General features: G+C 42.2%; 1 protein-coding gene across 1 annotated transcript; it reads left to right on the top strand.

Moving 5' to 3' along the window:
* Positions 1-36,577: 36,577 nt before the first annotated feature.
* Positions 36,578-62,223, top strand: BPNT2 (3'(2'), 5'-bisphosphate nucleotidase 2). Its single transcript, XM_086608662.1, has 5 exons — positions 36,578-36,949; positions 49,813-49,972; positions 50,871-50,966; positions 52,820-52,981; positions 56,350-62,223. Exons 1-5 carry the CDS (start codon positions 36,578-36,580, stop codon positions 56,619-56,621), a joined length of 1,062 nt encoding a protein of 353 aa, XP_086464788.1. The 3' UTR covers positions 56,622-62,223.
* The last annotated feature ends 9,866 nt before the right edge of the window (positions 62,224-72,089 follow it).

Raw genomic sequence — 72,089 nt, 5'->3', positions numbered from 1 at the left:
AGCAATTCAGCAAGCTAAACTGAACACAGAGTAAGACTTAGGACCCGAAACAGGAGGGTATTTTTAACCTCACTGGGTTGGAAATCCTGGCCTTTTATTTCTTTTAGGTAGGCACACAAGCCACAGTAAGAAAGTAATACCCCATCTTTCTAGCTGCTATCTAACTATGCATAGAGGGCTCTGCTTCAAAGAGATAACAATGGAAACAGGAGATAAATGGTGGATCACAGAAAACACATCAATGAACTTCAGCTGACTCAAATTTTCCACATAGCACTTTTTCACTGATTTGGAATACTTTTATTTTTAATTTATCAGATTGGCTCAACCTTCCAAGAATAGAAACAGAACTTCAAAACAAGTTAAAATGCTTCAGTTTGACATTTTAAATTTTATTCACTTTTTTCAATCTGAAATATTTTGCATAGATATTTTTTTTCTTAGAATTGGGTAGATGTCAAGATAATTTCAGGAAACACAAGCCCCTATTATTCTCGTCCTCCTAAAATGACCTGAAAAGCCTTTTTCAGACAGAAATGGAATTTTTCTTTGCTTTAGTTAAAACACTTTAAAAGCTTTGGTTTCAGTTAACTTCACTTTTTTTGTTTTTTTAAAGTTAAGCCATAGAACTGAAAACTCAATTGCTTACAGAGTTACACACTAAGATGACCGTGCTTTAGTAGCCCACAAATCAGCAGTAGCAGCCCATCAACGTTGATTGCTTTGCAGGCATCACAGAAGAAATTAGCTTTCAGGAGAGCTTAGAAGGAGAGCAATGCAGTGACTACTGGGATTTTGGCATGGGAAAACACGAGAGGACTGGATGGGAGTTCTGATGGAGCGTGAGATCATCAGGAAAGCAGAGAAAAGGCTGATGATTTTTACTCTGGAGAATGGGATTGCATCAAGCTGATCAGCCATGGACTTGCCAGCGTGGCCACTGGGCAGGTGCCCCACAGTGTCCTCTTCTGTTCCAGCTCAGACATGCATGAATGAAATCTACTAGAAAGAGCAGCGGGCCATGGGCACTTCTGCTCTCCTCGCCTCACCTTGCCTCCACCAAGAAGATATCGGGGCCACATTATGCCCCTGGTAGCCCAGGAGTCACAGCTCAGCCACCTACCGGTAGAAATAAATCAGCACTCACTGAGATAAGTAAGTGCATACGCATTTTATCTTAGCATATGTATCTGTCAAGGGTTTCTGGGCACCACTGAAACTGGCTTTTTCAATTCCTCCTTCCTGTCAATCCCTTGGCATATTTTGTGCCTCAAAACAAAACCTCAACGTGTTATGTTGCAAGAAGAAGGCACCATCATGGTCAGGATCCAGACACAAATGTGGACCTTGTCATGTGACAGCTGAGCACAGCGAAGGTACAGGAGATGAATGGATTACCAAGGCCTGTCTCTATACAGTATCTCTGTACCCTAATAGCCTGTGTGTGCTGTCACTGATACCTGCCCTTCTGAAGAAGATAAAACCTTGCAAGAACTTGAAATTAATAAATCCACAGATACCATTTAAGAATTTGAATATACTTTTGGTAACTCTTATAAAAATTTGATGCAGCTATACACAAGAAAATACATAGTTTAAGTACAACCACGGCTTCTGCAGCTGTGTGATCAAGTGTGGTTACTCACAGCGAGAAAGCAGCCAAGTACTGTTGTGTGACACCAGCGAAAGTCAAGCTTCATTCTTTGCACACAGGCTACTTCATAGGGTGATGGCTGAATATCCTAGTGAATTTGGCTTCTCCAGCTTCTCTGGAGATCTTCTTGTTGAGGTTGTAAGGGCTGCTCTAGCTTGTAAAAATTGTTTTTTATGCTGCCTGGCAGTTTATTTTAGAGCCTTTCCTAAGGACAGCTGGGTCCATCATGAATAGCAGGTGTGGCAGAAGAGGACAGACTTAGCTCCTCTTGCTGCTGTGCTTACTGCTGCCCCAAGCGCAGTGGCTGATCTGGCTGCAGCCAGTGGGGTTATCTTCTCTTGAGAAGGAACAAACTATGAGGCAGAAATCAGAGAAAGTGAAAGCAATGACTGAGCAATTTTCTGTGTTAGAATAACCTAGAGCTGAGCTCCATCACCACTGATGCCTTCACTAATTGCCCTTGGATCCTCCAACTGAAAATGCATAAACACAGATCTTGTGAAACCTGGCCTTTTTACAATTCTTCAGGAGGAGATGGTGTGGAAATTAAGAAAGATGAATTAGTGAAGGAAGGATAATTTAATCTGCCCATCATCTGAAAACACCACATCAGTTAAATATTACTAGTATTTTAGATCGTTCTCTCGGTTGAAATGCTATTGTTTCGGGGTTATCATTTGCACACTAAAACACTATGCTGAAAAAAATATGGTAAGATAGTAAGGAGGAAGACTGGTCTTACAGGCTATATCCTTACCTAATAGTGTTTAGGTCTGGGAAATACTGAAATTAGTGTTAAAAAAAACCAACTGGATCCCACACCTCTTTCTGAATTCTGTGTTCTGTGATCCTGGATTCTTAGGTGATGCAAAGGACACCACAGAACTGGACACAGGTGTTCCTAGGATGCAGTAAGGTATTAAAATCCTGTTTGTGCTGCCTGAAATCAATGTTTCCAGAGACAGGGAGGCTGTACAGCATCACACCTTTGCTCTGCTTCAGGTAGGATCAAAATCACTTTTGTTATGGATACTTTGTCCCTGAGAAAGACAGGTAGTAGAGCATGAAATACCACCTGGGACAAATATGCTGCCCTGGACGGTGACAGTAAGCAGATAGACTCTGTTTCTTAACTGACTGAAAGACTTTGAAGAACGGCCTCAGGACAGCAATCTTGGTGAAGCTGTCCAGGGACTTCAGTGGACATCAGCGCACACACTGGTAGATGTAATCATGTGCTGTGCATTCTCCTGAACACCTAAAATAGAGGCTACATTCTATAATGGATGTCTTCCTGAATAAACCTCCAGTTTCTAACACAATGACCTGATCAGCTTGGAAAGAGCCCAGTGCAGAAATCAAATTCATGGTCTTAATGATCATTTTTGTGAAGAGAGGTGCTGAGTCTATAAGCATAGTCTGGTTAGAGTCACTAGGTATATCTACTTCTATTTTCTTTTGTGAGGCTGGATTTTTGTTAAAGGTGTTTTAGACCAGGGCCATGTGATACACGCTGACTCTGGTCGAGACCATGACATGGTTCTCTCTATATGTTGCTGCTCACTTTTTGCTGGGAGAGGGGAGCCTGAAAGTTCTTGGTTTATCATATGGTGGAATTTTTGTTGATACCCTGAAATATTATTATGATCCTCTCCAAATAGAAAAATTACTTACAGAAAGCATTTCGTCTTTAGCTGAGACCACTTTAATAGCCTTCTCAATCCTCTCCTGTAGGAGTGTATTAGAGGTACAAGTACATGGCAGGAAAAAAGCAGTTCCTGGGATGGGGACACAGATTACACAGAGAATGGTGTGCATGAGTGTGTGTGGGAAGAAGTGGGCAAAAGAACTGCACTGCAGCTTGAGGACATGTGTACTGAAGTTAAATTCAGCTAGTAACTCAACGGTTTGTTTGACAAGGCAACTCTGGACCTGTTCCTCACTTCAGGGCTAATCACTGTAGAGAGTTTAGGAATGTTTGCAGCCATATCCAATAAGACATCTATTTACAAAACTTTACAAGTAGAAGATTTATAGGGTAGGGTTACAGGCACCATCACTCCTTCATTAGCACTAATGCAAAGCGTGCTCCCCATCCATTCGGGAAGGAATGGCTGCGACCCTCTATGGCCTTGTTCATCCCCATTTTGTGGCCATGCGCCCAGTCCTGATCCCCTGGCAGAGCTTCAGGGCAAATGGTCTCACAAAGCAACTGCAGGAAGAGAAAATCCAGAACTAACACCATAACCTGAACTTGGACTAGATCCTGGTTTAGTGACGACTATGCAGTTATCTCAGACTTACTCCTGAAGGAGGAGAATTTCCTGGAGGTGTGCAGTTGTACTGTAGCCGAAAACTGGACAACCCATATAGCAATCTCTTGGACAGAAACATCTCACATAAACATGTGGGATACTAGAAGGGCAGTACGAAGGGTAGAGTGGGGAGGAAAAGAGACTGAGGAAGTGGCAATGAATACTGATTTATTAACAGCTGACTTATTAACCTCACTGTGCTTTTCAGTTTGTCAAGCAGGAACATGTTTCTATCTTTATGCTTTAATTTGCAAACCTATTATTGAACAACTAATATTGTAACAGAGTGCTGTATTAAAAATGCTACATTTGTATAAAGTCTTTAAGATAAGTCTGTTGTGTTTTGGATGTCAGAGTATGGTAGGCAGCAACTGCAACTGCTGTAGCTACAAATGTATGCAATTGAAACAATTACTGGTTTTTGTTACAGTAACAGAAGCTTAGACTTATTTTAGCAGGCATACTTTTGTTTTTAATTTTCATTAGTCTGGAAAAATTATCATTAGCGTAGTAGGATTTCATGCTGTTTATTAAATGTAAACAAATTATCATGTATACAGAAAGAACCTTTTCCTCCTCACAAAAAATGCTGAAATGATGAGCAAATCTGAAATGCAAGGTAAATAAGGCCCTAATGCACAAAAGCCTAGTCTTCAAAGTTCTGCTTCTCAGAGAATTATTAACAGCGTTTTCTCCTTGTTCCCACGTGCAATTTTGTATTTCTATTGTTTTTAACCAGTGAGTCGGATTATTGAAGCCTTTCAATGTGCAAGCAAATGTTTACACTCATTGCTAATCAAAAAAGCATTTCAACATGTTCCAAGAGCCCACAGAATATATGGGGTCCATATGTCTACAGAGTTCAATGCATTGGAAATAAATCCTACATCAGTTGGGTAAATAAATAATAAATAAATAATATAAATAATAATAATAAATAAAAATAATAATAAATAATAAATCCTACATCCCCTGAAATAGCTGTATGTATTTATCTTAAAGAAAAACCTTTGATTGACAAAATTACGAGGTAGGTAGTAGTGACTAATTCAGAAAAACTACCAAATATATCAGCCTTTTTGATGACCTGGTCAAGAAATGCTGTTTCAACTCTTTCAAAAGCTACAGAATCAACAATACCACGACTAGAATCAATTCTGAAATGGAAAATATGTCCGGGTCATAACCACTTTAGTCTTTGCTTCGAAGGAGGCTAACAAATAATTTTTAGAATGTGATCCAGTGCTGAAGAACTGAGATCCCCAGTGCTTTCCATGGGTCATGGAGCCACCTCTGAGCTCTGCCAGCTGCTAAGCATGTGCTCGTGAGGCTGAAGAAACAGACAGCAAAGCCAGGGTGAGCGTCTCTTGCACCCAGTCCTTGCTCAGTACACAGCAGAGGACCAGCAGCACAGGACTCAGCACTGCCCTTGCACCTGAGGTGTCCTCTGAGAGACTTTTTCCCTTTCGCAGAAGGTCGGTCTGAGGGTGGTGCAAGGGTGCCCTAGAGGGATGGGAGCAGCAGCAGTGCTCGGCCCTGGCACCTGCGGTGCCCTTTTTTGATCCATCTCAGCCCTGTTTGAATGTAATCCACCGGCAAGAGCAGCAGGGCATGGGCTCCACTTCTCTCCTCCCCTCGCCTCCCCTTACCTCCACCATGAAGGCACTGGGGCCACATGGCAGCCCCAGTAGCCCGGGAGTCACAGTCAGCCACTCCCTGGTAAAAATAAATCTGCACCTACAACGACAGAGTCAGAAAGGAGTGACAGGTCCACACAGGCAGGAACTGGCGTGATTTTGTTCTCTTTTCTTTGGGAAATACAATGTTAAAGGAATTGTTCATAGCACAGAAGAGAGAACTCTTGCTGGCAGTGACTGCAGGATTGCTTAGGCCCCTTGGAAACACGTGTGGCAACCTCAGCGAACCGCAGGTTTATGCAGATTCAGAGGGCCCCGTGCAGGGCTCCACAGCAGCCCTGGGGCAGCTATCACGTAGTCAGTTCCAAAACCTGAGCAGCAGCATCCCCCACTGTCCCTTTCTGGCAACCCAGGTTCGGAGGCAAAACACGGCCCCTCGGGCAGAGCTGCTGAGCCGGCCGGGACTGTGCTACTGCCAGGATTTGCATCCCTATTTCTGCAAAACTCCAGGCTGAGCGGTCTGATCTGATGCCTTTGCACTGAGCCAGCCTGGGCTGCTTTGCTCTCTAGTGGGCAGCGCAGGGAAAAAATACGACAGCACCCCTCTGCACAGGGCCTAGGCGGTTTTGCCTTTTTTTTTTTTTTTTTTCTTTTCTGTCTCTAAATTATCTCGGGGAAATACAGCCTTTTTTGGGAAGTGCCGATATCTTTGCGTCTAAAGCTACCTGGAAGAAATCCTTGCTGTGTGTTTGGGATTCAGATAATGCAAGCCAGCATTAGAATTGCCAACAGACATGAATAAAAAAGGGGAGCTTTGCCTCTTTATTAAGGGACCAGGTCAAAGAGCTACAAATTGTGATTCTTGTGACCGTGCCAGGGTGTCTGCTTACCTTTGCACAAGCAGAGCTTCAACAAGTTCAAAGTTAAGATTGCAAAATTTGGAGTAGTATTTTTCTCCAGACACATATTTTCTCCCAAACACAGGTGCATGTTTCCTATGTGGGGCCATCCTCATGCATCATGGAAACATTTCACATAGTTGGAGTAGTGTTCAAAGTGTTGAAAGGTGAACAGAAGAGTCTGTTACACACCTGGGCTGCTGCTCCTTCTCAGCCTTCTTGGATCTTTTCAATTGCCAAGCCCTGAAATCTCTTTTTCTCTCTTTCTTCTTTTTTTGTCTGGTTGGCTTTCACCTCTCCGTTCACAGGTCTGTTTTCTCTTTCTGTTTTTTTATTTTTTGTTTCCCTGAGAAGGACCTGAAAACCTTTCCACGCAATAGTACTATTCGTTAGGTAAAGCCATGATAAACTTGGATCAATTATTCTTTTAATCAAAGCTAACTCATTCTACCTTCTTTCCTCTGACAAGGTCTCCAGTTGTTCAAAGCATAGGAGCAAATGTACCATGCTTTGTGAAGCGACTGCAGACAAAGCTATGGGCACCTACAATGAAAATTTGGAAGTTAACAGGTGGCAAGGGACTACTCAGAGTAATAAGCTACTGTTTGCCAAATTTCTACCTTGCTCTTAAAAGCAGAGCACTTGCACTTGGATTTGTTTGCATTATCCACATTTCACACAGTCACCCACCCCAAAATAGACTCCGTGAAGCTCTGATGAATTAGGATCTCAGTTAAACTTTTCTGAAGGTGACAGCTACTGACAGGACAGCTCAGCTGAGCAATTTCTAAGGGGATCGTTGCACAAAGCGCAACGGCAAACATGCACCAATCTTACTCCAAAGTTTTGGAGAGCTGCAGACTGATGGGTGACCTTGCTTGCCCTCTCAGAGGATTTTCGCCCTCAGACAGAATGAAGTCCTTTCCTAAACGACCTTCTCGGAAGAGGATCACCTGTTTCTCACTTTTGAACACAATTTTCACAATGGGGTGTGACACTGAATTAATTGAAGGAGTCTATTCAGCCTGGAGCATGAGCTCTGAGAGATGCTGAGAAAGGAGAGCAAGGAAAGGCTTGTCAACTTCTTTCTGCCAAGATTTCTTCTGCTCTCCTGAGAAATATTTCTGTGGATATCCCTTTGGCAGTAGTACCACTTTCCGGGGTGAGAGGCTTTTCTTTTGAAATCTGTCTCTTCCTGTGTGATGTCTTGTAGGTATTTCATTTGATTCAGCACATGCCTAATGCACCTGACAAATAATCTTTCCATTTTTCCTTTTGATGTCTCATTCTGGGGAAAAAAAAAAACCAAACACATAAAAAGCCTAATGCCAGGAAAAGGCACTATTTGAACTCTGTTTCTGCTGGATCCTGTGTCCACACTGGAGAGAGTTATGTCTCAACATAATTTCTAGCTGAGAAAATGAAAGCCATTGCTTATGCAGAAGCAAGCACTGGCCTGCTTTTTGCAGACACAGTAGACACTGGGGCAGATTTCTTTTCTGTTCCTGGTGAGGAGAAGACCCTATACATTTCAGCCTCAGCTTTATATCAGAAACTACCCTCATGCATGAGACAGGTTGTTACAGTGTTTGTGGACCTGATATACCTCTGTTGTTCCATTTTCCACCACCGTATCTCCCCCTGCCCCTTGGAGAAGAGAGGGTGGTACAACCTGAAGTGCTTCAGCTTGACGCTCCCTGTCTGCTTCTCCTGCATGGCTGCTTTGCTCTTCCAAATGCATCTCTAGTTAGCAAAGCAGGTGCAGCAAAGTGACTTCTTGGAACTGAAAAACAACTAAAGCAAAACACATCTGAAGCCCTAAACCAGTTTTCTTCTTAGCCCTCAGATGCCTTGTTTTCTGCTAAGTCTGCTGTGCTGAATGGAGAGGATCTGGAAAAGGATATCTCAGTCATCAGGCTTCAGAAGTCAGAGTCGAGGCCCTCAGGCTTCAGCTCATCTTGAGGAGTAAACCATTCCTTCTCTGAGAGGCAGTGGCCAAACAGAGATCACGGGACAAGCAGGGCTGAGGGAGCAACACTTTATGTCAGTCCCATAGGAGACGACGGTAAGAGCACTGCTTTCAAAGCATCTGCTCGATGAGCAAGTGAAGGACAGATGCAGAACAGAGGCCATGACCTTTGTTTTGTGTATCTTGTCACTATGAATGTGTGGGAAGCCTTCCAGAGCAAAACCCCTCTGACAAGTCTCAAGTCCTCAGCAGCTTGCTCTATTTGTGTCCACCAGGAACACACTAAGAAATAAGACCAGAAGCCCCAGCCTGCGACACTCTTCAGTCCATCCTCATACCTGTGGAGCTGCCAACAGGCGCTGGTGACTCCTTGGCTGAGGGACTCAGAGGGCCAGTTATCTTCTCCCCAAAGATTTCCTTGCAGTTCTCCACGAAAAACTCCACCATCCCCTTCACCTGCACACATCAAACCATTGTTTTCAACTCAGGTGATTGAAAAGAGACCAAACAGGCTTTCCCATTCCTGACCCTTGCGTTTGTGCAGAAAGCTGCAGCTGTGGGACTGCTCTTCCAGGAAGCTACTCCACAAGCATTTTGTCAAGAGAGGAGACAGTAAAGTATCTCCAAACAGCAAAGCTCTGATGAGCCTGGCAGGCTGTATTTGGCTGGTAAATACAGTGTACCTTCTCAGGCACCTCCACCAGCACTTCCAGTGAGAGCAGGTGGTCTTTGGCTGGGCTCAGCAGATTCAGCCCAATGCAGATGGCAAGATTGCTGGCAGTCATCCTGATGGTTGCAGAATTTTGACTGATGTTGTGGAACAGGGAGAGCAACTGCTTGAGGAGAATTAGGAGGTTGGCTGCAGGCAACCTGTTGTCTACCCTGAGGGAACAGGAACATAATGTTAATAAATTAGATGTTGTCAACACACGTTGCCCAGGCTTTCCTAAGGCAGTGTTGTGTAGCTTTCCAGGTGTCCTCAGGCGGCTTTTGATGCTTCCGCACTTCAGGAAGGCAGCACAGCATTATTTCCCGGCTCCTGATTTCACCCAAGCCCACCTCAAGGGAAGGCTCCCTGACCACACCTGGTCTACAGCAAAGGGACGACTTTCACTGAGGTACTGCCATCTCTGCCCTCTTCTGATAAAAGCTGCCTTGTGGAGCAATCTCCAGTGCCTTCAGGAAGTGCTTCAACTAAAGAAATGCTTCTCTGTGCCACTCTCCCCAGAAATTCATGTTCAGGATGACAATCAGCAAGTGCAAAGGTTGGCTTCCCAAGTAGACATCCCCATCACAAGCGTGAGTAGCCCCTTGGTGAGGTGGTCCGTACTCCAGCAGGATAGCCAGCAGGTCCTGCAGGGGACACAGGAGGACAGTTGCTTGGCTGAAGACAGGCCCTGGGGAAAGTGAACCTTCCACTGAGGCAGAAGCACATGTGGATGGCTCTGCTTTCACTGAGGTGGGATCGAGGGGTGGCTGCAGCTAGGTGAGGGTGGGATGTGAAGAGGAGCCAGCTTTAGCCCTGACTGCTGTTGGACTGATGAACTCAGGGTCTGTCTGCTGGGGACACTGCCTCTCGAGAGAATCCAGAGGGATGGGATCCCCTCATCAGGCTCGTTTATCTGGAGGGGCTGGGGCAGCGTGCTCTTCTTCCTGAAGAGGGCTGCCAGGGGCTGATCAAAGAGAGCCCCTCTGCAGCCAGAGCCCGGTTCCCTGGCAACCTCTGGGGCAGCCGAGGTCCTCCACAGCGCAAAGCACCAGGGCAATTGTCTCCTCCTCCTCCCAGTCCCACCTGCTGCAAAGGAAAACAGAGCAAAAACCCATGGATGACAACCACCAGATGAGCCCTCTCAGACCTTCTCAGTGCTGTCCCCCTGCAGCAGCCCCAGTGCAGCAGAAGTGCCCGTCTGCAAGAGGGGGAATGGCCCTTCTTATCCGTCTTCTCAAAATTTACCTGCTGAGTGGCCAACTCCACCATCATTGCCAGACGGGAACAGAGGAGGCCACTGCTGGAACCAGCCTGCAAGAAACACGCTGTGCTTATGGAGCCGCCCCGCAGCAGAAAGGAACACCATAGAGCTGCATCAGCCACCTGGCAATTTGTGAGAGGTAGGCACAACCGAGACTGGTGTCATGGTTTGATGTGGAGGGGGGGTGGTTCTGGTGGCAGGAGAGGGGTTTTGCTCCCTGCGACCTCCCTGGTTTTGGAACCGGGTTAGGCTTAATTCTGGCCACCAGATCAGACTGCCATCCCCCTCGGGGCTGAGCCAATAGGGCGCCTCTGCGAATTGCCCTATTTAAGTCAGGACAAAGGAACCGGAAAAGGTGCTTTTGCCCAGGATCGAGCAGAGAAGGGAGGAGGGCACTGCCCCCGCTCCCTGGCTCCCGGCCGGGCAGCTGCCGGCGTCAGGCTGGCGCCGCCCACAGAGAATGACGGCGGCGGAGCCAGCTGGGGAACTCGGGGGCACCCCACTCCCGGGGTGCCCACTGGGCTGAGTTCACCTGGAGAGGACTGAGACCTGAGAGAAACAGCCGCATCGACAGCAGGTCAGTGAGGATGGAGCGGGAGGAGGTGTGCTGGAGCCGAGTTTCCCCTGCAGCTGATGGTGAGATAGCAGGAGGCCCCCCTGCAACCAGGACGGCCTCGGTGGAGCAGAGACCCACTCGCAGCCCGTGGGGAGAAGATGCCTGAGCCTGAGGACGGTCATGTTGGGACGCATGACAAGGCAGAGAGGCATCTGGAGTCTGCGTGACGACCCACGCCGGAGCGAGTGGCTACAGCTCCCTAAGTACCCGAGACTGTGGTAAAGCCCACACCGGAGCAATCTGTGGGGAAGGATTTTTTCCAGTGGGCTGGACTCACGCTGGAGAAGTTTGTGGATTTTTCCTCGTGGGTAGGGGATCCATTGGAGCAGGGGAAAAGGGTGTAAGGACTCCTCCTCCTTTGAGAGAGAAGCAGCAGTAACAGCACGGAATGAACTGACCTGCACTCCCCCAGTCCCTGCCCCCTGTGCTGCTGGGGGGAGGAGGTAGAGCCGGGAGGAAAAGGAAAGGGGCGGGGGAAGGTGTCGGTTTTAAGATCTGGTTTTGTTTCTTTCTGTCCTCTCGAGTAATCAGTTTTGTTTCCCTTTGTCCTTCTAAGTAATCATTAATAAACTGTTTTGCTTTGAGAAAGCCCTGTCTGTTTTGCCTGGGACCATGGTTGGTGGGTGCTCCCTCTGTTCTTGTCTCAACCCTCAGTCCCTTTGGTTTTTTTCCTCTCCTCTCTACTTTACTGGAGAAGGAGAGACTGTGTGAGTTTTAGTTGCTGGATCAGCCTAAAACCACGACAACTGGCAACAGGGATGTGCCCAGCAGGCCACGATGTCTCAGTATGTCCGTGTCTCTGTTGTACTAAGGCTTAACTATTGCCTAGTCTTATTCTGTTGTACCTGATCTAACCTGATCCTCTATCACTAAGGGTACATCTTCTTTGCTCCAGGCTTTCCTCCTGGTCTCCAGGGTGTAGAACTTCTGAAGGCTGGTCTTGCCAGGACCATCATTCCCCAGGATGACTGACAGCATCAAGGTCAGCCAGAAGTACTGGCACAGCCTTGTGAAGGCCAAGAGAGTCTTAAGTCGGAGCCAAATAAGTTCACAAATGTATGATGAGTTCTTGTAGCAACAGGGAACTGGGCATGGCAACAGTTTGTGTTGCCTTGCCCTATGGTCGGTCCTGTCTTCCAATGTAGGGAAGTGTCTCCCAGTAGGGAGGGTCTTTCACAAACTACTGGAAAGCAAACTAGCAACATAATGAGTTCTAATGTCATGTTTTGTCGACTTTCATATGTCAACAGATTTAGCTGGATGTTCACACGGGCAATACTTGGACATAAAGGCCAAAACTTCTACATGACATTGCCTGGCATGGGAGTTTTAGAAATGTAGGGGTAAAATCCATATTTTTTTATTAGATATACTACACTTTCCTACGAGTTATTAAAAGGCATTCAAATAGACTCATTTTTGATTTGAATGTCACATCTCTTCATACTGCTGATGTTATGTGTAATATCAGATTAGGTTTTACTCTCATAGATTATTAGACAGTAGATAGCATAGATTATCAGAAGTAGACAGCAGATTATCTGCATTAATTACACTAATATTAGTGAAAGGAGTTTGCATTTAACACCTCAGCCAAAGGATAAAGATCAAATCTATCTACTGAACTCAGAGGGTTATTGATCAGCAGATTTAATTCACCATGTTAAAAAAAAAAAATATATATGAGAAAGGCATATTCTATTTTGTCTACTACAATGCATATTTTAGGTGAAAAGATAAATTCACCACCCCCCAAAAAAATAATTCTAGAAAAAAAGATTCAACTTTTATAGCAATGAGGCTTTCAGTTGCCAAGCAAATTTCCCTATATTATTCCCATTCAATAAGCCAATATGGGACTCTCCCAGGAAAAAATCAAACAAATCAAAAACTTCTTGTGCAGTCGGTTTCCCGTGCTATACTACGGAAGATGTAAAAACTCTCCCTAATCCAGAATTTTTCACTTACATCCAAAAACATACACTATATTTTAACTTGACAATCTGCAGGAGACATCTCATGCACAGAAAAACCTGTGACAACAGAGTGGTTGGCAACTCTGCTTCAAAGTCAAGAAAGGCTGTGATGAAGATTCCCTGTGCAGCCTTCATGAAGCCTCTTTCTGTGCACTTCTTATGACACTGTCTCTCATTACATGCTCATATACAGCTCTTTTCACAGGGCACAAGTGCACTCTGTGCCTTGGATGAGCAGTGATCGCTGACAGAGGAATTACTTCATGTTTTGCGCTTTCGGCGTTGCTCAGCGTGCATTGCACATTTACTGCATCGCGCCAAATCACAGAGCATCTCTTCACTGTCCATTCCAGCCTGTTTTCCTCTGCACCAGATTTCTTATCTCATCCATCGCTGGCCCCGTCTTCTAGTCTTCTCTTCTTAGCCTCAATTTTCTCAGCCAGGCTCAGCCTTATCTAGTCTCCAGCTCCCATACGCCCGTTCCAGGTGGATCGACATTGCAGTTGCATCTGCAGATGGAGCCTTTGTTAACGTAGCCAAGCTAGCTTTAACCTAATTAACACAGATAGCATTAAGAGTGAAACCAGGACTGAAAATCTGCTAAGGAACTAAGTAAACACTTAGTAGCCACCTTGGGCTGAACCACATGTCACCACAGTGTTCAGTGCTGATATGGCACTGCAAGGTCTGCAGGCTGCCTCTCCCGTTTCCAGCGCCAACTGCACCCAGCTTCCCTCTCCATGTCTATTTTCTCTGTCAATGATCAAATCAGCTTCTGTCTCCTCTGCATAGAACTGGGAATTTCTTTTTCCTCAGTGCTGCCTGGAAGTGATCATGGGAGGTCCTGAGACATCCTTTACTAGACAGCAGCAGAAACGGCAGTAATATTGCTATTCACCTCTGTGTCTCCAAAACAGCTCTGACTTCCCTTTATAGCAGAGTTTCCATTTTGTCTCAAGAGCAGAAAAGTTGACCTGTTCAATCTAGGCAATATTCACACATGCTGGGCCCCAAACATGAGCTAAAAGTCAAAATCCAAGCTGTTTTGTGACCTTGTCTTGACATTTTCTGGGACATCAATGCACAAAGCAGGCGCTTGCAAGAGCCCATTCATCAGAGAAGAAGAGCTCTGTCTCAGACTGGTTCCAAGCCCGCAGCTTTGAGTGTTGCCCAGCTAACAAACATGTGCAGGGGTCTTCTGCAAAAATGCAGTGCTTATGGGAAAGCTTGGTGCAAATGAACATACGATACCCAACGTCACTGCAGTAAAGGCTTATATGCAGGATGACATAAGCTCATTTTATGTTTGCTTACTTAGGATTTACTGTGTCAAAAATAATACCAAAATACAAGATTTTCTTCAGCTTTTTCATAAAGTTTAATTTCGGTCTCCAGCTTTTATTATTTTGCAATTAGTCATCTGTGTTGCTTTCATAAAAGCTATGTCCAGGGCGAAGAACTCCCCAAATTATCTCTAATTTAGTGCCTCAGAAGGAATTAGGCAACCACCTCAGATGATTAAACAGTGATTAAGTAGCTGCCTAAAAGTGAGAAGCCAGATGCTGCTCTGTGGCCTCCAAAGATTTCTTGGTCAAGAGCTGAGACTTGTGTTATCCCTATTATCCAGGGAGGAAGTCAATCTGCTGCATGGTGCACAGTGGAAAGAAGACCATACACTTCCCTTATCTTCCAGTCTTGCAAATGCAAAGTATGTCTGGCTCCATGTTTTATGGCTGTCACTCTCACCCCGTAAGGAGCCCTCAAGCCTTATGCCTCTTCCCTGCCATGTGTTACTGCGCAGCTGGGGCCAACGCAGCTCAAGGAACAGCTACTACCCTGCTGGGTTGCCTCAGCCCATTCTCACCAGAAGACTTACTTGAAAAGTTTCCATCAATCTGTTTATCAGATTTGGGATTCAATTAGCACTTTCATTGGAAGTATCTGCTTCACTCAAAACTGGGTTTTGTTTGTTTATGTTTTTCTTGTGGTTGGAAAAGTTTTTGGCAGGCTTCAGCCAAGCTTTGGGGGCAATTTTTCAGAAGCTTCTAGCCAGATATACATACATATGTCTAAACCTGCTGGTTTGGTTTTTTTCAGGAGGAAACTGATAATGATTTTTGCATTCAGCAAGACACTGCATGGGCTGAAGGTATGGGGCTTTCCCATGAATTTTTATTCCCACAAAATTATATTTTTCTCTATCTGTAATTTGCAAGTTGATATGATGTTAACTATATTGAGATTGCTGCTGTTCACTCCAATTTGTGCTTGACCTGATGTATGCAGCCTGTCAAACCCAGCAGGAGTCTATTAGAGACTGTTGGCGCGGGTTGCAGCTGCACGGTTGGAATATAGGCAGTAAGTGAGATCAGAAACTTCTTCACAAGGGAAATGCAGGGTCTACCTAAAAATTAACCTACCCACGCTTAATGAATGGCATGATACAAAACCTCCTCTGCCTCATGAAATCACATTTCTTTCTTTCCAAATTCTGGGGGTCTAGCTGACAAAAAGAACCCCCATCAGACAACAAAAGAGGAGAAAAGTAACTCAAGCCAGCTGTGTGCATGCAGTCACAATATCCTGAGGAGCCTAGGAGCTATCTGCAAGGAATTTTTATTAATAATGTAGTTAGTATTGATGTTTCATCAGCTCCATGATACATATTAGGAAGTTTTAATTTACAACCGAAAGTGTATTAAATGCTATGATGTAATAGTTATTTAATAACTGCATGATATGAGAGGTTATTTATCATCTCAGGCACAAGGTAATACAGACAGAATTACACGCTTATCCAGAAAAGGAATTCTGGTAACAGTTAAATGCTAAAATATCTGTTTATGATTTTCAAAGTTCTCTCTCTTTATTGGTAACTAGTTCTTTAATTGCTAAACATGAGCTAGCTGTTTCCACAATACGAACTCCCTCTGCAGGGAGACACAGGCTTCACATACAATAGGACAGAAAATCTAAACACAATGTATAACGAGGACACCATTTATTTATAGCAATCTCAGGCACAGCTTCTTTAATTCCCTATGCACAAACTTTATCAATGCAGGGTGTTCCTGTCTTTAAATAAGCAAAACATGGATCTGAGAAGGAAGCAACAAAAGAAGAAGTAATCATATTTCAATGGCAATGGAATATGAAAGATTTACATATGCTCTATAATCAGCCAAATAAATAAGCTTTCTACACCATTTTGGCCGATAGTTCTGTTTTTAACCTGGATGGAATTCAGGGAGGAAAATCCGTGTGGCCTTGGTTTCTCTGCTGAACTCAGGAACAAAGATGCTATATTGAAGCCAGTTATAATAGTAACTTTTTCCACGGCTACTAAACCTGCCAGGATGTTAGACACAGGTCAGCAACATCTACTTGATAGCGTGTAAGTGAGTGTAATTGATAGGAAAATATTCTCAGGCATGTGTGCTAGCTCTCTCAGGAAATCTTACTCCCTTATACTCATCTGGGATGAGAACGAAGCTTGTTTGCTGCTGTGCCTTCTGTGCCAGGGCTAGGTGGGCCAGTGAGCAGACACATCCAGTGGGCAGGGGAGGCAGGCAGGCTGCGAGAAAGGCAGCAAGACGGGAGGCTGGGGTCAGGGGCACGGGCACGGACTGTCACTTCAGCAGTGACTTCTATGGGTTTCACGGGAGAAAGAGGCTCCCGGATTTCCAGGCAGGTTGAAAGAAATTAGCCTGAGTTTAGTTCAGTTCATTTTGGAAATTATCTTCAAAGAGAAGTTGTTTTTCTCTTTCTTTGGGGGTTAGAGGTACAGAAAAGAGAAAGCAAAACTGGAGGAAATTCATCCAGTCTTCAAAAATTTGCTGAGGAAGGGTGCCTTTATTTTTACATCTTTTCACTTAGCACACTTCACCAAGCAGATGGGAGGGTTTTTGTTCTAGTTTAGTCCTAAAATGTCCTAAAAATTTTTAGTCCTTCATGTCCTAAAATCCAGCTTGTGGAGATCGAGAACCTTTTGGCCAATCTCTTCATAGAAGAGGCAGTACAGTTCTACCTCAAAGTTCTGGCTGATGCAGGATCCCTCACAAACAGTTTAAATATTTTTTGCATAATAATGTGAAGGAAAGGTATTGAGGCAGCAGAAGGGTAAATTTTTCCTTAGAGATTTTCCTTCCTACATTTCAACTGACACTAGCTGTGTAAGAGTTAGCTTGTCCTCTGGGTTGCCTGTATAGTCAATAGAGAAAAAAAAGTTGATTGATAGAACAATTCACTTTATCTTATGAGCAGATAAATGCAATCCAGAGGTTTCACTCTACTTCCACTAATTATAGATAGAGCCTAATTACTGAGAATTACAAAGGTAGGTGAGATGACTCCCACACAAGCTGTCTCAACTTGAAAAATGTACATGGATTTGATACAGCTCTCCAAAATACAAGTTCCATCACGAGGTGTTTTGAAATCAGGCTGCAAAGTGGTGAATGCAGTCATGTTTCTGCATTTCTTGAAAATACACAGTCATGCTTCCTGGATAACTGAGTGCAAGATCCTTGCCCATTATAAAATATAAACGCTTAACTGCCTCTATAATATATGAAGCTCTCAGTCCTGACTGTCTCTTGCCATACACAAAATGCTTGGCTTTAGGATAAAGCCATTTGTTTCTGAAATAGTCTTCCATTCCCACAAAGCAGCAATGGCCCTTGGAATTAGTGCTAGGCAATTTGGGAGATATGTGAAAGGGAGCAAAGAAAAACACTCCTTACAGCTGCAATCAGCCACGATGCTTTCAAGCAGTTCAGCCCAACAGCAATTTTCAGCCCAGCTCTTCCCATCCCCCTTATAATATCTACCCAGATACCACTGTGCTCTTCTGCTGTGCACTTTTCTCATCCCCTGGCTCTCCCACTGCAATTTTCATCTGCTATTACTTAGTGGCAGTGGTGGAAAAAGCCCTGTGCTGAACAACTCCCTCTTGGCATACGGGACCTTCCTCCCAATGCTCCATTCCTCAGCTGCTTTGAAATGACAAAAATTAGAGACTTGGCTGAATCATACACAAAGAATTCCAGCAGCTTCGGGGTCTCAAAGTAGAAAATATTTCAACCAGACTGTGCTACATCTCAAAAGCATATTAAACACAAATGACTTTCAATAGTATAAGAGTGCTGATAGTCTTGGCTGAGACGGTCTTCTCCGCTCAAGACACATCAGCATCACTTAATATGAATGAGAAGGTTACACAACACCAAAATCACAGTTTCTAAACTCAGATTCTGTTCTGATTGAAGGTGGCATAAATCTGAAGTAATTTCATTGCTATAATTATTTCAGGTTCAAGTCAGTGTAATAGAGAATAAAATATATTCCAGCAAGGACTGCTAGTCCTCGCTTTAACAATACCTTTTCATTTTGTGGAGAATTTTAACTAACGCAATTTAAAGAGGAAGATGGAACTAGAATGTGGAAACAAGCCACTTTCAAATGAATACATACATAATGGCTCCCTGTGAAGCAGCTTGCAAGCAATGCAATTGCTTATCCAGCACAGGGTTATTTTTTTAATTTTAGCTAATGTTGATTTAAATACCATTTTAGTGACTGTGAAAGAAATTTAACATTTGATTAATTTTTATTGTGATTAATTATTCCTATATTTCTTAAGCTTGTTATGTCAGATTCTGATTTCACTTACATTTTGTTTTCCACTAATTTCATTAGTCTCAAAGAAATTATTCCAGATTTTTGTCAGGATAACTTGGAACAAAAACAGGCCTTATATAATTTTAAAAATCACTAAAAAGTGCATAATACAACCATTATTCACACCTCCCTTTACTTATTCTTTTTTTTTTTTTTTTTTTTTTTTTTTTTTTTTAATTTTACTTATTCTATTTATTTTACTGCCCCATCCCTGGAAGTGTTCAAGGCCAGGTTGGATGAGGCTTTGGGCAACCTGGTGTAGTGGAGGATTTCCCTGCCCATGGCAGGGGGGTTGGAATTAGATGATCTTTAAGGTCCCTTCCAACCCTAACCATTCTATGGTTCTATGATTCTGAAAACAGGAAAAACCTAGCAACTCCAAGGAGCTGAACAGCATGTAAAGTGTGATTTAAGCAGGTCTAAAGAGGTGACTTTAATGTGGTTAATTTTCCCCTTTATTGGGGAAACTGTTGAACAGCCAGCCCGAGAGAAGCCATCAGGACAAGTCCTTTCAAAAGAAGCTTCCAGAAGGCTTGACCTTCAACCCTGGCATAATATAATTCCATTGGAAACTTAAAAAATAAAAAGTTAAATCATAAAAATTTGTAAACAAGGACTGAGTGTAGAGAGTGCTGAGAGATGTGCCTGACTCCGCAGCCTGCACTTACAGCTCCGAGACATATCAGCTACCGAGCTAGAAGCCTCCTTCTCCTCAGCAAAGATGCTGACCTGAGCCTCCACAAGTAAGACTTGTTTTCTCAGGAGTGAATAACTCTTTTCTCAGGAGTGAGCGTCTCTCCAAAATGTCCAGATGGTAACGTTACCTAAGTAACATTCTAGAGTGATTCTAAACTTGCAAGGTGCCCACGGCGAGGTATATGTAAAGAGGCATCTGTGTTTCAATGATATGTCGCCGACAGCTAGAATTATCAGCAATAACAAAACAGGAAAAATAATGTTCCCTCGTGGATATAGCTTATCACATCTCTCACTGAAAATATATTGCCATCCAGGCTTCTCTAAATGAGTATTTCAGATGCAATCTGAACATGCCTATACCTCTCACAAATTAGCAATGTCCTGTCAGGGCTCAGGAAGAAGCATGATTAAATCAGCTGGGAAGCGCAAATAGCTCAGTTACGATCACAAAGCTCCAGTGACTGATTTCAGACCCGTGAAACACACCCGACAGGCAAGAACACAGTGAGAACTCGGGCTGGACCGCAGAAGAAAACTCTCTCAAAGAGCCGGAAATGTCCAGTCACACTCGAACTTGCTCAGCAAAGCATATAACACAATTCTTAACCTCATGGTGTCTACATTTGCAGTTTAGACCTCTATGATTTTTCAGTGTATTGGTTAACAGCCACGTGACATTCCAGATTTGTAAATCCCAAAAGGTTTTGCTGCTGTATCATTTCATAATATATATATTTATTTATATATACACATGGAGATATTTCTCTGACTCAGAGCATATAAAATGAGACTGAAATTACGCATTACTGTAAGACAAGTGAAGAACTGAGTAAGTGAGCCACAGAATTGGTTGTGCAGGCTCACTAAAGCAACTCGTGTAAGCTAGGCAGACGGGAGTGACGGTGAAGTGACAGCTGTCTGTAACAGTTCAGTGAATCCAGGACAGGCAGGCAGCAGAAGATGGTTTGCACCTTGTAGGTACAACCACCAGAAACAAACATCTCACCCTTGCTAGAAAGTGAACTGTCTAAATATGACCAGCTGTTAAAATACATTATTGAAAATACATATTCCTGCAGCTAGAAGCTATACTATGTATAGCTCTAAGGCTTGCAAAGTGTCTGGACCTGCTAATGGGCATAGCTGCAAAAAAAAAAAAAAAGGGAAGACTTCTGCTTCCACCAGCAGTTTCTCTGTGCAATAGGCAATTCTCTGGCAGCCCCTCTGGCAGGATACAGTTTCTTAGTGCCAGGGGAAAAGGAAAGGATTAGACCTTTAGGAATGAGTTCATGCACAGCATCAGTCTGCCCTCAACTGTGAATGTCTCGGGTGTTCCAGCAATCACTAACACAGAACCACTTCAATCCATAAACAAATCTGTTCCACTTCTCTGACAGGTAGTTTCCAAAAACACTGAACTTTTGTAGGTATTTGAAGTTCAGCCCATTTTTGGAAGTAATATTAAATTTTGTGTAGTTCAGCACATTGTCTTCACTGCACAATGCTGTTTGAAGCAGGTTTAATGATAGTGTTACCACAAATAGTTCATGAAATAATTGGCACAGGTCCCCTTTTCTTTAGGTTTGTTTTCTGATCTGAGCTCCAGTTATTCAATACGGATTTATTTCTGTGACTGGATTTCTCTAGCAATTCTATTTCCCATCAAATAGAGCTCCTTCTTACACACACCATTAATAACAGAGGGCTAGTTACATTGCATGAGGAAAGAAGTAAATTTACTCAACTATGATAACAAAAAAAATTCAGTTTATCTCTTCAGTCACTTTAGCATCTGTCTTTACTGATGTCCCATTAATTCACAGCCTGTGATTCTTTTATTTTTGCTAATCCTTCTGCTGCTTGTGAAGGGTTTTATCATTCATCACAGTACCAGATTGTTAATGTACCCATCTTTTCACTGTTTTCAATCCACCTCACCTACCAGATGCTTCGGAGAATATTTCCACTAACGGATTCCATTAGTATTGACTGTTGCTGACATCAAATGTTTAATGTGCACTGTCAGATTTAATCATGTGTTTGCTTGAACAAGATCCATTATTGTCTTTGCTTGTATTGCAAAGAGCCAGCTTAGTAAGGTTTCTCACTTCACAGATTATTGAATCTTTTTCACGAACTGTGCTGTTTGTAGCCTAATAACTACAAGCTTTTAATTATTAAGAATCTTGGAGAATTCTGAATGGTACAAGATAAAGGCTTTTCAGGCCGCACTTTGGACTCTGACTTGCTTCCGCATTTCTTGCCTGCCCTGTGGAGCAAGTTTGAATATACAATGAATGGAAGCATTAGTTATTGTCTGTGTAATATGTACATACATATGTACATATATAGAGAGAGATCTCCAAAGCACCAGCTAAACAAACCAGTTTTGGCTTATCCAACATAGTGTAACAAATTTACACATGGACATTTGCTTTAAACACTTTCTGGACAAATTCACCTTTGTTGAGCTCCATCACCAGTATGTTAAAGTGCTTGTTGAGATTGCATGTAGCCCTCTGGTGATGGTGTTGATGGATGATAGCTTTCTACTGTGGGAAGAGATCGAATGCCTGGGGCTGATTCTTTCACATGTGTTAGCTTTTTTTTTTGGCCATGAAGTTTTGTTCATATGCCAGTATCTTAGCAACGGCAGACAGTCTGATTCAAGTAAGTTCACTGTTTCCTCCTTGGGAAATTAATACAATGATGACATCCCGGTTTCATCTTCTATTCCACTGCCTTTTGAGGTATAGAAGATCAATTTATTTAATGCTGTGCACTACAAAGCAACAGCTCCGGGAGCAATCAGCCCAGAAAGGGTCTGAATAATGCTGCAGTGATAGGGCAAGCAATCATTAAACCAGAAATATAGCACCAGTAACACATAGCTCTTTGGCAGACTGGCAAGTTTGCAACCTAGGGGTTTTAATGTCCTAAAATTAGGGATCAACAATAACAAGGAGACCTGCAACTTGATGAAATACAGCCCAATATCTTAAAGTGCATCTGCAAGAAATTAAAAGTTCCTGGAAATGATATATTACTTAGACTGCAGTGGAAGAGAAATAAACTCTGTGGGAGATTATACCTGTACAGCAGTAGGACTGTAGTCACATTTCGCAAAGTACTATTTGAATAGTTTGGAAGACAGCATTCATATATATATCTCCACATATAAGCAAAGATTAGAAACCAAGCATAAGGCTCCATTTCCTTCTGACGCTGCTGGCTTACCCCTTTAAGGATATCTCTAAATGTGAGGAAAGGCACTGCTGAAGTGAAATGGAAGAATAACATGACTCATTTTAACTGCTTGTTCCTAGATGTCAATCTAAATGCTCAGTGTTTAAAAAAACAAGTGAGAGTTGAGTGGTATAGCTAGATAAGCTTGTCTTGAGGGTCCTGCTTTAAAAAAATGTTTTTTCCCTCCCTCTTTGTCATCAGCATCCAAAAGTTCAAGGTTACGCTGCAAGGTATGCATTGAGAGCCCAGTTCAGCAGCCCCTATTTACAAGAGCAGTCTCAAGTAAGAAAGCTGAGCGGTATCTGTGAGTGGTGCTGGTCTCATGTACACAGGACAGGTAAAAAAACCCAGGTATTGATTCTGGGCTGATAGATTCTTGTTCAAACAGGAATATGGTGTATAATGCGCTTTTAATATCTTACCACCACTGTCAGTCTGTCTCCATCTCCTCTTGTTTAGATTTTCCAGATATGTCTAGAGTCTGGAGCCACATATTTTGTTGTACTCACTTTCTAACACACCCTAAAATTTTTGTGCGAGTTTCAACACCACTACACGTCTCTGATGTTAATACAAGAATCCAGCTGGTTAGAGACTCGCCGAGTATATGTTAACCAACCACAGCAAACTTGTATGGGAATCTCAGCAGCATCAGCCACATGAAAACTAGTTTCTCTCCTCCTGAAACTACGACACACATTTCACAGCTCCCTGGCTGTTAATTTGCTTCAAAACTCAACATTCGCACACTGTGATTGAAGAGCAATCACAAGAGGCGCTCCTAGTGCACTGGCAGCATTTTAAAATTGGAAATCTGAAGAATTAAATGTGTTATTGGTCATGAGACCACACAGTGAAGAAAGGATTAGCATGAGATGCAAAGTGTTTTAACAAGGGTGGTTGTATACAGATTTTACCTTTCAGAGAAGTGTCTTGCTCTCCAGGAAACATCCACTTACAGAAAAAAAGGAGGCAAAAGGTGAGACTTGTGGGGAAATCCTTACTGCATTGGATTCAATGTGCTTGAGGCCTTGGCTCTCTAAGTGCCTTGGAAGACTCTCAATTTATTCCAGAGAAGCAGTGCCATTAGCAGAAAATTAGCCAAATTTTGTTTGCAGTTATTCTTAGGAGCAAAAGTCAGATTAACATGGGGCAAGTGCAGAAAAATAGCTAAGACAATAGCAAAAAAAGGAGGAATTAAAAACCCCAACTTTTTAATATACTGTTAAAGCTCTTTAACATCAAAATACATGTATCAGTTGGTATTTTCTTTGCCTGACCAGCAAAAAATGTTTAAGTTATCATATTTCAGTCTATCTAAAAAATATTCTTACTCGTGTTGCTCAAAATAACATTAATAAGAAAAATTCATATTCCTATTCCAGAATATTTTGTGAGGATCATAGCTACACATAAGGATAAAATGCCAGACTGCAATGTTCAAAGAAAATACAGTTGTTTTGGAACTATTTTTCAACTAATATCTAAAGATATTTTGAAAAACCATCCACTCGACTGATGCAACGCCTGCATGTAGTTTTACTCTGCTTAACAGAATATTTTATTTGAATACATAAATATGCTTTTTCATGGGCATGAGAACATAGCCCCATGTCTGAGAGCACATTTTTTGCTTCTATGGGGAATAAGAGTCTGAGTTTGTGTCGCTCCTATCCTTAGTTTACTGTTTCCTAAAATCTTTACGGAACAATGCATTCACCTCCAAAAAATGACAAAGGCAGGCAGCCAGCAGTTTGACTCTTTGAGGCAAAGAATAGACAAACAGGAACCCCTTTGTTTACAGATGTTTCACTGATGTGAAGATACCATGATAGTGCACAGTGTTCTTTCAGAAATGGGCAGCAAGGCACTGCCTACACAATACTAGTAAAAAACAAAAGGACATCATTCTTAACAGAGGTCCATAATTAGGCATGCATTGCTATAACAATATTACTTGATTGGCAGAAGCATGGCATTTTTTAAAGAGTGGTCATTATTTACTCGGAAATGTTTCAGCAAAACGTTTGTCACAACTTCTAATGATATAGAGACAAAAAGCTTTCTGTAAATACTTGAGAACAGCACGCACTGCTACTTTACACTCTTCATCCTTCAGCTAACATCCTCCTCTCTTCCTACTGCTCCTTTTCATCTGCCTAGTCTTACACCTAGAAAAGTGCAAGAGTTTACAAGAACAAAATAGCAATTATTCTTTCAGTTAAGTCTTCCTAGGTAGTCTTTAAATCTCACCTGTAATTTCCTAATTTTCCCAATTAAAGTCATAAAAATTTAGGATTTAAAAAACATATTTTGCAAATTAAGTATTCTAACCAGGATCATATTAGAAAAAATTCACACAGTCAGGACCAAAATTATTAACAACAAGGTAAACCAGTAAGGACTTGATTAGGGGAGTTAGAAGGCAAGAAACAAAACAGAGGCGCGGCTGAAGGGTAAAGGCAAAAGCAACTAATTACCATGGGTTTCAAGAGGAGAATTATAATGTGATCAAGTTTGTGATCATTTAATCTCACGTCTTTTGTAAATATACCCTTGGAGCTCTTTATAATGAGTATGAAACCCGTTGTGGAATATAGAGAAGAGCAAAATGGAAACTGACTAAAGCCTCTTCTTTAACCATTAACTGATCTCTGTCATACCGATCATCTTCAATTCACATGAAAAACGATGGGCAATGACAGAGCTATGAAGACATGCTGTGTAATCAGGCCTTCTGCAGGGAACATGGACAGGTATTTCTTATATAGCACTGCAAAGAGTCAAAGACATCTATTTGATGACAGTCTCATATTACCACCTAAATCCCTGTCAGCTGTCCATGGAAACAGAGTGAAATTCAAAACCAAGCACCAGGCCTGAATACTTTGCTGCTGGACACCTAAACCTACAGCAGCTCTTCCAGTTCATAGTTGTTCTAAGTCCTGTGGGTCATTTGCACTGGAAATCCTGATTACTAGAGAAGATCTGGGCCATCCCACATGGAGAAGTACTACAAACTACATGGAACCAGAGCACAGACCTCTGTTGGTGCTAGCAGAGTATTCACTCAACCCCTGTGCAATTCTTCTAAAAGATACTTCACGTGTAACTAGTAAATGAGCAAGTAAAACCAGAGATACTTCGCACGCTAAAGAAATCTTTATGGTGATAAAAGACACTAGCCAGCAGCCATCAGACCTATAGCTCTTGGCAAGTTAAGAATGAAACACTGGCATTTCCCCTTTGAAAAGTATGTGGTGCACAAGCACCAGCTTCTGGCTGCAAACAAGTCTTCCTTTGTGTTTCTCCTGGCATTAGCCAGCATGTGAGCTGGACCTCCAGCCTACCTCAGCAGTCATATTAACAAAGACTAAACTAGACTCAGTGAAGTCATCACCAGTTCCTCTCTCACTCCTTCTCAGATATCCCTATAGTAATTTCTGAATGTGGACTTCTGTTTGCGGCACCACACAATTCACGCTGGCTATCCCCACACTTCCCAAATTCTCCTTGTGCCTGAATTCCCTTATGTGGTGAGCCAGCATCTGCTCCAGACTCAAGCCAATCTAAATCAACGTAGAGGTTGTGTGAAGACTTGGAGAGCATGCACTCAAATGCAGAGCTGATGTCTGTGCTAACTTGATACACCTAATTCAAGACTGATGCCAGACCATTAGGGAAGTGGAATTCAGCCTCGGAAAAGAATGAAATCCATTGTCAATATTTAGAATAAAAAAATCTGTATAATTGGGGCAGACTTGCTCATAGAAAATATTATTGATATAACAGAAACTGCTCTACGCAAACTATACAACATTGGATCAGTTTAATATAATAGTTATGTTTAAGTCACTGTTGCTTACATGAAAGTGAAAAGAACAAAATTTTATCAAGCTAGTGCCTGTAGAGATATCATTTCCCCCCAAATAATCTCACAAATACTTTCATTAATTTTGACAGAACACAAGAACAGAAACTAAATAATATTGATTCATCCCCTTTTCAAATGCGAAGGCAATACCTTCTTAAAAACAAGATCCTCTCACATAAAATTTTGTTCCCAGTCACCCTGATGCTACTTTCCAGTTGGCAGAACAGCAGCAGTGACGGCAGTGTAAAGATAGAAGTTAAGAGATGTTTAAAGGAGCCAAAGGAAATACAGCATGCATTTTCCATCAAATCTCAGTGCCAGCTGGCTGTCTATTGTCTCTAAGCACACAGAAATTCAAGGTGAGCACAGACTTGTATACAGTAGCCAAAGGAAGCAATTTTGTGCAGGCTAGTTTAACATTCCTACACTTAATCATCTTCTCATTAAAGTGAAGACTATCGAGTTTACTGCTCAATTAAGAACAGTCTACAGAATTTAAAAGACAAACCACAGAAGTAGTAGAAGGCATATTAACTGTTAACTATTATCCCCATCTACAGTCTCATGCAATATTGTCAGATTTTGTACTAGTGGAAACTCAGGATTGTAAATGACTTAAGAAATTAATTCAATTTTAACTCAGGTATAAAGGATAGACACTTGTCCTCAGCTTTTGACTAAGAACATATATAAAAATAAGTATCTTCTACTTAATACTTTTGCTGGATATTGTTGTCTAATATTCGCTACCAGATCGACTGGATGATGAATGGTTACTGAGATCAGTGAAACTGTGCAACTATCATTAACATCTGGGTTCCTCCAAACAGCCTAGTAAGGTCTCCATTTCAGTTTCCTCTAAATTCCCAAACAAGACTGTTGGCCAGTTAAGGGTTATAGGTTATAAAGTTTGCAAGTATTAAGTATTAAAAGTATTACAGTATTAAGTATCAAAAGTTATAGGTTGAGAATAATTTTGAAACAACTACCATAAACTTATAAACTTTTCAACAGTGTCCTCCAAAATCAAAGGTTAAAATACTCGCTTTATTTCAACATCCGTTACCCAAATAAAGCCAGCACCTCAGTATACCAGAGTAAACTTCCCTGAAGGTGGTGTTGCAAAGCAAGTTTAAACGAGGGAAAAAAAAAAAAAAAAGGCCAGAGTAGAGGACCCAAAGAATTGCTCATTGCCACAAACTGGAGAGCTGCTTCAGGGAATCAATAGAGTTTGTCCAAGCTCCTGAACTTTCGAAGCAAACTTTCCCTTAAATTCTTCTGCAGAGGAGTATCCACAACCAGGAGGCACTCACCACTCCAGTGTTTCTCATCAAGCACAAAGCATGAGTATCCTGAAACCAGATGTTAATTTTGAGGGCTGAGGCCAGGAGTGCTGAACTAGCCTAGACTTCAAGACTGCCCTCTTCAAATGGATTAACTGTGGGAAGACCTGGGGTTTATTACTTCCTTTTGAGGCAACCATCCTCAGATGTTCAAAGAGCACAGGCACTTTCATTCAGGGTATTCGCACTCTTTCGCAAAGCTAATTTGGAGCTGCAATAGGAAGCACAGGAGGCTGTTTCACAACACGGGACTTCAGAGACAATACTTAAGAGCCTAAAAGTGTTCTTGACCCTCAGTCCCAGCTGATGGCATCACATCCAGTTCCTCGAGGCATAGCAACTTCAATCAGGAAAAATTCAACTTTGCCATCCAAAAGAGCAGTGCAACACTCGATCTCCATGCCATGCCCAATGCTTTCTGTTTGTTTTGCCAGCTTAATTTTCAGACGGATGAGTTCCCCAGCCCAGCTCCCTGCGTGGCTTCACATACATTAGCCTGCACAGAGGTGGTGGAAACACACAGTTGGGGACAGCTTGTTGCAGGAAGAGCAGGCAGGTTTGGGCTTGCTCCAAGTTAAAGGGCTCTGGTGGGCAGTGCCACACAGGGACATAAAAGTGCTTTAACTCTGGCTCAGTTCACTGTCTGCGTTTGCAGGAGAGCTCCATCAACAGCTGTGCTGGTACAACTGGGGGAAAAAGAGGAGCATGGGGCCAGAAATGATCAGGTGTGGATGAAAACTGAGGAGCAAAAACCCCCTTCAGCCATGATTGCCACCGAACTACTCAGCAATTGACAGCATTCAGTGTCATTTGCCAAGCTTTCTGTAGTGCCGGAAGCAGAGAAGATGCTATCTTGTTTTAGGCAGACAGGAAATCTGCGAATAAACAGGACAGCTCTGAGAGGTGACTGTAAACCAGCATGGTGCTAAAATGAAGTTCTGCCTAGCTGAGGGGGTTTTACCACCACAACCCTTTCTGGAAGAGTCTGTCAGAATCCCCCAGCAACTAAATCTCTCAGGTGATATATAACAGAGTTTTAAAGGAGACTCTTCAAAAAGCTGTGAAATATGATATTTCACTGCCTTGTACTTATATAGACATCTATTCCTTTATAAATGGAATAAATATTTCATTCTAATAGATATTTCCAATTCGTATGTAAATGCTGTTTTAATTTGATAGCTTTTTTACTCGCTTTACAGACTTGATGATTTTGCATTTAAGACCAAACAGGTCATTTAATATCATTTCTTTATCTTGGACCCCTTAACTTTACTTCACGCTAAACTAAGTAATTTATTTGATCGAAGCGGAGGTTGTGCTTGACAGCTGCCACAAACTCCCTTAATATTCCCGCAGTTCAGTGCCTTCCCCACTGCTTTATCATCATCACCGCAGTTTCCTTACTTACCAGCAGATTCTTCTGCTTTTCCTGATGTTTGTAACACTCTCTCTCAGACTGCTCTGTACAGCTTCAACGCACTTCACCTGTGCTGGAGTGACGAGCATTTCCTAAGCTGAAATGCCAGTGTGCTGTGGTTCAGATTCTCCACAGCCTTGGAGTTCAGTTACCGGGGAATTCACATTTGCCTCTCAAACTGTTAACAATCCAAACAAAAGGATTTCTCTGTACAGCATCCAAAACCAACAAAGGTACAAGCGCTTAAGCTTTTTGCACCAAGATCAAATATAAAAAAAAAAAAAATCTTGTTATGTTTCCTGTGGTTGCAGTCTTCTGCATACCATACAGCTTAGGCTGTATCTGCAGAGCCTCTTTTTATGTATCACATAAGCTTTTACAGATAAGCTTGCTCTTCTAATCCTCTAAGGGTTCCATACAAATTCAGCTATTTCCCTTCTAAACTTCTTGATTTCTTACTTATTCAGAAGAAATTTCTACACTTGACTTCTTAAAGACTTTTTCATTTCCTTGTAGATACAGTAATTTTTTTTGCAGAACACCTGTTAAGTGCTGTACCTAACTGGCGTATTAAGAAATCTGTGACTCAACAAGTTAGTAAAATTCTACCCTTTCCCATTATCCTAAACTAGGTTTGACTGTACCTGTAAGATGGCATAAGATCTTGAAGGAGCACAATAAAACTTTTGCAGTTTTTGATCGTTTTTGAGTCGTTTTGCAGAATGTTGATCTGATTTATAAACACCGTGTCCATTAAAATTTGTACCGAACATCTTGGCAAACCAGTTTTGTATCAGATCAAGCAGCAGGTACTTACATCAGAATTCTCCAGACCACCCACAGGTCCTTTCAGGCCCCTTCTCATTCCCTCCCCACTCCTTGACTTCTAAGCTCACAGCATCTGGCTTCAGCTGCTCTTCTGTAAATGCAGGCTTGAACTGTGCTCTCTCTCCCTGGTGCGTCACCACAGACATCTCTCTCTCTCTGTGCCACACTTTGCAACTTTGCATCTGTCTTTCACCTTGGATGCCCTCTCTTGGACCAGGCTCTTCTGCTTTCCCTTAGGCCTTTTCCTGAATCACAGGTATTGCATTTAATGATCCTGGCATTGCCATTAAGCCAGAACCAAGCCCTAGCACAGAGCCAGACTTGCCAAAAGCAACATTCCCTGGATGCAGCTCAGTGCACCGAGATGCTCGTGGGAGCGAGCAGGCAAGAGGGCAAAGCAATCTCTCCTGGCAATCAGACAGTGAGGAGCTTTGCTGCATCACTGCTGGCTGAACATCTCAGTATCAGCACTAAGTGGACCTGGAGCAATGCAGGAGATGATGGGCTCTGAACAGGACATATCAGGGGACCATGAATGCCCATGATAGCTCTAGTTCTGGTAGTGCGACCTGCTGCAAGCTCCAGGAGCTGGATCCTATCCTGGTGAGGAATAGAGATGTAATTTCCACATGCACTGCAGATTACAGCCCCTTCCCATATTTGGATTTTCTTCACATTTGGATTTCTTCTTCACTAAGAAAAAGGAAGCATCTGTAGCCAAGGAGCACACTGCTATGGGGAGGAAACCTTTGAGAAAAGCTGGGCTACAGGTACCTAGGGACTCTTCAGTTCCTACAGGACCTCAAGACAGATCCAGGAGCAAGACCACATAAGAAATTCACTATGGGGGACCTTTCCTGACATAGTTGTTTTCCCTTCTTCTCTTCTGGTGATGCGGCCAGGCCATAGGCATTTAACCAACAGAATGATCTAACACAACCAGGATGCCTCACCTCCAGCAGTGCCCAGGCCTGTAGTCTTCACCATGTTCCAGACCCACCCTGCAGCTGCTCTCATGCTTTTACCACTTGTCTCATTTAACCTGTACCACACATGCTTTGACATAGGTCCTAGTAGTTGACATTTTGTTGTCATCTATGAAAAACTGAGCTCTGGTGCTCACAGAGGTAAAGTTGGCACCTGTCTGTTCCACAGGAGACCATGCCAGATAAAATTGAGCAACATTTCACACAGCCTCTCTCTCAGTGAGTTCCAAAATTGTCCCAAGAATGCATATTACCTCAGATGGTGAATCCACAGCAGTGTGAGGGCAAGGAAGACACCGCAGTAGAGCTGAGAAGAAATGGAGCAGTGAATTTTCATGCTCTCACCAGTGGTGGGTTGTTCTATGGCAGCCATGGGAAGTCATGTGGTGAGTACGCAAGTTTTGTTTTGTACAAACAAACATAAAGTTGATCTGGGAATGTGAACAGATGCCAGAAGTCATCTAAAGTCCTGCAGCAGCCATGGAGTTCTTCTGTATATATCTTACTACTTCACTATTGTCTTCTACAGTACACATGCAGTCCCTATATCTGGAGCTTTACATGCCTCTCCCATGCAAACCTCTGAGCACTCACTTCATGCTCTGGTTGAGGAAGAGTGGTAGTAAAAAGCATGACAGAAGCCTGAGCCCATGTCTGTTTCGAATATACTCTAAAAGAGAGACATTAATCCGTTCTCTTTGCCCTGTTTAGTCCACATTCATGCTTCACACATCTTGTAGTATTCTGCTTTTATTTTATGTACTAATTTAAATAAAGCCCTTTAAAAATATCCTCGAGTTCAATATGTCTCTGCACAATCCTCCCTAGGCTTTCAGCCCTGCAGAGCCAGCCAGGATATAAGAAGGAGCTAGCTATAACTGGGACTGCTGCTGCAAATAAGATTGGGTGAGGTGGTGTTACAAGCAAAATTACCAGGCAAGAACAGGAAATATAAGGAGAAAAGCAAGGAGAGGGAAAGAAGCACCCAACTATAAAAACCCAACAACAACTATTCCTAGCTCCCCACACCCACACTGTTCCAATCAAACGCTCAATGCAAGGGTAAGTTACCCCACACCACAAAATGGTAAGCACGGGCCTCCCTCATGGACTACCTTCCCAGCTCTGACAGGAATGGGAAGTGGCTGCAGCTGGTGCTGGCACTTGCACAGCAGGTTCCCCTCAGGTACTCTGGTCCCATCCGACAGCCATCTGCTCTTTCTTGGCCTCTCAGAAGCACAGACACAGCAGATCTTTTTCACGCGCTGCAGACCAAACTCCGCTCTGATCTGGAGGGACTGCCCATCTTTTCCGCAGACACACTGCAGCTGCGGACACAAAACCTGAACGCTCAGAGAGGTGGTCCATGAGTGGCTTCATAAATCACCAGGGTTAGGCAGGAGTCACAGAGAAGCAACCAGCAACGCAGCACTTCTGTTGCTGCCAACAGACCCTGTTAACCCGCTTGCATGGCTGGAGCTGTGGAAGACACAGGTATTGCCAGCTTTTCCACGTGAGTCAGCACTGACGCTGCTAAAGCAGCTATGGCAATATACGACACTGTAAAGTACTGTTGGCAAAACCTGCCCACCTGAGCAAGGATGGAAGCTCACAAAGTTATACATTCTTGCTGCAGACTCTACCAGTCAAAGCCACCAAAATCCCTGTGTTCGGGCATGCTCCCCACACAGCCATGGCATAAACGAGGGCTTTCTGTACGGCCATGGAGCGTGCCCTCTCCAGCGCTGACTCCCCTGGCAATGGCCAGGTGTTCCCAGTACCTACATAGCCCTCCTCGCTGTGCTCCCGGGGTATCTCCACTCAGTGCTCAAGACATCTCTGCTAATGCCTTTTCCCGATCAATAAGGGGCCCCTTCATTTGCCGACTTCCCAAACCCGAAGTACAAGCCTTCTGCCAACGCCACCAGTCGTCTGATGAACGTCACGGTGAACAGACCGCAATATCGCATGGTCGCTCCGTCACGCACGGCCTCTCAGAGACGAATTTAACAGAAAGCAGCACGTTTCACTCCCAGCACACTGCTCCCCATTCAAGGAGCTCCACTGAGCACCTCTACAGTGACGGTTTCTGTGGGAGGCTGAAGAGACACATCACTTCTAGCACATCAGAGTGGTGTTTGGATTCTCAAGGTCAAACGATGCTGACTCCTAAGACAGCAGCTGACACAGCTCCCATAGGGATGTATGTAACTTCAGCACGAGAAATGGATGTAATTTTCCTGCCAAAACCAGAAGTATGTTTGTTTAAATAAATTTTTTATTAATAAATAAATTTATTAAGTAAATAATCTATTAAATAAATAAATAAAAAAAATAAAATTATTAAATAAATTTATTAAATAAATTTATTAAATAAATGTTTAAGTGTTTGTTTAATTTTTCCCTCGCTCCTCATGCAAAGGGATAAATCTCCTTTTGCTAGGAATGAACAGAGACAATTTTTTTTTTTTTCTGATTTACACTTCTTTGTGTCTACATCATGGTCTCTGGAAACCCATCTTACAGGTTGAAGCCATAAAGAAAACCTCTCTTTATGCCATCCACCAGGAGCACTTTGCAAAGACCTCTGTGGTGCTCTGAAGTGCAGATGAAGTCAACAGCACCCTGGATAAACATGAGGAACCCAATCTAGGAGTCTTGGGAAAATAGCACGGGAAGTGCCAGACTGAGACCTTAAAAAAAATATATCAGTAATAACAGAATAAGATTATTACAGAGAAAAAGGATTCCAGAATGTCGCCTATAGGTTATGTGACTGTATTCAGTAATAAACACTGCTTTTCTCAAACCTGGCACAGATGGTACATATAGTATCAATGAAATAAAGAGCCCTCTGTGCACCGCCCTCTTCACAGCTTACATTACTGTTAATATTTACTGCAGGCATAGAAATGTTAGCAGCAAGTAATAAATCCACCATTTTTCTATGCCTCTGTAAGGTCTTTGCATACTTCAGCAGCATAAAAAGCCCAGTATTTTACTTCCTTTCCATTAAGTAAGAAACCAGTTCAGAAAGTTGCAGGTTTTCTTCCTTCTCCTGGGTTTTCTCCACCAGTAATTTAAAATTCCTATTCACTAAACACACATAAACTGTTACTGATAGCATCAGGCAGCACAGCTGTTGACTACTTTGCCCAGCATTTTTTAAAAGGAGACATGTTACAAGCACACCTGGTTGTTAGTCTTATGCTTATTGCTCGTTACAGACACAAATTTACTCATTTTCCAACACCAACCCTGTGTTGCGGCATAGCTTCTTATGATCAAGAGGGCTGCAGCACCTCTCCTATGAAGATAGGCTGAGAGAGTTGGGGTTGTTCAGCCTGGAGAAGACTCCAAGGAGCCTTCCAGTACTTAAAGGGGGCTTACAAGAAAGCTGGAAAGGGACTTTTTAAAAGGACATGTAGTGATAGGACAAGGCTTTAAACTGAAAGAAGGTAGATTTCAATTAGAGATAAGGAATAAATTCTTCACTGTGAGGGTGGTGAGGCACTGGAACAGGTTGCTCAGAGAAGCTGTGGATGCCCCATCCCTGAAGTGTTCAAAGCCAGGCGGATGAGGTTTTGAGCAACCTGATCTAGTGGAAGGTGTCCCTACCCAGGGCAGGGGGATTGGAACTAGATGATCTTTAAGGTCCCTTCCAACCCAAACCATTCTATAATTAACTATATGAAATGCTGAAACGCAAAATCAATACTAAGGAAAGTGATCAGTGTATCCTTTTAAGCCCCCTTCCTGCCAGAGAATCAACTGCATAGAAAAAAACTCCTATCTTGAAGAGAACGGGAAGCTGGAAAACATGATCGTTGTAGCTGTTGCCTAATAGCATATAAAGTTAAATCCCAGCATAGCTAAGAGTAAAATCCAACTCTTTTGAATCCCATTTCAAATGCAATGCTTTCTCTTCCTACAGTCCTTTCTTGCAATTGCAGTCCCTTGCACATACACGTACACTTCTGTCCTGGTTTTGACAGTTCAGTTTTTCTTTTTAGCAGCTAGAAGAGCTCTGTGTTTTGGACTTAGTATGGGATTTGTTATCCAGAACAATGTCGATAATGCACTGATGTTTATAGTTGGCACTGAGACCATAACAACTTTGGAGAGAGTGTCATCCCGCAGGACACTTGGTATGTAACCATATAATTGACGATGCTATTAAAATGGAGATGCAGAGGAGATGATATGGCAACTTCAGTTTGCAAGGACAATCTTAATTTGGGTCTTTCCTACTTTTCACATTCCTGATTAAACACTTTTTTTTTAAAAAAAAAAAACATCAAAAACACAAGATCTCAGGAAAACAGTTATATTGCGTGATCCCTAGTAATTACTTCTTTCCGGAGTTATTAGGAAGGTCTGTTTCTAGAAAATGTGCATCAACGGACAAGAAAATTGCTTGAGTAAAAGAACATGTAATTAACTCAATGCTGAATTAATTTGTTTCTGATACAACTTACTCAAAACTACTTTAAAAAAAAACAGAAAACAGACAAAATAAAATAAAAATCAGTGTCTCTTACTGGTTTCCACCCCAGATGTCCATCCTGATCATAAACATGCAGTTTCACCCTCCCGCAAACCAACCGAGGTGCAAAAAATAGGTATAAATTAAGACAGGCAGGCCTTTAGCACATCACTTCGCTGGGAAAACAGTTGGTTTTTCTTCATTTTACTGAATGAAAGGAAATCTTAACCTCGCACCCCTTTCCCGCAGGCTGTGGCACAAAAGGGGCGATGGTCCCAAAGTTCCCTAACCAGTACGTGAAGAACGAGAGCTGCTCAGCACTCACACTCGGAGCAGTTAAGAGGAAACCTTCAGAAATCAAGTGGCCATTTGTGCAAACAGCCAGCGGAAAGCTCCTTCCCAGCCTATCCAGCCGCCTCCCGAGCGGCCTCCGGCTCCCGCCCCAGGGCCCGCCGGCGGCAGGTGCCAGCGCTGCCGGGAGCGGGCGCGGGCAGGGGCAGGAGCAGGGGCAGGGGTAGCTCCACCGGTCCCGCCGCCGCCCGGTGCTGCCTGTTCCTCGCGCACCTCCTGCCTCCATGAAGCAAAAAACCACCCCAAACCACGCGCCTCAGCAGAACCAGCAGCTGGAGGAGAGTGTGTGCCATCAGGCATGTCCACACGGAAACGGAGGCATCCTCCCCCCGGCCTCCTGCCGAGATGCCCACAGAGAACGACGACGGTGACACCACCAACATGCCTCCGCTGCCCGCAGAGAGGCCGGCGGGGCATGCTCAGTGCGAGCGGCGGGCCCCGCCTCCGCCTGACCCGGATACAGACGGCGCTGCCTCCCCGCCGGCCCGCTGGGGAGCGCGGAGCCGGGCCGGTGCCGCAGCAGCAGGAGCGGAAGGAGCAGTGCAGCCCGGCGGCGCCATGGGGCTGTGGTGAGCGCCCGGCACCGCTGCCCGCCCGCCCGCCCCGCCGTGCCCCCCTCCCCCGTGGCCATGGCCCCCATGGGGATCCGCCTCTCGCCGCTCGGCATGGCCGTGTTCTGCCTGCTGGGGCTGGGTGTCCTCTACCACCTCTACTCCGGCTTCCTGGCCGGCCGCTTCGCTTTCTTCATGCTGAGCGAGCCGGCAGCCGGCGGGCCCGAGACCTCCCGCGGCTCCGTGGACCTGCGGGAGCTGCTGGCCGTGTCCGTCCTGGCTGCCGCCAGAGGCGGCGAGGAGGTGAAGCGGGTTCGCGAGGGCAACGTCCTCAACGCCAAGGCGAAGGGGAAGACGCGGGAAGGGGCTGAGGAGCAGCTGACGAGCGGCGACCTTCTCTCCAACCGCAGGATGTTCTACCTGCTGAAGGGCGCCTTCCCCGCCGTGCAGGTGGGTGCCGGCCTCCCTCCCTCCCTCCCTCCCTCCCGTGAGGCGGGGGCGGGCCGCCGCGGGCCCGGGGCCCCCTCCGCCGGTGCGGAGCTCAGCCCCGAGGCGAACCGCCGGGCTGCCCCGCCGCCCGGGCTCGGCCGTTTGCGGCGGGACACGTGTCGCCGCTCCGTGTGCTAACTGCCGACGGGAAACGCTGCCCGCCCTTCGCGTTGTTCCTTCCCCTCCTGCCGATGCTGTGGCGGCGCCGCCTCACGCTTGGTTCGCCGCGGGTGTTGGGTCGCGGGGGAAGGAGTTGGGTCGTGTCTGAGAGAAGCCGTGCAAGGTGCGACGGTGCGTTTGGGGTGATACGGGAGTGAGAGGGCAGAAACACCGGGAATCTAAACATTCCGAGTTACGCTTTCTGTGGTGAAGGACGAAGGTAACTTCCTAGCACCGGTTCTGCATATGTTTACGATGCTGAGATTAGTAGTGCTGTTGTTTTCTTTAATTAAGAAACTTAATTAAAAGAAAACTTAAGAAACTTATTGCCTTAAGTTATAGGAAGAGCCAGGAGTGGGGAGAAGAGATTGAGAATTTGAGGTTTAGGGACATAGTGGTACGATATCTGAGCTTTTAGCTTGTGGCTTTGGGTCGGCAGGTAAGCTAACAGCTGTGTCACATTATGGGTCACTGCCTATGTGGGCAAAACGAATTCACTTTTCTTTCAGAGGTGTACACCCCCCTCTGCTCTCGTTTGCCTCTGAAATCTCTGCCTAATACTTGAGGTGGCACCCAAACTAGAACTACACTTCGAGGCTTTTGGTTGTCCTCAGCATTATTTCTACTTTCGCTTTGGTAAATGGGAACTTTTCTTCAGTCTCTTGATGTTAAATTCCTGAACTTCTTACAGTCGTTTGAAACAGATAGAAAACCCCAAGTCTGGATCTCAAAGGTAATGGTTACATGCTTTTGCTGCACAGGTTGAGAGAAAACCTAGTGTAGTTAAGTTTATTTTTTGCTTAAATTTAGCTACTACTCAATGAGTTTTCAGTGGCTGTTCTGGAATTTACTCAGGATGGTGTGGGTTTTTTTTTTTTGAGGTTTTTTTTGACGTGTTGTAGAGAACCTGTTGAACATGAAATCTAAAGGAAACACCAAATTCTTCAATATCTGAAGTCAACTTGATATGTGATTAACCTTCCTTTGCAGAAAGCTTGTGAAGGTTGTGTTCTGAAGGTTGCTGGATTGTCTGTTAATGGTAAGCCACCTTCGCAGGCCCTGTGTTAAAGGAAGAAAAAGTATTGTCCCCTGTTCTCTTTTGCTGTTCAGTGTCCTCACAGATCTTGGCATTGCGGCATATCCGTATCACTGCCGGAAACCTGTGCGCTTTGTGCCCTTCCACGGGTGGAGAGACTTTGTCAGTTTAGATAGAGGAGTTATCTGTTTTTCTGCAGACGGCTGGAGGTTCAGTTTGGGCTTGAAGAGCTCAGTGAACTGTATTGCCTGTTCTGTGTCTGTGGTCATGTGTGTAAACTCTGCTCCGGTGCCTGGGATGCATAGTAGTGACAATCTGACTTGTGCGTCTTCCTCTCAGAGGGCAATAACTTTGAACATCTACTTTTAAAAAAACTTTGGTATTCTTTTTCGTTTTTCTTACAGTTGACTTGGGCTGGTAGTTGTTAAAAACAGATGATACTTTCTGAAGTGCAGATGTGTTCTCAAACATAGTATGAAGACAAAAACGTGTGTATATCTGGGGAACTGGAAAAAAATCAGGCATATGTCTTTTTTTTTTTTTTCTTTGTTTCCCTCTCCTACCCCACTTAGATTGTTTGAGCTTGAGCATTGAGGATGACAAGGAAGACTTTGACAAATCTTTCCGTTGATTTAGAGTTATTCAATCTGATAGATCAGCTCTGGGATATTTAGTATTCCGAGTATGTGATCTGGATAATAACAGCTTATCTCCTGCAGTGTTTAAAAAATATCCGCTAAGCTGTATATACTGATAAGACATACTGTCTCTTAAAGTCTGCACTATAACGAAGATGTATTCTTGCACGTTTGTCCAAACCAAAATAAAACTTTGTTTTATTATATACGTGTGGCACTCACTGTATGCTTCTCAGGTGTGAAGACAAGGTCTTGTCTCAATCTGTACATCCTTCGTATGTACCTTCAGCACAACACATCTGAAACTGTTACTGTTTCATAGAAGAGACCTGCTGCAGTTTTAGTGTGAAGATGAGGATTATAGAGGATTTCCTGAGACACCTCTCATGTGAAGCAGTGTAAGACTGTATCTTGTGAGAAGCGTCATGCTGTATATCTCTGGCCTTATCCCTGTGTACAGATGGATGCTCTAGAATAAAAAGCATTGCCGAAGTCAAATAAAACCCCTCTTCTCTTCTTGCTGGAGGAGATGCTGCTAACAAAAGCTGTCAAACAAAAACTGAAAGAATTCCAAGAGTTAACTTGTGCAAAATGCTGATTTACTCACATTGTGGAGTCCTTGAGCCTATCGGGGATACCTCAACGTTTAAATTGGTGCCAAATGCTGCAGCCAGGAAAAAAGCAAACCAGCATAAAAACTGGGTGCCAAAATATGCCTATAATGCAAAGGAAATGATCCCTCAATTATCCGCTAAGAATAGCTATGGCTTTCCAATGTTTAAATATAACCAGGGGGAGAAGTCATTTGGCTGAACTGAAGTCAGTGAGCAGCCTCGGGTTGCCTGTATTGTGCTGCTGGACATAAAGGAAAGGATGCATACAGTCTGTCTGAAGCAGATCTTCTCTTAAGGTGTGATTATTGAGAGGATGGAAGAGTCAGGGTTCTCACTTGCAGAAGCTGAAATAAATCTGGAAAGAGTCTTACAATCCTGGCAGTTGTGACTTAAAAAAAAGCTTTCAAAATCTGTGGAGAGGAAGAGAGGAAAAAAAAAAAAACATAGAAAATGTTTTGCCTTTGTCTTTTCATTTAAGTAAAGGTATTGTCTCTACAGGGGAAGAGGAACTCCATTGCTTACATCACCTGCTCTATTTCCTATAAATAGATGCATTTGCATCAGTTCAAGACTTCTCACAGCTAGGTTAGGTAAGACCTAAGAGGAGCAGATCAATTCTGTTTTATCACTGTGTAGTAGATTGAATGGTGTTGAGTATTGTTGTTATGTCCCTCAGAAACAAGCTTGAGAAAGACAGGGGAGGAAGGGGCAAGTCAGTTTTTTCTAACTCAGGTATTACCCGGTGTTGTCGGATCACACTCAACATCCAGCAGTGAATATTTGCACACATCTTCTATGAAGTATGTGCCATTGATTTTAAAATAAATTTAATGCTAAAATATGTGCAGTGGTTTCTCTTGATAGTGTCCTCAACTGCAGTTACAGGCTTGAGGTGTTTACTGATCCTGCACTATAACTGTGTGTTCCTCCTCTATTTGTTTGTCATGCTGAGAACAAGTTAAAGCTCTGATCCAGTTGTGATCATCCCCTCCACTCCTTTTATTTATTTTTTATCTTATTTATCTTTTCTGGTTTTATTCATTACTTTCCTGGTTGATTCTTCATGCAGCCGTGTTTATTCTTTGTGCTAGCATAGTGATGATGTGATAAGAAGGACTGGCATGGGAATCAGGTGAGGGGATTAAGGAAATCCTCAAACCAGTCCCCCTGCTGCAGGGAGGGGACTGGGGAAGCAGTGTTTCCAAATCCAGTTAGAGACTGACCAGAAACAATGGTATGTTCTGCCCAGAAGAGCTACTCTGTTTGAAGAGCTGATCTCACGATACTGGGGTTTCAGCAGCATTATATGGTAAAAGAGCTTCTGTCTCAGCACCACGCACTGGGGCCTTCTGTTTGTCTTAATGCTACTTGTCCAGGAGCCGGTACCAGGAGCTTGATATCTGAATGTATCCAAGGTAAAATTGTAAAATAAAGGTTGTTTAGGAAATTCTCTTTTTTTTTTATTCTTGTGACTGTGATGGAAATGAAGTGTTCCTCTGTCCCAGTCTTTCTCTTCAAGCAGCTTTTTATGGGTCTTGTCACTGCCCTGAATCCAAACGTTCTCTTTCCCAGTTAAGACAGATGATAAAATACGTCGTTTCAAGTTTGTGCATGATGGTGCTGGAATCGGGCATCAGTATTTGAAATGGAAATTTAAGAGCATGTCAGTCCTACTTTTAATGAGATTTTTTCTAAATTAACTCCACTTCTTTAATGTTTCCAAGCACTCCTGTTTTTTTTTTTATAAAGCTACCTTGAAGTACTTTCTGGGTTTAAACCTGCTGTTTACAAGCTTCTAACTATGGTGCTAACTATCATACTTAGAAAACTGGAATTTCATCTGAGATGGCAAGCTCTTCATCCGATACTGATTCTGTGGGAAAGATAGATATGTTAAAGTAGTAAATTTAAAAAACAAAATGCTGGTTAAACTTCAGAAGGATTTTAGTGCTGTGCTGAATAAGTTCAGTAATTTGTTTGTCTCTTCATGTCAGGAGAATGGCATCCTCAGGTCTTAGGGTTTTTAACAAAATTAATGTTCTTCTGACCTGGATGATCTTAGCAACTGCCAATGGGTTTCTAAGTAAAGCAAGAAGTGTGAATGTTAATTGAAATCTCATTAATAGATGTTGTCTGGAGACACTTCTCTTAACGTGGGTTTTAACTGATGCTAGATGGCTTATGCTGGCTCTCTACCTAAAATGAAATTAAAGCCTGTAACTTCATAGTAATGAGTTCTGTGATTATCTTTTTCAGACGTAATAATTACAAGTAGTTCATTTGGCTTGTGTGTATAGTGGGGGTGTTCAATCTGTCAGCTGAGCATCTGGAGATTTGAGTTTCTTTGTAAGCGTAGCCACTCACAAATAGCAAAAGTTTTCTCCATGTTATTTATTTTATTGGTAGACTTCTAATCTGGCCTTATTTTGTTGTTTTTTTAAAATGAAAAATGGTATTGCAACTCTTGTGACAAGCTAGTTGTCCTTTTCTCTCTGCTAGACTTGCATCTATATAGAACTGCAGTGGAGAACTTTGCCATCTACTGAAACAACTTGTGTGAGCTAATGAGCGAATGGCTTTATTGCTTTTACTAGTTTTAAATTCTGGTTGCTTCTACAGATTACTGCTGGAAACCGAATTCTGCGATCTGTGCTGATTCCTTCTGCATTTTTGTTGTTTTCACCAACTTCCATTCGTCATAAGTCTGCAGAAGCAGAGTTGTCATCTGGAGCATCTTTACTGTTTATGAAAACCTGTTTGTTTCACTCTGCTTCCTGATGGCTTGCTGACCAAAGCCACTTAACAAGTTTTAATAAGCACTAATTAAGCTTTTTGACATTTAGGCTTGTCCATATTCTTCTTTGCACATCCTGTCATCTTGTTCCTGAATGAAGTGACAACGACTTCTCGTTAAAATAAATGAAGATGTAGCTGATAGTAAAGGAATACTTCTGTCTGGACTTCTGTGCCTTGATAAATGCATTTCTCCTTTATCTGTGTCATGGCATTATTATAGAAGTATTTAGTGTTTTCATTTCAAGTGAATGACAACATAAGACTAGCAGTTTTTATACCTTTAATTATTTTATATGTTAGCATATTATTATACTTTACACATTTATATACAAATATATATTTTTATTATGCTCTATTACCTTTTAACAAGCTCTTTATTTGGAGAACTATGTGATTCAGTAAGATCCTCTCTATGCTTTCATAACAAAATCGACCCTGCTAAAACTCTTTGTAAATTGGACCCTAGCAAGAGGAACGTTTTTGAAAGGCATGAAGATCACCTGTAAAAGCTCATCTTTTCTTTCTGATATGTTGTGGTAATCTAAGGAGGAAAAGAACACTTTCAAAAGGAAGCGGCTGGCTTTAAAAATGTCAGTGTATTGAATAAAACTAGAATTTTTTACTGTGCTGGCAAGGCTATTATTCAAATTGTTTAAAGCTTAAAGGCATTTTAAACTTAAAGAAAGTGATATTTTGATATCTGAGTTGGCATTCTTTTCAGTGTCAAGTAACATAAGCTTTCAGGAAGCAACTTTCATTCATAGTCAAGGCTTCTACTTGCCACCTCCAAATTCAAAAGTTGGAAGGGAGGAATCATGAGTGGTCCTGACTGCAGGTGAACTAAATCTTGATGTGAATGTGAGTCCTTCCTTCTGTAGCAGATTTTGGAGCCCTGTTTTGTAACCAGCGTAAGTTAGCTCCTTTCTCCAGTTATTGCAAATACAGTGCTTTGACTGCTTCCTCCTCTCCTGGAGAGTGCTCTCCTGTTGGGCGTATTTATATGTCCTGACTTATCAAGTGGGTGTTTACATTCAGGGGTTTTGGAATCTGATTCCTTCATGCAGTTCATGTGTATAACGATGCTGTGAGAAGATGAGACAGCTTTCACCTCTGATACTTTTGAGGGAAAAAACAGAGAGAGGCTGAGCAATGGAGGTGGAACAGTCTGACTTGCAGTGTAATGGGTGTAAGGGCACACCACTCTTTGGAGCAGCACGCCAGCAGTGCTTGGAGGGGCAAGGTGTGAGGCTTGGTCCGTAAGCAGGGGAAAGCCCAAAATCTTCTGGTTGAACTGATTGTCCCTGAGTTGTGACATCTCTGAAGCACAGTCAAAGAACAGCAAATCAAGTACACACCTGTGCAGCCACCTAGTAGGTCAGTACGCCTTTCAAGGTGCGTAGTTGTGGGTATTCTCTTAGTGGCTGCTCTGAACATTAGTCCAGAGGGTCCATATAGTGATAAAATATCTTCCACTGTCCATAGAGGACATCTCTCAGTCAACCAGTAAGAAGGTACCAGAGTCACAGTTGGTTCATTGTTTCTAAACATTTGCATAAACTTATTTAGTTTTGTCCCTCCACTGTTTTCCTTCATCTCCTGTTATGTGAATACAAATGGCAAAGTTAATTTTGAATCTTGGGTAATGCTTACATTGCGTAATCGCTGGTGAAGTGGCTGCGTGTGTCGTGCAGAGTTAGTGCCTGAACAAAACGGAAAACCAAAGTCAAACATCTGTTAATGTTTTACTAACGTTCCCCTGTGCACACCATTTTGTCTGGGCCTCCAGGCTTTTCATTTTCATGCTGCCATTCAAATCAATAGACTTATTCATTGAATCATAGAATAGTTTGGGTTCGAAGGGACCTTTAAAGGTCATCTAGTCCTACCCCCCTGCACTGAGCAGGGACGTCTTCAACTAGATCAGGTTGCTCAGGGCCCTGTCCAACCTGACCTTGAATGTTTCCAGGCATGGGGTATCTACCACCTCTCTGGGCAACCTGTGCCGGTCTCTGTTCTTGAAATGTAATTCATGTTCTGACTAGTGAATATTATCCTTTGTTTTTACCTAAACTGTGGGGATTGTTTTGTTTTTACCTTGCGTAGCTTGATTAGTATTTCTTCTTGATAGTAGTACAGGTGGGATAGTGTTTATGGTGTTCTCGTTTTCTATTCTAATAAAACAGCACTGAGATTTGGATTTCAGAGGACTTAAATTATCAGTTTGGGTTATTGACTCCCTTGGGAATAGAGAGTTGTGCTACCTTTTTTTCAAGATGCTACCTCGTCTTTTTTCAAGGTATTGGATTGTTTGCATATTAAAATATAAAATTAGTATTGAGATGGTTAAGTAGAAGGAGTAGGATTTAAATTTTATGTAAATAAATTTAAATAAAACTTGCATACCACCAAATGCTAAGAAAAGCATTACATTTTCATGTACTGATGTTTATTTTTAAAAAAAATGTAGTTGAACAGAAACATCTCTTTATATTTTAGTATACGTTTTTTCAATTTAGTTTCTCCTTAATGGATGAAATCAAAGACAAAACTACAGCTACGTCTTACTCTTTTAAACACTGAAAAAGGTTGAGTTTGTTCACCTCGCCATGGACGGCTATCTAGTATTCAGGTAGGTTTGTTGGGCAATGAGCTGCCCATAGGCATCAAGAAGTGCTGGTAGGGAATAGCCCAACACAGGACAACAAGCCACTGTGAGGTTGTCTGCAGTCTTTACGTGGTCAGGACTGTTGGCTGTTTGTTTAGAGCACTGCCTTTATCCACTTGTGTTTGTAGTAGGTCCTGAGTTGCCTTCCATCTCCCTGACCAGATCTGTATTGCAATCACCAACATGCCGGAGGAGAGTGGATGTTTCAGAAGGCATACCGTGGACTTATCCCAGTGTTGCTGTTAGACCTCTGCTGCTGGCTCCCACAAGTGGCATCCCTCATCTGTTATGGGATTCTTGCACCTCAGACTCGTTTTGAGGAAGCTCTGCACTGACGAGATGCAGCCAGGCTGCTTCGTTTATGAAATAATTTTTTGTTGTTGACTTTTCAGCAGTAGTCTGTTCACTGATTTACATATATTTTTTTAAATTTCTGTATGTGATGCAGTTCCTCCTTGTGAGGAGGACTTTCCCCTGAAGTATAACTGAGGAAGATTGCTGAAACGTGGTTAAGCTTAGTGTCGGTGGGCGGCGTGCAGAACTTTGAGATGGGCTTTTGCGGTTTACAGCTGTTAGGTGGCTAACCCCAAAGAGCTGTTTATTTCTGTCTTCTGCTTGCTGTCTCAGTTCTTGCATGATGGATCGCTATCTAAATGTGACTCTTAGGAGTAGGCAAAGTTATGTATATGATAGCAAGCACACAAACTTTATAATTATTTACACTAATGTACCAGTGTAATTGATTCAGAGTGTCTTGCTGGAACAAGCTCTGTTGTCTGAAACATTTGGTGTTGCAATTGTCTTTCTGCCATAGCTGCTCCTAATTTCTGGGTGAAGGCTTTGGAATGCAGTCAACTACATATTCATATCACTACAGAAAACCTTGAAATACAAGGTTACAACATCTGGAGACTTTCAGCAAATGAGAATGACAAGTAGGAATGGAGCATCATATTAACACAAAAGCATGTTTTCGTGGTATATTCTCATACATTTAAAAAAAAAAAAGGCAGGGAGAGAGGGGAGAGACGTTTCCAGTGTTGAAGGTTGGTGATCTTCTCTGACAACTATGTCTTGCAAAGCCTATAACATAGCTTCCTAGCAATAAATAAATTCAGTAACTGCATGTGATGGAATGGCTATGAATTTCTACTTGGACTATGACTTGTGGACTGTTTCGCGAAGGCTACAGAGTAAATGGTCGTCTGAATGGAAGAACTAGTGACCCAGTTGATTTTTTTTTTTTAAATTTTTTTATTCTTCCACATGGCTCTGCAACCTCACCACTATTACCTTTTTTTGCCCCTTTTTCCTTTTTTTTTTCTGGCAAATTAATCACAGCTGTTGAGAGACTTCACAAGCATTATAAATGTTGCAGTGTCATGGCCACTGCTACAAAATTCGAACTAGTAGGAGATCTTTCTCTGAAAAAAATACCTTTCAGATAGTTTCAGTCTTTTAATTTTAATGTACTGTAACAACAGGTTTAACACGATATTCTTCCTTTTGAGGATTGGTTCCAACTCTTTAATGTTTTGGAGGCCTCTTCCTTCTGTTAAGGAAATGTGTTCTTACAGTGGTGCATATTATGCTGTAGTGGAACTTAAACTGCCCGGGGCTGTGTTGAGGCTGCCAGATCTGAGGGACTAGTCGTCTTGACTTTGCAGGACTGTTTTCCCTAGGGGAAAACACGATTGTCAGGTTTATTGTACAGTGACAGATGTTTAATTTGTAAATGTCACGCCAACTTCAAGGACTCTATGTTTGGCATACAATGCTTCAAATACTGGTTTTATGTGAGAAGACAGCTATGATGTATGGCTGGAGTTGCTGCAGTTCTGCTTGCTTTTTCTTTTTGAATTCTCTTGGAGAAGAGAGCCCTTAACCCTTTGCTAATAATCTGTTACAGTTGAGGTGTGTGATGTCTTGTCTTGTCAGGATGTGAATTGTGTAAAAATCCTGCTGATACGAAGTCTGTAACATTCAAACATAATCTGACAATTTCTTTACTTTAGTTGTCTTTCAGCATCACTTGCCTACAATATCTGTAATAAATCCCCTTTGACTAAAACAACTTATCTACTCTATCAGTCAGTTATCTGAATCTGAGCTAGCAGATTCAGCTAGCTGACTCCATCTGTAGCAATTAAAGGCAAATCAGTGGTTCTGGGATGTAGACATGTTGCGTCCCATGTGCATCTGCTATTTTGCCTTGACTGGACATCAGATCTAGTCAGTTTGGCAACCCTTTAGAATTTTATATTAGAGGAACCCACCTTTAAACATAGCAAGAATAAAAAAGCTTGTGTTCCTAATGTTCTGAAATGTCCTAAAAGTCCAGATTGGTTACACTAAGCTTCAGACATCTAACTGACATACCTAAACCATAAGTATCATCATCCCACTGAGTAATTAGTGGACTGATGCGTTTCTGAAGGGTTCACACAGGCTGAAGCTTGAAAGGCTGAGTAGCAATGTTTTCCTTCTAATTGGAGTAGATGGAGCATAGAAATACTAGTCTCCTAATGTAACTGAGGTGCTAAAAGTAAAAGGGGATGAATTTTTCTAAATTCCTGTTAGCACTACCGTTGTGGTTTAGGCGCAGCTGGCAACTAAGCACCACTCACTCCTCCCACCCACTCCCCCTTGCCACCACCCCCCCTCCCCCGTGGCATGGGGAGGAGGAAATATAACAAAAGCCTCTAGGGTTGAGACAAGGACAGGGAGGGATCACTCACCAACCATGGTCACAGGCAAAACAGACTTGATTTGGGGACAAATCTATTTAATTTGTTAGCAAATCACACTCAAAGAGGATAACAAGAAACAAAGCCAGATCTTAAAAAAAAAAAAAAACAAAAAAAAAAAACAAAAAAAAAACAAAACAAAAAACACCCACCTTCCCCACTCCTCCCTTCTTCCTGGCTCTACCTCCTCCCCTCAACGGCACAGGGAGATGGGGAACTGCCATTTCAGTCAGTTTATCACACGTTGTTTCTGCCACTCTTTCCTCTTAAAGAGAACTCCTCACACTCTTCCCCTGCTCCAACATGACATCCCTTCCCACAAGAGACAGTTTTCCATTAACTTCTTTGAGTCCTTCTCGCGGGATGCAATCTTTACCCATCAGACTGACCCAGAGCAGGTTTTTCCCACGGAGTCACAGCTTTTTTGGGCACAGACACCTGCTCCAACATGGGTTCCTCCGCTCCACTGTTAATCTCCAGCAATGGGGGGGGTTCCTTCCCACAAAGACAATCCTCTACAAACTCTCTTAGGCACAGGCATCTCTGCTCCGGCATGGGGTTCTCCATGGCCTGTGGGTGGGTCTCTGCTCCACCATTAATCTCCACGGGAGGCAGGGGGGGTGCCTGCTGTCTCACCACGGGCTGCAGGGAAGTCTCAGCTCCGGCACACCTCTTCCTGCTCCATCTTCACTGACCTTAGTGTCTGCATGGTCGTTTCTCTCAGGTCTCAGTCCTCTCTGCTGTAGCTGTGCTGGGCCCAACTGGTCTGATGAACTTTGGCAGTCCCAGCAGGATGAAGTCTGCCCAGCTGGTGCCCCGGGAGTGGGGTGCTTTGGAGTGCTCCAAGCTGTGCTGCCGCAGCCAGCTGCACTTGGGCGATGGTGGCCCAGCATGGGCAGTCAGCCACCTGGGAGGCCGGAGTGGGGCCTCCCTCTCCCCTCTCTCTTGACTGCAGGTCCCGCATGGCATGGGTTTCTTTGTCCCTTCTTAACCATGTTTATCACAGAGGTGCTGACTGGCTCAGCCCTGGCCAGAGGCAGGTCTAGCTTGGAGCTGGGGAGGCTTCTCGCAGCTCCTTACAGGGGCTATCTCTGTAGCCCCTCAGCCACTACCAAAATCCCATCACATCAGTCCAGCACATCTACTTGTGTCCAGTTGCGTTACAGCTCTCCTGTGAACCATGTTTGCAGTGGTAATAAGCTGATACAGATGGGTTAAGACTGATTGATCCATATTTCCCCAATAGTTGTTCTTGCCAGGTTATGTGATGTTTTGTAACATGAAAGATCGTTATGTACAGTGTTTTGTGATAACTGCATCTCTTGTGATCCAAAAATATCTTGCTGCTACAGTCACAATGACGTTGTATTGGGTTTTGCAATGTTATTCCATCCAACAGATTGGGACTGCGTGCTCCGCTACTGGACCAAGCGCTGTTCAGCATACTGAAATGCCCTCTGGTCCAGAATAAAATTCATTAAGCTGGGCAGCAAGTGACAATAGGCTTAAATATGGCCTTTGGCTGCTGTATATAAATGTTCTTCATGGGCCTTCTTAGGTCCTTAGCCTAGCATACCCTAAAGACAGATACAGAATAATATTAACTTGTTTATAAAATAACATTCATCGGACAGTTGAGTAATGGTTGCGTCCAATTGAGCTGCTTAAATTGCTAGTTGCAAGTCAGTGCTGGAAGCAGGAATATATACTAGGATTCCAGCTCCCCCAAGTCATACCAAAGCAAAATATTTGTTGATAAAATATCTATACATTTCAATCTGAATTTACTGATCTGTGTAAGTGACATATTAGACCCCTACCGTATCTGTATACCACAAGATTCTCCGAAGACAAATGTTCTGCTGGTAGTCTTTGAAGCAACTGCATTTAACTTTTGATTTTAAGAAAACTGCGATTCAGACTGTGAGAACGTGCAGTAGGAAGAGCTGCAGCCAAAGAAACAGTGTCCAGCTGTGGTTTACAGTGGTTTGTGGTTTTCTATTGCTTGTCACATGACAGTAATAGCTTTATGAGTTGCTGAAAAAATGACTAATTCATGCACTTTTAGCTGGAGGTGAAGGGAGAAAGAAGAGGTATGTTTTTCCCCGAATACCACAGTTACTGTCTCTGATAAGTTAATGCAACTGCTTTTGTTGTCTTGTCATATAGATAAACTCTGAAGAACGTGTTGATACAGCTGATCAGGAGACAGTCTCTTGGGATCGCAGTATTCCTGAAGACATAAAACAAAAAATACAGCCTAAAGAGGTTCCAGCAGAAAGTGTTACTGTCTGGATCGATCCCTTAGATGCTACACAAGAATACACAGGTAGCTGATTCTTGTTGACAAATCATGTGTATAATTCTGATGTCTGCCTTTTATACTGGAGACAAAATAGTAAGTATTTAAAATGGCATCTCTTGTTTAAGTGCATTATGTCAAAGCTAGTGTGATTTTTTTTTTTTTAATTGAAAAAATGCATAATTAAATATCTGTAGATATTTAAAAAAAAAATCTGAAATGGCTTTGGTATTCCTTACAACCAAGTAATTGCTAAAATAAATGCTAACTGTCATTTATGGATTCTGCTGGAATTACACATTTCTTTATTTCTGTTATTACTGTGGCAGCACTAAATATCTCAAAATATTTTTTGTTTGTTTATTTAGAGGGAATACTAAGTAAATATTCTATTTAACTTGATATAAAAAAAATTGTTATAATTCTTCAAAAAAGCATGTATAATTCAATCTTCTCCTTTTTCAGATGCTTTAAGATGTCGTGTAAGGAGTTCAAGGCAGTCCAGCTAAAATTGTTGCTGATAAGTACTGCAGCACAAACAGAAAAATGAGGATTTTTTTTTTTTTTTTCCAAATATTTCCATTGATATAATCACCTTCTCAGGTGAATGTTCTTTAGTATTTGAATTACCAGTTTTGAACCAATAGAGGACAGGAGGTGGGGCAGAGATTTCCATGAAAATACATGCTGCATTAGATCTGATAGGCGTATAGGTTATATCTACTGAACAGGAAAAATTGCTGGAAAACTGGAGAGTTTTCAAAAGTCTTTTTAAAACTGCAAGGTTATTTGAAGATACAACAAAGTTACGTAATTCTAAGAGGCAGAATGTAGACTGGTCTTCAAAGAACAACATTTCTGTAATGTCAAGTCTGCTTTCTTTTAGTGTTTTTGGCACTTGCTCACTCTCTCTTTTTGCCCACAGAGGATCTTCGACAGTATGTCACGACAATGGTTTGCGTGGCTGTAAATGGTAAACCAGTAATAGGAGTCATACACAAGCCATTCTCAGCATATACAGGTACCTTTATGCCTTCACACGTTTCCAGCATCTTCAGTCATAGAGTTAATTAAAATGTGATGTTTGAGAGAACATCTGTAGGTATAAACGAGAAAATAGTACCTGGGGCAAAAGAGCGCTGCTGCAGAACTCAGAAATAGAGCTGCAGATGTGTTCAGTGCTATGAAACTAAAAAGGAAAGTGCTGCACTTGTTTAACATAAAAATGATACATTTAAAACAAGCTAACTGAAAATATATTTAAGAATTAAGATCCCTTCAATCGGGGCACTTATAGCAAACCAAAGAAAGTGAAACCTGCACATACTGACCAGTCTTAAGCGTGCTGTTAGTCTTTAGCATAAGAGTACTTTGCTCATTCAGCCGAAGAACTTGGATCTGTGATATTATACCCAGGAGCTGGTGTTTATTCAGTGTGAATAACAAAGATTGATTAAAGATCTTAATGGCAGCTGTCTGTATGTAACAGGCAAGACTGTCTAGCATAGCCTTATTGATTATCTGACATGCTTTTAATGCCACAGCCATGAACTAATTAATTCTTCAGTATTAATGATGTATCACTGAGCATGGCTGCACGTTTGGCAATGTGTATGCACTTTTGAAAGCTTCAAAGTAGTTTTAGTATTCATGTCTTACTATATATTTGAAACAAGATTTTCTGTTCTCGTTTTCTCTTAGGTAATACTGACCTCTAGAGTTCTGAAGTTATGCAGTAGCTCTGGCACAGAAACTAAGTCTGAATAAATGTATTTTTTTTGTTCTCTTTTTTGGTCCACTGAACTCTCAATATTTTATAAATAGAAATATTTTACTGTTTTTAAATGCGAATTTAATTTCCAGTCATATGAGTATGTGCTATATTCCAATATGCTTTAAAAATCTTGGAGGTTTTGGAACAGCAAAGTATCAACATCTATCTGAAGAAATGGTTTTTTAGCACTGTAATTTTGAGAATTTATCTCCTTTAATGATAATAAAGTGTGAAATGTTCAGATGTGGCATCAGATGAGATGCAATGAATTCTGTCATTCTATGTGAAGAGTATTCCTTTCCCAAGCTGGAAGTACCAATGTATTGTGAGTAGGATTGTTCCTAGTACTACCACACAAATACAGAGCAATAAAGGGCAGTCGGTGTTGTTATTACACATAACTCAGTCTGTTGCCGCACAATCTGGCTCTCTACTGAGATGAAATTGCTGGTTAGTCTGCTAAGTAAATGTCAAATTAATGGTTAGAGGATGCCACCTACCAAGCTCGGCTTTGAACCTCATGATGAAAGAGGTGGGAGGTTGTGTATTCTAAATCCAGTCCTCTGAAACACACCATAAATTGTTTTCCTTAGTATTACTATCCTCCTGAGTTATTTCCTTCCTTAGCATTACTATCCTTCTGAACAAAATCACCCAATAGCATTTTGCTATCTGTTTTGAAGGGTAGTAGAGCTTTTTGTTCTTACAAAAAGGTTGCTTGAGGAAATATTGGAGCTATTTCTGACTCAGAGCCATCCTTTTAACTTCTGTGGCTTTCCAGTTGCAAGTTCTAAATATTAGTACTTCAGATTTTTCCCTCTTACTCTGTTTTTTGGAAGTATCGCACAAGGGTAGTCAAGCATGGGATAATGCCATATGCACAAAAGCCTGTGTGCGTGGGGGCTGTTTCTCTTCCACTTGTGTGCGCATATGGACATGTGCCCCTTCCTTCTGACAGCCCTGACTTTCTCTTTTACAGTAGAGAGGGAAATTAAGTCAGAGGCATCAATTCCATTTTCTCAGATAAATATCCTTTTGTCTTTACACTTAACAGAGATTGTCTTTTGTAAATCTCAGCAGAATTTGTGTTTCTCTTGTAGCCTGGGCAATGGTGGATGGCGGGTCAAACATAAAACCTCGTTCCTCCTACAATGAGAAAACTCCAAGGATTATTGTATCCCGCTCCCATGCAGGAAAAGTTGAGCAGGTTGCACGGCAGACCTTTGGAAATAAGACTGTGATAATCCCCGCTGGTGGAGCAGGTTTGGTTCCTTAAGCATCCTATCTGTTTAATTACTTCCAAATGATTTAATGGGTTAGCTGTTATTAGACAAAAGGATATAACTGGTGGCATTTCCTCTTTTTCCTCTTACCGTTTTTTCTTTACATCCCTAAAAGCAAGCGCTTGACAGGAGGGTCACAGTTGCAACCTAGATGCAGACTTAGTTCAGGCTTCAGGCTATTCACAAGTTTGCATGCTAGTGAGTCTAAGCCTGGACCAGCAGTGTTACTGGGGTCCTTCCACTGAACACGCTGATGTGTGTTCATTGAAGGCACCGATGCTGCTGTGGAGAAAAAAAGGTTGTGTGACCACACAGAATCATGGTAGAGCATGTGTTGGTTGTTAGTTAACTAGTAGTACATTTAAACAATTTTTTAAGAAAAAGCTGTTAAAGTTTGGTACTATTTCTTGCATTTATATCAAAAGAGAAAACTAGTGTCACTAAAGTCCATTTTTATCTGCCTCACTTTAATTCAGAAGGGGTTCAGCTTATTTTGTGTAACCTTACACAATATCCTTATGTGTGTTACTGACAGAATGCAAATACGTGAGGCACTAGCATGAAGCAATAGCTGTTTTCAAGTCACAGAAAAGCCATGCAGAACTTAAATTTTGCAGAAATATATCATTTTTTTTATTTAACACGGAAAGCTAGAGCTCCCTTACAGATTGCTTAGTCAAGAAGGTCTTGCACAGGTTGTTGACAATGAATCTAAGCAAGTTTTCTTACGATAAAGGCAGTGTAAGTGTAACTGATGATAGTAGATCTTTTCCAGGGCTTGACTCTGTATAAAGAAGATAAAGAAAGGAACAGTTTTATGAAACAAAGATATTGGTTAAACAGTTGAAAAATTGAAAAAATTCCATAAAAGAAAGAATACTGTTTTGAGCCATGACTTTGTACTGCATAATGTATGATAATGGGGAACGCCCTTGCCCAAGTTGCTTTATTAAAGAATGGTATATGCATCTTCCTTCTGTTGTAATAAAAAGCCAGAAAGAAAAAGGTAGGCTTTGGCACAGTACAGAGACTGAGAAATAAGTGAGTGAACGTAAGAGCATAGAATCATAGAATGGTTAGGGTTGGAAGGGACCTTAAAGATCATCTAGTTCCAACCCCCCTGCCATGGGCAGAGAAATCCTCCACTACACCAGGTTGCCCAAAGCCTCATCCAACCTGGCCTTGAACACTTCCAGGGATGGGGCATCCACAACTTCTCTGGGCAACCTGTTCCAGTGCCTCACCACCCTCAGTGTAAAAAATTTCTTCCTTATATCTAACCGAAATCTGCCCTCTTTCAGTTTAAAGCCATTGCCTCTTGTCCTATCACTACACACCCTTGTAAAAAGTCCCTCTCCAGCTTTCCTGTAGGCCCCCTTTAGGTACTGGAAAGCTGCTATAAGATCACCCCGGAGCCTTCTCTTCTCCAGGCTGAACAGCCCCAACTCTCTCAGCCTGTCTTCATAGCAGAGGTGCTCCAGCCCTCGAATCATCTTCGTGGCCCTCCTCTGGACTCGTTCCAGTAGCTCCATGTCCTTCTTGTGTTGGGGACTCCAGAGCTGAACACAGTATTCTAGGTGGGGTCTCACAAGAGCAGAGTAAACGGGCAGGATCACCTCCCTCGACCTGCTGGCCACACTTGTGTTGATGCAGCCGAGGATATGGTTGGCTTTCTGGGCTGCAAGCGCACATTTCCGGCTCATGTTGAGCTTCTCATCCACCAGCACTCCCAAGTCCTTTTCCTCAGGACTGCTCTCGATCCATTCTCCGCCCAGCCTGTACTTGTGCATGGGATTGCCCCGACCCACGTGCAGGACCTTGCACTTGGCCTTGTTGAACTTCATGAGGTTCTCACAGGCCCACCTCTCCAGCCTGTCAAGGTCCCTTTGGATGGCATCCCTTCCCTCCAGCGTGTCCACAACACCACACAACTTGGTGTCATCTGCAAACTTGCTGAGGGTGCACTCGATCCCACTGTCCATGTCTCCAACAAAGATGTTAAATAGCACTGGTCCCAGTACTGACCCCTGAGGAACACCACTCTTTACAGGCCTCCACGTGGACATTGAACTGTTGACCACAACTCTTTGAGTGCAACCATCCAGCCACTTCCTTATCCGCCGAGTGGTCCATCCATCAAAACCATGTCTTTCCAGTTTAGAGACAAGGATGCCATGTGGGACAGTATCAAATGCTTTGGATAAGTCCAGGTAGACGATGTCAGTTGCTCTTCCCCTATCCATCAATGCTGTAAGCTCATCATAGAAGGCCACCAAATTAGTCAGGCAGGATTTTCCCTTAGTGAAGCCATGTTGGTTGTCACCAATCACCTCCTTATTTTCTATGTGCCTTAGCATAGTCACCAGGAGGATCTGCTCCGTGATCTTGCCAGGCACAGAGGCGAGACTGACTGGCCTGTAGTTCCCTGGGTCTTCTTTTTTTCCCCTTTTAAAAGATGGGGGCTATGGATTCCCCTCTTCCAGTCATTGGGAACTTTACCAGATTGCCATGACTTCTGAAATATGGTGGATAGTGGCTTAGCAACTTCATCTGCCAGTTCCCTCAGGACCTGCGGATGCACCTCGTCTGGTCCCATGGACTTATCCACCTTCAGTTTCTTAAGATGGTCTCGGATCTGATCTTCTCCTACAGTGGGCGGTTCTTCATTCTCACAGTCCCTGCCTTTGCCTTCTGTGACTTGGGCTGTGCCGCTGGAGCTCTTGCCAGTGAAGACTGAGGCAAAGAAGTCATTGAGAACCTCAGCCTTCTCCATATCCCGGGTAGCCAGGTCCCCCATTTCCTTCCGGAGAGCGCCTACATCTTCCCTAGATCTCTTTTTATCACTGACATATCTATAGAAGTTTTTCTTGTTGTCCTTGATGTCCCTGGCCAGATTTAGCTCTGTCAGGGCTTTAGCTTTCCTAACCTGATCTCTGGTTGCTTGGACAATCGCTCTGTATTCTTCCCAGAATATATAGCAGAACTATATTTGAGTTTCTGGTCTTGTTCCTTTGATGTGTCTCTGGATAGGTCTCTGTAGCATATTGGTAAAGGCTGTCTAAAAATAATGTGTCTCAAATACCCAAGGCTTTAATCAGAGTGCAGTGGAAAAATCTCAAGTGGAGTGGGGTGGGTGATGTTCCTTTTTCAAGTTTTTCTCTACAAGTCAGAGGGCAGACAAAGTTTATTAATGCCTCTGCCATTGTATTGGCTGACATGATATAATTAATGACATCACTTTCCTAAATCTTGCATGTGTATATTTTTAACACTTACTAGTAGATTTATCCTTTGTGATAAGCAAGAAAACTTAACTTTTTTTTTTAATATCTGCTCATTTCTTCTAGGTTATAAAGTGTTGGCCCTCCTTGATGTGGCTGAAAAGAATCAAGAAGAAGCTGACGTGTATATCCATGTCACCTACATTAAGAAGTGGGACATATGTGCTGGAAATGCGGTGTTGAGAGCATTGGGTGGCCATATGACTACCCTGACTGGTGAAGAAATTAGTTACACTGGCTCAGACGGCAATGAGGGAGGACTTATAGCCAGTATCAACATGAACCATAAAGCACTAATTGAAAAACTTCCAGATCTGGAAAAAACATCACACAAATAAACTTGACTGATGGAGAAGTACAAGTTGTGCTTTTGTAGCCTCGAAGTGCTCTGTCTGAAGAAGCAGGTCTGAAAAGCTGCTGGGAAAGGTGCACAGCAAAGCAAAGCAGTTTGGTGTGGGTTTGGGGACTATATCGTGCATTGAGTTTCTTCAGTGGTGGTATTTAAAAAAGAATAAAATAATAATAATCAGTAGTAGGAAGGGGACTGACTGCCTCACATCTCAGTTTCCATGTTGGATTTTTTTCAGACTTTTTCATGCAGTTCTTATACTCAAGGTGCATATACACTATATATTGGTGAACGTAGGTAAACTAAAGAAAAATCCAAATTTATTCATAAAATAGTCAAAGTAGTTTTTACAGGAATTTCTTGGAACCTTTTAAATCTTGTTACTGTAGTTGTAGCAACTCCATAATGAATTAGGTAGGAAAGAAGGCTGATTTGTATAGGCATCTGGTAACTCTGTAAACAATTTAGCAGGAAACATGACCCTGTGTTCTGTGTCCCCTGAACAGAAAGCACAAGAAGGTTGATACAAATTTATATGCAGCAAGGTTATCTTTGACAGTGTGGTGCTCCTCCTGCTTTTTAAGAGAGAAAAAGAAATGTTCTGTACCATTTTGACTTTTTTCCTGAAGATGTAAACCAGTTTAGTTCAGATGGGTTGTGAATATCAGTGTTTTATTGATCAGTGTAATTATTTCCATATACCTTTTTAAAAGAAGGTAACGTTTCCTTGTATAATTTTTAACAGTTACTTCTTGTCCTTCATTTCTACGTACAGTGTTGAAGATGCATGCTAGATTTTTCTCTAATATAGGACTTGTTCATCATTTGGTGTTTGTGCCTATAGAAGCAGTCGCTTTTGTCAGTACCTTTGTTTTTCTTATTTGGTTGGTTTTTTTCCATTGGATAGAGTCACATGGAATAAGTTTAACAGAAATAGTAAGTTGACTGGTTGTTTGCATTTACAACATGAGGTATAAACCAGCAATTTTTCTACAACCCTGGAAATAACTTTCTGTCTTTTTAGGTTAAGATGCACTCTTTTCTGCAGAAAGTTCTTAAGCCATCCCAGGCAGCTTGTGGTTGCTTGGTTTGTGGAAATTTACATAGAGACCATTTGAACTTCAATCCGTTTAAACAAATTCGAACTACGTGTGGCACTTGGAAGTACAGTAGGGTCTGCAAAACTTTTCAGAAAAATTTTCTTTGTCAGTCCAGTATGTGCAGAACAGAACATGGACCCTTTGACATCAAATGACGATTTGTTGCACCTCTAAAATATGTGGACTTCTGTCTGCAAAAATGTAACCATCTGTGTTGTTCTCTGTACCCCTCTGAAGGGTTTCAGGAGATTAAAATGTGCTTATTATTTGAATTATCAGTAGGTAAGCTTCCCATCTCTCCTCAAGAAAGCTAAAACTCTTAGTTAATACAGATGTTTTCTGTTCAAAGTTTATTCAGTATAAGCTTAGGCTGTTTAAACCAAATTCTTAATTACTTTCATTTTAACTTCTTTCATCGTACTTGCTTAAGAGGATTTTCTCCTTATATCAGTAGTGGAGCATGTCTAGATACTTCTTAACTTCTAGCTAATGTTCATGTTTCCAGAAGACCTCCTCTGTCTGATGTTGCATAACTACAGATACAGACTTTTATTTTGTAAACTTACTGGCCAAGTAGACTGAAGCTTAGTCCTACTAGCCTTTTGGTGTACGGGTAGTTTTTTTAGATAACGTTTTTTCCAAAATTGACACTATTGCTGCTGTTTGAAAATAGCTTTTACACCTGTAGATAATAAGCAAAGAAGCTTAACTTCCAGTTTTTAAATTTAATAAATGACTATATACTATGACACATAAGTGAATATGCCCTTTTTAAAAAGGGACTGATATATTTTGAAAAACTTATTGAGCTTCCAAACCTCAGTGAAGAATAAAGATCCAGATATTTATCAAGGCTTTAGTAATATTTGACAAAAACACTGCAGCTTTTTTCCTTCAGGCTGATTCAGATGACTTAAAGCCTAATAAAAAAGCAGCTCTTTTGTTTATTAGTTAAAGAACACAGATTAAAATTTAAAGATTAAAAATAGCCATAGTTAGCCTAGAATAAAAGCTTAATTGTGTCACAGAGGTTGAATGCACAATGTTTAGATAGGCAATTAAGACAAAGTCTGTGGCAGGTTGTGGTTTTAGATTCAGGTTGAAATCAAGTGTAAACTTACCTTGTGAAAATGTGACTGCTTTTATTTTGGGTACGATTCTATCGCTTCCTTGCATAAACTGTGATCAGACTTAGCTTCTGTATAAGGATGAAAAATAAGATGATGTCACATATCGTACAAGGGCTTACTTGCATCTTAGTTGAAGGTATACAGCAGGAAACAGAAGTATTTGCTGAAATTATTTTTCTTTTGGAAGATAAGGTACAAAGAGGAGCTTCAGCTCTCTTTTTCCTTCTTTCCATATGCTGGCTAAAATACGTAGTCTTCCATTAGGAAGACGTGCTTGTTTAGACCCAGTTATATCCTAAATTGCTTTGTTGCAATGGATCTCAGTGTTCAACACCTTTCCCTGTGGATCCTTCTTGGCCCAATCTCACTTCTTGTGAAAATGAAGAAAAGGTGAGAATGAGGTGCCCAGTTAATTACTTCTGGTACAGCCTAAGCGCATACAGCTTTCTCGCAGCTAACACCTGAGGTGGTGTTTGTGATCTCCCAGTCTAGTTTAAAGAGGAGCTTCTTTGATACGAGAATAGGTAAGCACCTGGTGAATATCAGTGTCTGATGTCATTTTACAGTAAATGCAGCTCTTATGCAGACCAGCAGGTGTTCAGAAGTGTTTGCTTAGTGCAGGTACCAGTGCACTTTGACATTTGTATCATGTTAACACTCAGTATATCCTATTTCTTTCACTATGTTTACACTCTATTCTAAAACATTTTACTATTCTGGGTCAAATACTTGTTTGATCTCAGCTGTGTGGATGTGACTTAAGCTTATGCCCAAAGTGACAGGAAATCATACAGTACCTATATCTCACTGCTGGGCTAGAACATTGTTCTTTACATTCTAGCCTTTTCCACATAAAACTGTCATACAGTTTTTAAGGATTGTACTTAAAACAATTACACGATGTAGGTGGTTCTTACAAAAGTATGTCTTTTCTATAAATTTTAATTAAAAAATTCACAGTATCATTCTCACTCCAAACAAGGGAAGTAAGAGAATGTATTGTTTTACCATTGTTTTTCCAATGGTGGATTTTTTTTGTTCTAGTGGCTTTTATGATTAAGGTAATTGCAAGTGAAATTATTCTGAAGTCGTATGCATTTTCTTGTTTTCATTCTGGTAAAGAGTGGATGGTAGCATAGATGATACCTAGTGCTGTACCAAGAGTCCTAACTTGCACTCCTTGAATGAATGTTTTCTAAATACATGGACGCAAATAAAAGGGTTGAATATTGTTACTGGTTTTGAGTTTAACCCATTTGCCAGATGTTTATAGATGGATTTATATAAGCGTTGATTGTTCTGGTCTACAGAGCATGTAATAATAATGAAAGCAGCCAAGATAGCTTACTTGGATGGTGAATTAACCATATAGGTGAAGCTGAGAGGTCATCTAGTGATGTTGTTTCATATGCTTTGTTTTACAGTCATTAGAGTGGGCAGATTTTATAATCGGCTTCAGGTGTGAGAGGAGCATTGTGTTTTTTTAAATAAACAGTGGGTGGAGATCAGAGGTACATAGAGAAGTCAGCACTGGAGTTCATCTCTGCTTTTTTGTTTATAAACAAAGATACCCCAACATCTTTGTAGCATCCTTTTATCTGCTGGAGTTGTACAACAGCGGTGCAATACCGTATACTCTTGGTTTAACAGTGTGAAACAAGGAGTGTGTGTCCCCCAAGAACAGTGCGATGAGAAGTGACCGAGTGTTGTGCTGGGCCTTGCTTGTGTTACACCAGCAGAAGCAGGCTGCTTCGTTGTCTCATGATGTTGTTCCAGTTGCAGTTTCTCTGATGGCAAAACTGCTTTTGTAGACTGCTGTCTCCCCAATTATGCCCAACCCCTTCGTGGATCCATTTTCTAAAATAAACTAGAGAAGTGGAGAGGAAAGGAGCAGATGGCTGTGCTGGAGAAGTCGTAACAGAGAACACTTATTTCCTTTTCTTAATTTAAATTTCACCGATAGTTTAATTTCTCTTGTCCTTTAGGGGTTAGATGACTATACAGTTAAGATTTAATGGACCACAAATAAATGTCTGTGTGATATTAAGCCCAAGCAGGGTGAGAGTGAAGGAGACTGCCTCTAATCAAGGAGAGCCAGGATGCATGGCTTCCTGTCAGGCGATTCATGCTGAGCCTTTTTCCAATGCTTTGTTGTAGACATTTAGGACCTTTCACACAAACAAGTACAGATTTGACTTTGCTAAAATACCATTCATAGTCTATCTTCGGACCTGCTGTCCTTAATGGTAAAACTACACTATATCCACTTCACTGCAACGTGACTTGCTGAGACAGGTCTGGTGACTGAGGACTTAAAGATTGCCTGACTTTTGAACCACGCTTTCTGTATGGCAGCTCTTATAATGAAGTCATAGCACCTGCTGCAAGAGACTTCCCACCTCACAAGCAGGTCATGCCACTCACGAGTCCTGTTGAGAAGCTGTTGAAACTTTATACTTCATGGTTTTCAGATGCCACACCAGCTCTTGCGGTGCTTCTGAGAGAGATTCAAATCTCTGGAGCCAGCAATTAGCAGCCGCTTTTCCCTCTTTGCTGTTCTTCATTTTTCTGTTCCCTTCTGATCCTTGCTCCTTTTTTAGTCCACGTGGACAAGAAAAATGAGAGATTGGAGGTGGAAACGGTCCAAGAATGAGAGCCACAGCAGCAAACTATCAAGTTTATCCTCAGGCTGTTAATGTTTGAGACCAAGGTCTAAGGTGCTGATCCTACCAAAAGTGTAATAGATGCCAACCAAATAAAGGCATCTTGAAGAGAGGTTCATGTGATTGGTGGTACTGGACATGCAGAAAAGATGCCAATGGACTAAGGAGAAGTTAAACTGTCTTGAGAAGAAAACAGCTTTTCGGTGTGATGTTGCAAACATTTGGTATTTGTTCTCCTGGATGCAGAGCTTCATTGCTTATCAAAGAGGCTGCATTGGCCCTTGAAAGGCCTGATTTTGCTGGTCAGTAGCAGCATTCCCACTGAATTCAATGTGAGCAGAGGCAGGCCAGGTAAAACACAAACAGTAAACTAAGCTAAGTTCTGAAGAGCTCAGCTTCTGCCAGTAGAGCAAACAACCTGGGTTGTGTTAAACTCTCCTCTGGTGGCTTCAGTCTGTGTTACTAGAGGACTTGGAAACATCATCCCAGTGTCTCGAGGTTTGAAGTCTTCACAGTTTTTTTATGGTCTACCGCTGATAGAGCTCACTTTCAGATAATATTGTTTTCAACCCCAATTGTTCCTTATTTGTAATTCACATTTCTTTTTCTCCCCAAAGGGCCAGCCACACCGACATTTTTCCTGTTGTCCCACCAAATTGTACTGGCATTTTCCAATTGTGTGCCAAATTGAAACAACAATTCTATAAATAAACTCTATGAAAATACTAATCTGTGAGGGTGTTTTCCTATGCCTTGTCTTTCTGTTGGGTATTTATTATTTCTTTGTGTACCAGATTTTTTTTTTTTTTCCCCTTTTTCTGGTAATGCGTGTCAGGCTGCTTCAGCTGCACTACATCCGTCGTGTGTGCATGACTTTCTGCCTGAGGGATTATCATTATTGACAGGCTCAGCCAAGTTCATGATAAATGTAATTCAAGATCTCCACTGGTTTTGCTTTCATATGTGTGTTTAATTCTGAAAGCTGGTGGATTTGTGTGATGGAAAATGAGTGCTTAGAAATCCCCTATATAGTATTTTTCCTTGGATCTGAAGCTTTCCTTCCAACATCATCTTCGAGACTCTTCCTAATTATGTTACTTTTTTCTGCTTGAGTCTCTTGTTTCCATGATTTTCTAGTATCCTGCCAAACTCTACCATTACCAGCCCTTTTTCTTATAATGTGCCACTCTTCGTAAGTGAAACCATGGAGTAAGTTGAAAGGTGCTTTAATATCCCTCATCAGTGTGGCATTTTGGGCTGTTCTTGGGTTCGGCTTCAAATAGGGTAGTTGTCAGCCGTCCCAGTATGTGCGAGACTGGATGTACGATGAAGCCGTGTATCATCCTGGTAATGCTGGCCTTGATGTGCTTTGCTGATTCTCGTCTTTGCCCAGGTATGAACTGAAATTGGCAGGCAGCCTCTGTGCCAGCACAGTCCAGTCAGTATTCACAAAAGCTACATTTTAGCATCCCTGAAATCGTGCTCTGGCACTAACACTGATTATAGGTACTACTAAAGGCTTTCAGCCTCCAAAATAGGGTGTCTGTACGTGGACTGCTCATTGAGAAGTGTCCTGCAATTGTGCAGACTGATGAACCGTGCCTGGGGAATTGCTGAGGACAGAGCTGGTTTGCTTAGGTCAAAAACACACTGACGATCGTGCTGTAGCACCGACCAGTGAGCTGTGGAGTCCAGGATGGTTCTGAACTGTGTAACTGACTTGTATGGACACAGGATATAATGCCACAGGAGCCTTACATGGATGTTTTGAAAACCCTTGTTGGTCATATGTGAGCTAACCAGGTAAGTATGGAATATTTGGCAGTAATTCGGAGAGAGAAGTGTCTGTTGCGATGCTCTGAAGAGCATTTTGGAGATGGAACAACCCAGAGGAGTATGGATTTTTCCTATCTTGCAAAGTGTGTGTGTGTGAGAAAATGGACATTTGCATGTATCAGTGAATGTATCAGTGGACGTTTTTCCTAACTGCCTTTGATGACACTGTCTGTGCAGTGACCTGAACAGCCCAAGTGGCAGCCTTGTCCAAGGAAAGCATAGCGTGTGGCTAGTTGATGTTTCATGTGACTAATTGCTGGACTAGTTGATTCCTATGGCCAGTTTGGGAACTTTACTGCACTGAAAATACATTCAAAGTATGCCGATGAGGAAAACATCGAAATTGCACTTTACTCTGGGTTGTGTTAAGGCACACGGAGGCCAAAAGCCCAAGTATGATGACACTTGGACAACAAAGGAAATTGCAGAAATTGAGTAAATGTGTGAACAGTTGGTAGCTGGCTTGTTAAAAATGATAATATTCTTTGGGAGGCCTGAGGGATTGAGTTGTAGGCTAATGCCTACTCTGTGTTGTCAGCTGCTTACATGAGGCTCTCAAGCTTCCATGTTGCCCACTTGAGCTATCGCTGCAGTATGGCATAACAGCTGGGTCACCAGCAGTGCTTCTTTCAGGCTCCAAGTGCTGCTGTCTTACACTGCTATCACACCAAAGACTTGAGTTGTGCTTGGACCTGGAGAAGGCACCTGCTGGCCACCAGCACTGGTCCCAGTGGCAGCCTGTAGCTTCACCTCTGAGCAGAGCTCAGCTTTGCCTGAGCCACAGAACGCTGGGGCCGGTGTTTTTGCAGGTTTCCTTGTTCAGAGCAGTGTGATAGGTAACAGGCCTAACACTGTGTACAAAAACTAAATGGCCCACAGTGGCATGCTGTTCCTCAACAACATAAACCCAATTTACGGCTCCCTTCTGTTTGTTGGATCAGCTCCTCACATATATTGTGTTCTTCACCTTCTTGTTTTCATTTTCTTCTTTCAGGTGGTCATGTTGTCCATATGCTATTCATAAATGCAAGCTAAAATCATTAAAAATACCATAAGTTCAGCTCAAGTCACTCATGCCCAAGAGCCATTTGCACATTTCTTTCTTTGTTCAATAGTAGGACTGTCCTGAGTAGACAGCTTATTGTCTATTTGCACACAGACACCCCACCCACATTAGTCTAATGTCTGAGGGCTTTTCGGTCATGTCTCCAACTCTAAGTATTAGTTCACTTGTGCTACAATAATTGAACTTTGTTTCTCAGAATGACACTGAACAGCACTGTTTTAACTTGGTCTGGCCCCTAACTGTGTTGCTTTAAGGTGTTCGAGGAGCGTCCTTCAGCCAAAGAGGAGAATTTCTTATGCCCAGGGAAAGGGCTGAATGTGAAATTACACAGATTTGGCCTTTACATTTTAAACCCACACATTTTTCTTCCAAAGGGATGTACTTATTATTGAGTTAAGAATGCATCGAGTTTGCGCTCCTCTGAACTGCACCAGGCTGGGTGGGTCTGGTGTCTTCCTATTTGTAAAGAACAAATAACACAGTGCACACTCTGTTTCTGCAAAGGGATTATTCAACTAAAATAAATAAAGAGGATCAAATATAAATGAACTCTTTATTAGAGGAAAGGCATGTGTTTTAACCTGCTTCCCATAATTTCTTGAAATCTTAGTACCTTAATCTGTTGGAAATATTTGAATCAACAGCAAATATTTTCAATTATTTTAGCAAAAGAGAAGCATCTCTTGTATGTAACGTTTTCTTCTGAACTGAACTGGCACAGATCTGCTGGCTATTCTGATAAGATCCTAATCTTCTTTTAAAGGAATAGTTTTATGCAGGTGTAACAAAGGCTTTTGGAACCTAAATTGCACTCCATCCTAATAGATTTAGGTCAAGAAAACTGCGTGTGCAGAATAACTTTTAGCATTCACACTTGGATCTCGGATACTAAAGGACTTGAGGGGGGAAAAAAAAGCAGAGGCCAGTAGAGGCCTCTGCCTTTTCATGAGTGCCCTGAAGAGCCAAAAAGATTCTGGGGACTGCAAATTTACATGTCCATTTAATTTTTTACCAAAGAAAGTCTCTCATTAGTTTTTCTCAGTTGTGGCACATGTTTTTAGTTAAGGCTGCACCCACAGAGTTCTAGGGTCTGATCCAGAAGACTGCACTGAATTGTTTCTGTGCAATTTGACAGCTTGTTGTTATTCTAGTGCATGCTTTCTCTTGTATTTTTTAATTTGAGTTAATATTGCAGTCAAAATGCACACTTTTGTACAGTGGGTTTAAGCTACCAGCAATATACTTTCTGTTTAGTAGCTCTTTTCAGGCTCCTTAAAATTTATCCCATGAATTTACAGACATCTGTAATTAGAGCTTGAAACTCATGGTGTGAAATTCTCATGGAGATGTCTGTGTGCATACTCATTTCCTAGTTTTGCTTCTGTAAGTCATGAGAATAAGGTCAATTGTGACAACCGTACAGCCGAGCTTTGTGTGCTTTTAAGTATGTATCCGCTCCGCCTGCCGCTTCAAATTAATTGCTCACTCTGATGTTGTTAGAGGAGTGATGACTCTGCTTCCATCAGCTCAACAACTTCTACATTTCAGTCTCATGGAAATAATATCTTCATTCTCACCCACCACAAGCATGACTTGATGACCTGCATACCCACCCTCTTCTTTTTTTTTTTGGCGTCTTTCTTAAAACCTAGGTGTCCCCCCACCAGACAATTTTTTGTTAGTTCAATTTAACAAATAAAAAAGTCTATTCTATTGCTCAAGCAATTGAAATAACTCATCTTACTGCTATTAAAATACCAAGACTTGGTTCTCTGGCTAATATAAATTGCCATATATTTTGATATCATTTGAACTTGCTTCCAGCTAGCAAAGGATAGGCTTCTGGTTTAGCCTTTCTTGCACATGAGAAGAGCTATCGTACCCATCTCGATCTGGAAATGTTATGTCTTGCAGCAGCGTGTTGGGGCCTCTTGAAGCAGCTCCATTATACCTTTCTAGGCTCTTTCTGCAAGAACAGAGAGCGCATTGATATTTTATCAGCTACTTGCTACTGAAATTGTTTAGAGTTTTTTCTTATTTCTGTTATTTGTTGAATGACAGAAATAAGAAAAAACTGGCATTTGTTGTCCTTCATGCTCATTTCTAACATGGAGGACAAAACAAAGTCATTTTCTCTTTCAGGCTTTTACAGGAAACTTGCAGTGCTTTTCTCCACAGCTGTCTTCTAGTACTGTATTAACAACGTAGAAATGTAATATTATTGCATTCTTTGCATTGCCTTTTATTTGCACATGGACTTCTAGTGACTGTCACCTTCCTGCCTCTGGAAAAGAGAAAAAGAAAAGGTCCCTGTCCCCCACACTCCAGTGGACAGACAAAGCAAGTATATGCTGCTCTCCGCCTCTGCAAACTCTTACTTAGTCAAACCTGAGGCAAGAAGAAAGAAGTTCTGAAGAACATCTGTTTGCTATGACCTAAACTTCAGTCTTCAGCTGCAGGTATTGTTTGCCCCATGGTGAAAGCTAACATAAATGGGTCCTTGCGGCCAGAGATATGGTATGGAAACCAGCAAGTCTAACAACAACAACAAAATTGCTGGAGAAAAATAGGCATCCTGATTTTAAAAAGAGAGCCGAGAGTGAGGAAAATAGTTTGGGACTTTTATGGGTTAACATTTGTGTCTAAATACAATGCTAATTTGAGAGTTGTCATTTGTGTATGCAAGTAATTCCTTCTGTTAATGACATAATTACATATTTAAGTACAATACTTAATATGAAAACTAAGTACTTAGCTACTTCAGAATATGAAAGAGAATTTTAAAAAAGAACTAGTGTTATGTTTAAAAAAACAAAAGAAATAAAAAACCTTTTTCTGTTTGTTTGGACAGTCATCCTCAGTATAAATTGAAATGCTCTGAATCACTGAATCTTTCTTCGTCTGTGTTTGTCACAGGTGCTTTCTGCAATGCTACCTGCCTGAATCAGGACTAGGCTGAGCTTTGCTGTGCATCCATCTGACTGTGGGGCTGGGCTGGGGCTGATGGTTTGTCGTTCCATCCACTAGTTGGGGTCATCAGAGAAAGGTCCTCTGTGTTTCCATGCCTAATACATTCACCTGTGGAAATTACATTAGGGCAAACAAAGTCCAATGGAAAATAATCTCCTTGGTGAAGAGACTGTTACGACGATGGCTGGTGCTGTCTTCAGCTTGGCACGGTTTCTGTTGTGAAGTGTGGTGGGTTGACCTTGGGTGGACACCGGATGCACATCAAAGCTGCTCTATCACAGTATTGGGGAGAGAAAAATATAATTAAAGGCTTATGGATCAAGATAAGGACAGGGAGATCACACACCAATTACCGTAATGGGCTAAACAGACTCAACTTGGGGAAATTAGTTTAATTTATTGCCAATCAAATCAGAGCAGGATAATGAGAAATAAAACCGAATCTTAAAACACCTTCCCCCCACCCCTCTTTTCTTCCCAGGCTCAACTTTTTCCTTATTTCTCTCTCTCCTCCCCACCAGCAGCAGAAGGGAATGGGGAATAGGGGTTGTGGTCAGTTCATCACATGTTGTCTCTGCTGCTTCTTCCTCCTCAGAAGCAGGACTCCTCACACTCTTCCCCGGCTCCACTGTGTGATTCCTCCTTGGAGACAGTCCTCCATGACGTCCAACATGAGTCCTTCCCATGGGCTGTAGTTCTTCACAAACTACTCCAGCATGGGTCTCTCCTGTGGGGCGCAGTCCTTCAGGAACGGACTGTTCCGCTGTGGATCCCCCGTGGGGTCACAAGTCCTTCCAGCAAACCTTGCCCCAGTGTGGGCTCCTCTCTCCACAGGGTCACAGCCTCCTTCGGGCATCCACCTGCTGCAGTGTGGGGTCCTTTATGGGCTGCAGGTGGATCTCTGATACACCATGGACCTCCATGGGCTGCAGGGACAAAGCCTGCCTCGCCATGGTCTTCACCATGGGCTGCAGGGGAACCTGCTCTGGTGTCTGGAGCACCTCTTGCCCCTTCTTCTTCACTGACTTTGATGTCTGCAGGGCTGTTTTCTCACATGTTTTCACTCCTCTCTCTGGCTGCAGTTGCTGTTATGCAATTTTTTTTTCTTCCCCTTCTTAACTGTTATCCCAGCGGCACTATCACTGTTGCTGATGGGCTCAGCCTTGGCCAGTGGTGGGTCCATCTTGGAGCCAGCTGGCATTGACTCTATCTAGGGGAAACTTCTAGCAGCTTCTCACAGAAGCCCCTCCTGTAGCTCCCCCCCTACCAAAACCTTGCCATGCAAACATAATATAGGAAGAGCGGTGCAATTTTCCTCAGGCTACATCTACTGAGTCACCAGAAAAGGAAAATGAGAACAGTTACTACCGAAATTGGCAGTTCCATGCCTTTAATAAGCCTTCTTATTAAAATTGCAGTCAAGGAGGGAAAAAAAACCTAAATGAATAATTCCTGAATTCTATCACCCCAATCACTTGTGGGGATGTGATTTGAATTTCTGTGGCTTGAGTCACAAGTCCAGGACACTGGGAGGGAAGCAGAGGGACAGAGGACGATGTAAGTGGAAATTAAAATGAGATTATTTTGTATAGACTCAGATCAAGTATTTAGACTGCACATTTCTTATCAAAATGAGATGAAAAGTCATGATGATAACATATGGACAGCCAAGAAGAAAACAATGTCAGTGGTATTTCACAAAGCTCTTTAATTTTTAGCCAAAACAGAAAAATGGCCTAGCTGAGCCACTTACATTTTGCTTTGGGCTGTTTTTTTGGTTTTTTTTTTTCACTTGAATTAGCACCCGTTAACACAGAAATTAATTAAAAAGACAAAGTTCATTCTTCAGTACCGTACTGTAAATATATAATAAGCAAAGCACAGGGAGTTTGCTTGGAATTATAATGAACAATTAATGTTTAAAAGATTTTTTTCAGTGTTGGAGGACTCATTTCTATTTGTCTGCCCTGTCCTAGTTTCTGAGTGACCCTATACAAAATATGGGACAAATAATACAAAATAAAGATTTTCAGAATCAGCAGTTCAGTCTTTACAGCATCTCTAGAAATGTTTTTCTCTTAATGGAAAAATCTTGTATTTCACTATATTAAATATTAAAATTCTTGATGATAAAAGACTATTCCTATGTCTTCCCTTTTCAGTCACCAAGGTTTTTTTTTAACCTTTTTGAAGGTAATGATCTGGATAATATGACAAATATCATACTCTATGCCTTTTATTAACATTTTTGCCTTCAACAAGTATGGAATAAAAATGAACAAGGGACTACCTGAGATCAATGTGATCACATGCTTCATGTTTTAAGTGCTTCATTGTAGTAACTCTTTAAAAAAGCTGCCTTGACAATAAATAATTTAAAATATGCAGACTCAGCATCTTGTTGTTGGTAATCTTCTGCCCAGACAGTAGGGACAGAGAGGCTCAAGCTTCTTCTACTTCATCATATGGTGTCCTTGCTTACAGGGTCTCAGGCACTTGAGAAGATGAGTTCCATCCATTTCCCACTGCCTCCTATTTTTTCCCTAAAAAAAAAATAATTTTGAGCACTAGCCGAAGGCCATAGCTTTATAGCATTAGGTAGAAATTCAGGTCATCTTCTGTGTAAGCAGGACATAGGTGGGCTCAGACTGTTTCTTCTTCTTACTCCTAAATGGAAACCCTTGCTGTTTATGCAGGTGACAGTTTCGTCTCAGAATTTTTTCATGTATTGAAGACTCTTAAAGATATTTTACGATGGGGATTGATTTCTACAGTAGAAGGATTTGTGAGTCTTCAGTGAGAACTGGAAATACTTGAGCCCTTTGAAAACCCTTCCAGGGTGGATTCCCACAGAAGTACCTCAGAAGAAAATTCAGGATGGGAATTTAAAGTAAAACTAAATCATGGTATTCCAATTTTTGTCTCAGAGAGGACTGTGTTTTCAGCAAGATTAATTTTTAAGTTTCCTTTCTTTGTGTGGATGGTAGAATAAGTATATTTCTAAGCATTTTTATCAATAAAGCTGTAGACATCTGAAACTTCAGAGACAATGCTGCTTTTCTATTTTCTCTTAGAGCCCTTGGAGACTCCAAACACTTTGCACATAAAAAGGAAATGGAACAAGTCTGTGGAACAATTTCTATGACAATAAGAGTAGATTTGAAGATAAAATCCATTTTCAATTTCTGTCTTGTTGTGAGGCATCAAATGACATATCTGGTTTAAAAATCAAAACCTTTCCAAATTGCCACTTCCTCTCTTTTCTTCTAAGTTCATGGTACATGCATGCATACTCGTAAGAAGAAAGCAGCGCTGGGAGAACGTTAACTGGGAAAGTATTTGGGTTATGTTAGGTGAACTTGAGTAGTCTTAGCTCTTTGCTCCTGTGCTATTCTCAGTAGAAGCAGAGGTAGGAGTGCATTTATCTAAAAGTACAGCGTGTCCTCCACTTTGCACTGAAAAGACAAAATTGCAGGGAATTAGCAGCTCTTTGCAGATATACACTTGGAGTATGGGACTGACTTGGCTTGTGTCCTCAGAGAGCAATTTATTCTTCCTTTCCTGCATTTTGGTTTAGAAAATTTTGAGTAACATGGAAAATCCTTTTTAGAGCATAGTATAATGGCAACTTTAAAACTGAGCATGAATTTATACCTCTGTCGATCTCACAAAGCTCATTGCTGTGCCCTGGCGATGAAGTTCAGCTTTACCTACAGTTTTATTGTTGCAATTCATTTTCTGAAAAGTGCTAAGGTATCACACAATAACTCAGTAAGTGCTAGAGAGAAGTGTGAAAAAGAAGGTGTTATAATGCTTTTCTTTTTTTCTTGTGTGGTGAAGGATTGATCCTTCTAATAGAAAAGCGAGCTTGTGGCGGACACCATAATACAAGCCAGTAACACTGTCTCATACCAAAAAAGGCAAAACACATGCCAAGTGTATCAAGGGAAATTATTACTGTCCTTGATGACAGTGAGACCATACCCAAACACTGTGCCCTGGAATGCCCCTAAACTTCCTGCAAGAGAACTGTGGAGAAAGTGGAAAGTCTTCAGCAGGAGACTACTAAGAATCATAGAATCATAGAATGGTTAGGGTTGGAAGGGATCTTAAAGATCATCTAGTTCTAACTCCCTCTGCCATGAGCAGGGACACCTGTCACTAGAGCAGGTTGCTTAAAACTTCATCTAACCTGGTCTTGAACACCTCCAGGGAGGGGGCATCCACAGCTTCTCTGAGCAACCTGTTCCAGTGTTTCACCACTCTCACAGTGAAGAATTTCTTCCTTATATCTAATCAAAATCTGCCCTCTTTCAGTTGAAATCCATTGCCCCTTGTCCTATCACTACACGCACTTGTAAAAAGTTCCTCTCCAGCTTTCCTGTAGGCCCCTTTAGGTACTGGAAAGCTGCTATAAGATCACCCTGGAGCCTTCTCTTCTCCAGGCTGAACAGCCCCAACTCTCTCAGCCTGTCTTCATAGCAGAGGTGCTCCAGCCTTCTGATAATCTTCATGACCCTCCTCTGGACTCACTCCAATGGCTCCATGTACTTCTTGTGTTGGGGACTCCAGAGCTGAATGCAGTATTCCAGGTGGGGTCTCAGGAGAGCAGAGTAGAGGAGCAAAATCACCTCCCTCGACCTGCTGGCCACGCTTTTTGGATGCAGCCCAGGATACGATTTGCTTTGTGGG

This window comes from Tauraco erythrolophus, chromosome 3, assembly GCF_009769465.1.
Source record: "Tauraco erythrolophus isolate bTauEry1 chromosome 3, bTauEry1.pri, whole genome shotgun sequence".
NCBI lineage: Eukaryota > Metazoa > Chordata > Aves > Musophagiformes > Musophagidae > Tauraco > Tauraco erythrolophus.
The sequence above is the reverse complement of the archived record's forward strand: the minus strand, read 5'-3'. Positions and strand labels throughout refer to the sequence as shown.

What these genes read in the sequence shown, in the direction of transcription:
- BPNT2 (XM_086608662.1), top strand. Translation starts at nt 36,578, where the DNA reads ATGGCCCCCATGGGGATCCGCCTCTCGCCGCTCGGCATGGCCGTGTTC. An exon ending in GCCATTCTCAGCATATACAG is followed by an intron (nt 50,967 to 52,819) that starts GTACCTTTATGC and finishes TTTCTCTTGTAG; the next exon opens with CCTGGGCAATGGTGGATGGC. An exon ending in AATCCCCGCTGGTGGAGCAG is followed by an intron (nt 52,982 to 56,349) that starts GTTTGGTTCCTT and finishes CATTTCTTCTAG; the next exon opens with GTTATAAAGTGTTGGCCCTC.